This window comes from Pseudorasbora parva, chromosome 19 (assembly GCF_024679245.1).
Source record: "Pseudorasbora parva isolate DD20220531a chromosome 19, ASM2467924v1, whole genome shotgun sequence".
NCBI lineage: Eukaryota > Metazoa > Chordata > Actinopteri > Cypriniformes > Gobionidae > Pseudorasbora > Pseudorasbora parva.
In genome coordinates this window covers 33,038,789-33,099,736 of record NC_090190.1, presented here as the reverse complement: position 1 = coordinate 33,099,736, position 60,948 = coordinate 33,038,789, and the positions used below count along the sequence as shown (strand labels likewise).

Here is a 60,948-nt window from a genome sequence, read left to right as displayed (position 1 = left end):
GCTGCTGAACAGATACACAGTTTGTACAGTATAAAATCATTATGTCTATGGAAAGTCTCCATAAAACATGAAAAAACCATAGGAAAAAACGCGCGTGTGTGTATGCGCCTATGCAGATACAGTGTTTGAGGTTGTTTGTGTTTGAGGTGTCATATGACTTGACTTTCTGCCCTCCTGTCACCCATGTGAACTCACATGACTTGAGAATTGAAAGCCTTCAGGAATCTTCCCCGTGTGACAAGTTGCCCCGGTGCCCCTACCTATATTTTAGAGAGTAATCAGGTTGCTGACTAAATTTTCGAGTCAACAGTGACGCCTACTGGTTAAAACTAAACCATAGATAGATAGATAGATAGATAGATAGATAGATAGATAGATAGATAGATAGATAGATAGATAGATAGATAGATAGATAGATAGATAGATAGATAGATAGATAGATAGATAGATAGATGACAAAATCGTAGGCCTTGCTTGTTGTTGAAATTTATCCATAAAGATTCCCCCCATCAGGTGACATCATTACTTTTTCTCATTGACTTTCAACCATAGACATCATAGCATGTCACACACAGCAACACTTCCTCAATGCCTCTCCTGCCGTGTAAAAATACAAAAAAAAAAAAAAAAAAAAAAATCTATGCCTTGTTGCCATGTCCTCTTATTATAAGCGACATGTGGCTCACTGATAGTTATTTTTTAATTTATAATAATAAAATCAGTCGTTTTGGCCCTTAATTACAGAGTGTAATAATATGATTTTTGTTTTGTTTTGTGAATTTAAGTTATTTTTAAAATATATATTATTTCACAGTTTACTCCTCTGGAACAGAGACGTTATCGTTAATTTTTCTTTGTTTTTCAGAGTGAACTGCTCATTTCTCTTTGTGCAACCTGGCAACACCCATGTCATGTGATAAACACATTTCCTGTACATTAGCGCTGTACACCAGTGATGTCAGAGTGAAATTGAAACAAATCGTGTCGCTCTTAAAATCCAACAAAAGAAAATAAGCAAAAAAATAAAAATACCAAAGAAGACAACGTAAAAGAAGGACAAGATGTGTTATTAATTTGAAACGGACCCCTGACGTCTCGTTGTAATGTCTGTTGGTTAACGTTAGCTTAGTGTTAATCGTGATTTGTTTTGGATTGTTATAATAACCAGCTATTTACTAAACTAATATTAACTCCTGCCTGTAACCATCCGTTACACTACACTGTTCTGGTCTGTGCTTGGTCATCACGGTTTAACCTCTTTTTACATCTTGGCAAGATCTAATCTGCCAAACCAGCACCAGGATGTCAAAATACACCACTTTTCCCGATTCTGCCGATGATCATAATCCATTTCAGGTAATATTTATTTAATATTGTAATATATGTAATATTTTTCTAGTTTTTGCAACTATACATTAGAAAATTGATGGTGTTGTTCTCATTCGTGGCCTTATTTGTGTAGTACTGTACGGTCTTGTGATGCAGACTTAACGGTCATCAGACCAATCATATTAGGTTACATTATAATGTTTTTGCATGGTCTAATGCTGCCTTCACGTGCTATCGGAATGATCATAAATGCTAGTTTCCTAAAAAACTGGACATGAACGCCCTCTCAATTAAGACAAAATTTGAATGCGTTGAGCTCGTAATCACGACTTCAGAAGTGGGAAGTAGGCCTATGACATTTTTGTGTAGCACGTGAAGGAAGTAATAATTTAACCTGCTAGTTGGGAACTTTTTGCTTTAAATACAGATAAATTAAGAGTCCAACATTAAGAGTACATTTACAGGACAATGACTAAAAATGGAAAAAAGAAGTGAGAGGCGGTATTAAAGGGATAGTTCACCAAAGCTCACCCTCAAGTTGTTCCAAAACTGTATGAATTTCTTTCTTCTGCTGAACACAAAAGAGGATATTTTAAAGAATGTTGGTAACCACATGGTTGACGGCACCCATTTACTTCCATAGTAGAAAAAAATTCTGTGGAAGTCAGCGGGTGCCGTCAGCTGTCTGGTTATAAGCATTCTTTAAAATATCTTCTTTTGTGTTCAACAGAATAAACTTATTAACTTATACAGGTTTGGAACAACATGAGGGGGAGTAAATGATGACGACAACATTTTTTGGGGGGTGAACTATCCCTTTAACATTAAGTGGCATGGCTTCTTATTGCACAGAAGCCATGTGCCATGTGCCAGCCCAGTAAATAGTGCCATGTGCCGTTAAAACTTGTGGCATGCACTGATGGATTGCATCATGTGCCAATGACATTGTTGCGGAGCATGTCACTGTACATGATTTCATACATGCGGAGCATGTCATCGTATGTTGTGGCTACTCCACTAACCTAGTGGCACATACGCACTTAACGGTAGAACGGCATTTCATTAATAATACATTGCAAACAGTGTTTATTACATCCCCAGTGTTCATTTTTATAACAACCATTAGGCTTTGGCATATTGGTAATATCATGGACTGGTTGTATGTAATTTATATGTCTTTTTTTTCTTTATATTTATACAATGTGTTTAAATACATAACTAAACCCATTTTATTTATTTGCTATAGGGTTGACAGTTCAGGTGTGTAATTTGGAATCATAAAACAGTAGACACTATGTTGTGAAACTAAAACAGCTTAAAATAAATAAAAGTGAACCGTTCTAACATGTGCCAACATGTGTTAACACAAACTGATACCGACCAATAAATCAGGTGTTTCATATAGGGCTAATTGTAAGCTAGCATGAGATAAAATGGCACAAACCATTATAAATTGATACCTACCCTTCTGAAATGAATTCTGAAAACTTGCACTAATCACTGTATGTGCTGGACCTTGATACTGGCCCTTCACAATGCAGAGTAGTGTGGGTCTGTAGATGTCTATTATAATGTGGCTACAGCAAGTCAAATACTATTACAAAACATTCAGGCATCTCCAGAAGGAATGCAGATTCACATTGTTAAAATGGTTGTTTTTCCTAATACATAATTCTGAAAAATTATTTGTGAAATATTAAAACCATAGATGAGAGAGAACCACTAACCATATATTAAATGATATCGATATTTTAAATGATTTTACATTGGGGATAAGTCTGCTATAACTAAAATTTAGTTATAGTAGACTAATCCGCAATGTAAGTCAATAGTAGAATATACCTTTTTCAGCAAGCCCAGACAGAAAAGTTTTTCTTGGTTTATCTAGAACTGGCCAATGTTATATTGACAAATCTACTAGTGTGCATGCAAAATTATGCAAAACTAAAGGTTTACAGTAACAGATGAAATGGCTTATGCGGTAGTTTTAGTGACCTATGATTTATTCCTTGTGTCTATTTCCATAACATTCAGTGGCACATGCCACGCCAAACTAACTACATGTTTGAAAAATATGACCGATTTGCAAGTATGTTTAAATTATATATATATTTTAATATATAATTTCATATTTATTTCTGATTTCTAATCTGTCAGTCACTACTTGAGGTGCCACAACATACGTTCACGTTTCTCAATTCATCGGCACATGCCACTATTGAATGCAGATATTCCAATGGCTTCTGTGCGTTGCCATGCCACTCATTGTTAATACCGCTTCTGGAAAATTTACTAAAAACACTGTGTTATGCTTATACATGCCAGGCCAGTAGGCGGCGATGCCATTTTTAAAGAAACACAACACACCTATAGACCTTATGTGCCAAAGACAGAACACACAGCCATCTTTAAAAATTTGTCTTGTAACTTCTGTTTCAGCGGTAGCTATGTATATTTCTGTGGCATTGCTGTTGAAGAGTAATCAGCTGGTGAATTGGATTTACTCATTGTAAAGCTAATGAAAGTTATCGTGAGCATTGAAATGTTTGACACGGATGTCATAATAAATGTCAGTAGGACGGGAAGATTTTAAAATGAGCAGTTAATTGATTAATCTGTAAGATCTTACGTTCATGCTGTGGAACTGAAAACTGGAAGACAGAAGATAATGAGTGCAGATTTTCATCAGATTCCCACAGCATGCCAAGTTGAACAATGCCCAGTTTCCCATATCGGCCACTTCGATTTTTGTCACAAATGCTATATTTTATGAACGCATTGGCATATTGTTAAGAAACTCATGCCCTGATAGTGCTCAAAAAGTTTCAGGGCAGTGCCACCTTGTGGTCAAAAGTTATGATGAGATTCCTTAAAATGTTAATAACTTGTGATGAAATTTGCCTACTGTAATGAAAAGTTGGCTTAATAGATTCCTTAGGTCATGCCGAGAACAAAGATACCAATTTTGCCATATTTGTTCGAACTTCCTTTCCGTCATTTTGATTTTATTTCAAAACCTACTTTTTCAAACTCCTCCTAGACCGTTTGTCTGATTTTCACCAAAATTGAATCGTATCATCTTCAGACCGTGCGGACGATAGAAACCATGATGCGAAAATTACTCTTAAGGCTGTACTGCAATGCTTGCTTTGGCATATTGACACCAAACTTTGCATGTGTCTTTGTCACCTTACTCTGACCACACCACATCAGTTTCGTAACAGCGGCACCTATTGGTCAAAATACATAAACTATTAAATCACACTACTAGTGGATGATGTATTACATTTTTTCAGGCATTTTGCCTAAAATCATCTTAAAATGTCTTTAATTTGTCATTGTTACAGTTGCTCTGATGCCCAGCCATGCTTAGCCCCTTAATTGCTGCTTGCAGCTATATTTATTTAAACTATAATATTATGGCCCGGGAAATGCAAACGAGACTACCATCTGTATAAACTACAAAAGCGTAAACTTGTGAAAACTGGTGTTCAGTCTATAGGCGTGTAGTATTTCTTTACAAAGAGACATCGCCAACTACTGGCCTGGCATGCATAATACAGCATGTAACAAGTTATTTTTATTTATCCGTGTGAATAGGGAATGCTTTGACAACATTGTCGGAAAAAAACACTTTTCCGTTTTTAGCACATCATTGTCATGTAAACGTATCCTGAATTGGCATGTGTAAATCAGGCATGAACACATCTACACATAATTTATTTTTACTGTTTTCCTCATTTTCAAATATTAGTTTTTTTGATTTTTGAAATATTAGTATTTCTATAGTAAGAAATAAAAAAATACAAGCATAAAATAAGGCAAATAATATTTTAGTATTTTTTGAAGTCGTGAATAGGTACAGTTTATATTTGTATCTAAATTTAAGCCTAAGACCTTTAGGTCAAAATGTTTTAAGATCACAAAAAACATAAATTTAACCATGTGTGTCTTAACTATTTAATGGTAGTCTAAGTTATTGCTGATTAGCAACTTTCAGTTTATCAGAAGGATTTCATGTCTTTTTGTGTTTTGAAGGTCAGTCTCCTAGCAGATGAAGTTTCTGCCTCAGAAACAATGATATCAGTGCAAGATTGTGAGCTTACAGGGCCAGTTTCTTGGCCACCTTGAGCTTGTTTTAAATTTTTTATATTTTTGTGGTATCAGCCCAAGTATTTGATCACTATCTGTGTCTACCACCTTCTCTATAATTGAAAGGTTTGTTTTTCCTGTGTTTGCAGGATCCATCAGTGACTCAGCACAGCAGCAACACTGGCTATGCCACGCTGGACCTCTACAACCCGTTTGACAACAACACAGCAGAGGTAAATATGTTAATCCTGACAGTCGGTGAGCAGGCTGTGTTATGGCCTTTAATTATTAATACATCACATGATGGGAGTACAATGCATTAGATTAAAAAGCAGCGTTTACTTAGTGTCAGAACCTTTTGCCTGCATTATCATGATAGCTTATTTTTTGCATAATTAGATGCCTTTTTATCAAGCTTATATTAACTTTTGCTTTTTGATAATGAAGCTAATGAAGCCTCCACCTCCCTATGAAGCCACATCTCCTGCTGCACCTCCTGTCCAGACGCCTCCCAGCAGGACCACGCCCACTGAGCCCAGGAATTATGGATCCAATGGAACACAGGTGCTACTTAGTTGCTTTGCTTTTTCTTTTATGACGTGACACTGTCCAACAGTGACATCCACGGGTGAAGTTACAGTGGGATGCGGTATCTGTCTTGCCTCCCCTGAGACCATTGACTTTTATGGTGTGTTCACAACAGAAAGTGAATGAAGCGTTAAGCGTGAGTGATTTAAATGTTAATACAAAGATGCGAATAGACATTCTGAGGCGTAATTTGCGCGAATGATGTGTAACTTATTGAGTGTTTCGGGCGTTTCACACGCATTAATTTTGCGCGAGTTGAAAAAACTGAACTTTGTCGGATATTCGTGCCACGTTAACCAATCAGGAGCTTGCTCTAGTAGTGACTTGATTACGAGCGGAGGCAGAAATCTGAACAACAATGGAGGGCAAAATCATCGTTGCCATGATGTCAGGATACCTGGATTGTTATAGAAACAGGAATAATAAGGATCCTGCTTAGAAGAAAGTGAGCGAGGACATCAGACAATCTGGTTTTCAGACAAAAAACACTCTTTACTCTATATATTTGCTTAAATTGAGTTAAGAGCGTTTTATATATACATATTGACTAAAGCAGAAGCCCCTCTCGTGATACAAATTTGCATCTGTTGTGAAGTGAATTTCACGCACGAATAAAGCGAGTAAACTCAAAATTAAACAAGAATGGAAACTTAATGCAGCGAACTTAAAGGGGTACTTCAGCGCTGGGAAGATGAATCTGTATTTAAACTGGGTCATTAATATAGTAGAAATGTGAAATTGTTTTTTAATTTGGTGCTTTCTAGAAAATACAGAAAATGTAATTTTGTCTCATGGGGATGAAAGACAACAATTCCCAGAATGCTTCGCTGCCCTATGAGGCCAATAGATAGATGGAATAGACTTCCATCATTGATAACAACAAGAAATGTTTCATGTTAGAATGATTTTTGAAGGATCTTGGGACACTGAAAACTGGAGTAATGATCCTGAAAATTCCACTTTGCCATTACAGTAATAAATAATATTTAAAATAGAAAAATTATAAAAGTTATTTTTAAATTGTAGCTATATTTAACAAAATTACTGTATTGTTTTAAGGAAATATATGCAACTTTGGCCACCCCCTAACTTTTGAATTTTAGTGTACTATATATTGTACTGATTGTTCTCTCTCTCTCTCTCTCTCTCTCTCTCTCTCTCTCTCTCTCTCTCTCTCTCTCTCTCTCTCTCTCTCTCTCTCTCTCTCTCTCTCTCTCTCGCAGTCTGCAGTAAATGCCACCACAGCAGATCTGTTGAGGAAGCAGGAGGAACTAGAAAGAAAAGCAAAGGAGCTGGAGAAAAGAGAGAGAGAGCTGGATGCCCATGCACTTGGGTCTGGAGCCTGTGAGTGAAGGATAAAAGAAAAATATCTGAATTTATGCGTTTGCCAGGGGAAATTAAATGTAAAAGTAACATCCTGAACCGACAGTGTCTTCAGTTTTGCTATGGGCAGGCATTATGCTTATAAAAGGTTTTGGAGGCAATTTGCGATCAGTTTTGTCTTTCGTAACCTGTTGAATAAAAAATGTTTATGCTAAAAAGGAATCATAACACCTTAGCAACCACATAGGAATGACCTGACAACCATTCACAACATCCCAACATAGTGGTTTTACACGTACAACCACCAGTCACATTTTCTTTTTTGCATTATTAAAGAGTTTTGAATAATTGTACCAAAAATGTGTTTTTTTAATTATGAGAGGCTTCAGTCAAGATTACAATAATACAAAAACTTTGATTTCATTACTTATTTTTTCACTACAGGTAGTGACCGCATTTACACCTTTTTGGATCCTGAAGAGCTGTAGGAGTTAGAAATGTTTGATGTAAAAAAAGAATGATGAGCATAAAACCAGGGTATTTTAAGAACTCAAGTGATTATTTAGATGGACTTCTGAAATTGTGAGGGTTATGCTGAAGGTGCAAAGATGGATGAGATCCGAATGAGAGGGGAGGGTACAAAGAAACGTAACGGTTAAAAAGATGACAGTGATGGATGGGTGGTATTTTCAAAGGAGTGAGATTTAGACCTCGGACGGTAATGAACAAGACATTAATGGAGTGATGCTAGTGGATGTGATTGATGAATGGGGAAATGAATTTTTTTCTGTGTCCTTCTCCCTCAGCTCGTCAGAATAATTGGCCCCCGTTGCCCTCCTTCTGCCCGGTGAAGCCGTGTTTTTATCAGGACATTAATCTGGAGATCAGCCAAAGCTTCAAGCGCATCGTCACCACCATGTACTACTACTGGATGTGTAAGTTTGCTCAGTTTAGTACGTCTGGTCTTTTGCAGTGTTCGGATGGTAGTATGCATCATCATGCTTCAGTTATGAATTTATGCTTCTGTTAAACTGACATTATTAGTTTTCAAGGTAGTGATTGACCGTTTTTATTGTGCAGACTATTCGACCGGTTTTAAAAACTCTTTAGTAAATATTGGGCAAAATAATTAAATATTTATTTGAAGGGATAGTTCACCTAGAACATATTATATTAAGTCATTAACTCACACATTACCTATTCATTAACATGTAAAGAGTTATCAGTATGTGATTTTGTAAGATACATTTTACTTGAAACATATTTTACTGGACTTGTATTGTTACTAGGCTACAGCTTTATTTATAAATTCATAGAAAATGTTCATCTGGGAAAATGTTTAAAATTTCTATCAGATATTAAACTGAAAGTTATATAGGTTAATTGTTGTTATAATGCAAGGCATTTAATTCCATATTGTATTATTCTATCATTATTTATTTTGCCATGGATATAGCCATTAATGCTATATTCATCACAGCAATAAAAAAGTCTGTTTATTTATGATTTTATAATATACAAAAACAAAAGACATAGAGTATATATAGTCAAAACCCCAACACAACTCTTCCTCGAGGCTATACCCATCAGACAAAAGTATTCATTATACTCTACAAGGACAAATACATTAATAATATTAATAATTAATTAATTAATATTATTTATGCATACAGTATTTTGGGATTGTATTCTCAATTTAATTTTTTCAACAAACGACAAGAAGGGTTGAAGATTGCAGACAGTCACTGGGTAGACCCTTGAAGAGAGTATCTTATTTCTAGTTTATGATATCACATAATCTCCTTAATCTAGTGAGAAAGAAGGAATAGGGTCCCATTTCCCATTTAAACAACAAACACTATATTGCAAAAAGTTTGGGGACATCTGCCTTACATGCACATGAACTTTAATGACATCCCATTCTTAATCTGTAGGGTTTTTCATTTGGAGTTGAACCCTATAAGAACTCTTCTGGGAAGGACTTACACAAGGTTTAGGAGTGTGTTAATGAGAATTTTTGACCATTCTTCTAGAAGTGCATTTGTTAGGTCAGGCACTGATGTTGGATGAGAAGGCCTGGCTCGCAGTCTCTGCTCTAATTTAGACTAAAGGTGTTCTATTGGGTTGAGGTCAGGACTTTGTACAGGCCAGTCAAGTTCCTTCACAGCAAACTCACTCATCCATGTCTTTTAATGGACCTTGCTTTGTGCGCTGGTGCAAACAGGTCATGTTTGAACAGGAAACTGCTATCCCCAAACTGTTCCAACAAAGTTGGGAGCATGAAATTGTCCAAAATGACTTGGTATGCTGAAGCATTGAGTTCCTTTCACTGGAACTAAGGGGCTAACACTTGCCCCTGAAAAAAAAACCCCTCCCCAAACTTTACACTTGGCACAATGCAGTCAGGCAAGTACCGTTCTCCTGTCAACCGCCAAACCCAGACTCGTCCATCGGATTGCTACACAGAGAAGCGTGATTCATCACTCTAGAGAACATGTCTCCACTGCTCTAGAGTCCAGTGGCGATGTGCTTTACACCCCTGCATCCGACACTTTGCATTACACTCTGTGATGTAAGGTTTGGATGCAGCTGCCTGTCCATGGAAACCCATTCCATGAAGCTCTCTACATACTTCTTGAGCTAATCTGAAGTCCACACAAAGTTTGGAGGTCTGTAGCTAATAAAGAAGTTTGACTTCTGTGCATAGTGTATATTATAGTGTATCATAGTGTATATTAAACTTCTGGCAAGTAATGTGCAAAAGGCCATCATTTTAAAATTACAGCTATTTAGGTGCATGTTCTGTGCTGTTACAAATATAGCAATAAAATTAGATTAGTCCTATTGGCAATCCTATTATATCTGAAAATGTATCAAATTTCCAAAACTTGGGCATGTTCAGACTATATGTAAAAGGCTTGTAGGAGCTTTCCTACATCTATCACAAATAGAGTCTAGCCCTGGTCTAAATTTAGATAACCTAACCTTCGACCATTAGAGTCGGTTTACCACCTTTGGAATTGCTCAACCGTATGATGTTGACAAATAGATGATGACTAGATCTGTTTAATACTTTTTTGCCAAGTTGCCTCTGAAATGTGTTATTTCAAATCTTTCTCCCATTCATTTTTTAAGTGATCTAAATTCACCAGGCTATGCTGATTCAGGAGATGATAAATTGGACCTATGATTTGTTTTAGGTCTTTTCCTACCAAAAATAGAGTTGGAGGATATGAAGGAAAACAATCAGTATGTGAAACCAAAAAAAATCGTACTTGAACATTTCTAAAGAAATGGGACCGGTGAATCTTAAATCTATTCACCAGCTCGTCAAAAGATGCAAAAGTGTTATCTATATAAACATTTTGTAATGTACAGATCTCATTCTTAACCCATATCGAAGGCTTTAGTCTGATATTTTGATATGTATGCCCATATTTTTATTTTATGATTTGTACTTTTGATTTTTTTAATTTTGTAAACTTCCTTGATAAGCTACTTTTAAACGTATTATATGTATAGCAGTGTTGTGCAAGTTACTTCCAAACTGTAATATATTATAGATTACTTATTACTGCTATTTAAAAGTAATTCTTTACATTACAATATTACTGTCTCAGAATTGTAATGCGTTACATTACTCCTGTATTACTTTTGAGTTACTTTCATCAAAATAACTCCAGAAGTAGCTCTTAAAATTCTAAAATGTAGGCTACCAGAGAGCATTTTACATCCAGTAAGAAGGCGATATGATGAAGCATAATGACTGTGGGCTATCCAGGCTAACAATAGAGAATTGGCTCAAGACAATGCAAGAAATCATGACAGACAGAATCACAAACGATCCAATTCTGTTAGAAGTATTGTAGAGGTAACGTGATTATCTGGCAATATCTGGGAACAGCTTAGGTCTGTTCATAGACACAACAGAACTGTGTCTAAACTCTATGTTATGACAATATGGGCATTTGTTCTTTTCTTATTGTTGCGACAATAAGTTATTTATTGCAACAACCGAGTTATTTGGTTTTAGACAAAGGTTGCATTTGACTGCATTTGCATTTGACTGTTAGCCTACGTTCTTGTCCTTATCTCTGATAAACTCTAAGCAATGCGCATCCATCTCGCGAATGTACAGTAGGGATGTGACGGTGTGGACATTTTCCCACCGGTTAATCAAAGTGTGACGTGACAACACCGGTAATAACGGTATCTGGGCTTTTAAATCACGAATTATATCTAACCGAAAGAAACATGCGCACCACCGCTCAGGCATTAATAATGCAAAGCGAGTGCTTTCAATGAATTCCTATGAAAGTTATGCTTCCATATGAACTGAAAACGTTACTGAAATGTACCGAGTAAAATATTGCTGAAAATTCATTAGTATTGCCTTACACTACTGCGTTACAGCAAAAACTAATAAGTTACTGTAATGTGTTACTTTTGTAATGGGTTACTCCCAACACTGGTAAATAGTTTATAATGAATATTATTATAATACTGCAATGGCAAACAAACAAAAATAAATATACATTATTACACACCCTTACTGGCCCCGATCTCTCTGATTTTTTAAAGTAATATAGTTGTACAATTTAGATTTTTGTTTGAACTATTCTTTTATTTCAGCAATTGTTTACTATTCATTAAATAGTATTATGTATCACATATTAGCAATTTATCTCTAGTTATCCCTAGTATAGGAATATTGTTCAATCCCTACTCCATTGTGTTACTTTACTTACTTTGTACTTCTCTTTCTCTTCTTATAGTCACAGCATGCACTTTGCTCTTTAACCTCATCTCCTGTTTGGCTATGTTCTGTGGGCTACCCAGTAATGTTTCGTCACCGGTTGGCTTTGGTTTTGCCATCCTTTGGTTTCTCCTCTTCACCCCCTGCTCCTTTGTCTGTTGGTACAGGCCTTTGTACAAAGCCTTCAGGTATGTACAGTTTCAGCGTTTTAGAATTGATGTCTCATCCAAACATCATGGATCAGTCATTGTGCATTCTGTTCTCTGTTTCTCAACAGGAGTGACAGTTCCTTCAACTTCTTTGCCTTTTTCTTCATCTTCTTCGCCCAACTGGTGCTTTATGTTATCATGGCTATCGGTATCCCTGGCTGGGGTTTCAGGTGAGCGTGACAAAACAGCCACATTTGTGCAAAAAAGGCTATTGCTAACCTATTTAGCTATTCCATTCTTAAATTTGGCCACCGACTTATTCTCGAAACTTCTCTGATTTTTTTTCAGTGGGTGGATCGTGAGTTTAGCCGCTTTTAGTGACGGCAAGGCAGTGGGTGCGATCATGATGATCAGTGCTGTGCTCTTCACTGCTCAGGCGGCCATGGGAGTGATTTTGCTCAAGAGGGTAAATCATACAGCAAAACTTTTACACATTCCATTGGCAGTCGAATTAAATCCTAAATATAAGTTGAAAACTATACTAGATATTTACTATATTCATCCTATGGTGAAGCTGTCAATTCCTCTTCAGCAGCTTTTCCAAAGTTATTTCAGTGTTTAATGTAGCCTGGTTAAAACCAGACCATTCTCAGTAGTAACTGAGTCATGGTCTGGCAAAGCTTCATAGACAAATCATTTCCAAAGGGGCGTCACCAACGGACGATGACGTATGCGGAGCGACGGAGAAACATCTGAGACAGTAATTCTCTGTGTGTGATTCCGAGGAAGATGTTGCAATGGCTTCTGACGACTTTTGCCGTTGTTGTCAAAGAAATATGATAATAGCACGTTTCTGATTGGTGCCGCGATTTCGACGGATTAGAAATGTGCTTGAATGGGCTCTTTGCCAGACTACTTCTAATCTAAATTTTCCAGAAGTTGTCTGGGTTTTCCCAGGCTAGGTTTAATGGGCTTTAAGCGGTGTTTGCACCTGGTATTAAAGGGATAGTTCACCCAAAAATTAAAAAAAATTAGCCCATGATTTACCTCACCTTCAAGCCATCCTAGGTGTATATGCCAATCTTCTTTCAGACAAATGCAATCAGAGTTATATTAAAATATGTCCTGGCTCTTCTAAGCATTATAATAGCAGTAGATGGAAGCTGCTAGATGATTATTTAAAATATATTTTTTTTATTTTTATAATTGTATACATTTAATGACACATTTAATTGATCGAAATTGACTGTAAAGACTTTTTTATGTAAAAAAATTCACAGGAATAAATTACATTTTTAAATATATAAAAATATTTTGCAATATCACTGTTTTTACTGTATTTTTGATCAAATAAACGCAGCATTTGTGAGTGACTTCTTTCAAAAACCAATGCAAACTTTTTAACAGTAGTGTATGTAGAATTCATAATACGTATTGACCTTTTAATGATGATTTCTTCCATATTCTTCCATCAGGTTCATTCCATGTATAGGCAGACTGAAGCGAGCTTTGAGAAGGCCCAGGCCGAGTTTGCTACGGGTGTGCTTTCCAATCAGGCAGTGCGCCAGGCAGCCACCAACGCCACCGTTTCTGCTGCACAGGGCGCTTTCACTGCACCTCGGTAGAGACCTGGATGAAAAAAGATAAGGTTGAAGAACCTGATTGGTTACGCTGCCTTGAGACAGTGACTTATTCTAGCATCCCTAAACCAACACACTTACCCTAGACCCCTCTCGCATGCATATCATATTACTACTAATACGACATTGGATTTCTTTTTGTCTTTGTCAGTCTTGCTGAGGGCCATTAGTTCAGACGTGCAAAGTGGATCTAGGTGTTGATGTGAAAGGATGGTTTATATATATATATATATATATATATATATATATATATATATATATATATATATATATATATATATATATATATATATATATATATATATATATATATATATATATATGCTCTCTATGAGGATCTACACTATGATTAACTAATACAATTGTCTTACTTGCATTTATTATGCTAGAAAAAGTCACTGTAATCATACAAATACCTAAGACCCCTGGTTTTGGCTTACTATTCTTGTCTATTTACAGTACATCTCTAAAGCTTGCAAAGTGTAAGGTACAACAGCCTTGCAGATTCAAGTAAGACGTGCCACATTCTGCCTTTGCTTTTTCCTTGACTTCCTTGTAAATAGCTGTATACGGCCAGGAAAGGGGTCATTTCATTGCTCTGGAATTGAGGTTACTTAGAACCTGTAAAGTTCACCTTGCCAAAACTTTTTTTTTTTGTTTTTTTTTTTTTTACAAAAAAGAGGATTCTCACATCTTATTTTAGAGATTTATAATTCACTTTATTTGTCTGCTGGTGGATGGATTTCTTGCTTTGACCATTATATATATGAAAAAAGCATGTTTTGATGCAGCTTAAACTTCTGTATGTACCTCTTTGCATTGATACACGACTAATGCTTTTTTTTAATGGGTTAAGGCAGGTGATTTGTGCTTCGGAAAGCTTTGGAATACAGAATCAAACTTGATAACTTGACATAAAACTCCAATTTTCTTATCAAATGTGGTAGCAGAGATTGATGTTGTTATCTGTGGCCAACATAGTTGTGTTGCTTTTGTGATTTGTAACTTCTTTTTGTATTTTTAATCTAATGTTTTGTCTAACACAATAGTATATGGTTTTACTGTTTATTGTGTTGCTGCTGTATGTCATTGTATTATTTGTTTTTATTAAAGTTCATGAATATGCATCTTATACTATTGTATTTGTATTTTACTTGGTCATATCAAATGCATTGCCATAAAAAGTGTCAAATATTTCAAATGGTTGATATGTTATTTCTCCCAAAATGCCTGATAAACATGATTTGATGAAATTAATGCTCTGTTTTTCAACAGAATGTCATATTTTGATAAGAAACCCCATAACATGAGATGTTGAATAACAATTTGAAAAAAAAAAGATTTATAAGAGTGCTAAGAGGTTAGCTTCCGTCGAATTAATAAAGGTTTACTATTTGGCGCCTCGTGATATTCCATTGATCGGGCTGACGTGTCTCCTTGACAACCGACGCTCCTTTCCAAATGTGGCGCGTAACGTCATTCTACAAGTTATTGAGTGAAGATGGCGGAGGCTGCTGCTGCTCCACGACACCGGTTCTTCTGTCATTGCTGTAAAGGTGAAATCGACCCCAGGCTGCCGGTGAGTATAAAGCAACCCTTCATTAACGAGCATTTATCTGCGTTTGGTATGCGTACCCCATAATAGCTTCAACTCAATCGAAGTTTTCCTTCTTACATTTATAACTTACAATATAAGTACTAACATACATTACTGTATATATCTTATACATGCAGTGTTTGTATGAGTTCAAGGGCATTAGTATAGAACTGTGGGAATGTCTTTGATGTAACTGCGGACTAAACGTTATAAGGAATGTGTGATGAGTGCCATGGTTGCGAGGGATTCTGTATCCAAGTTTGGGAGTTACTCTGATGCCAAATATAGCACAGCGCTGAGACCGTCTGCAACCCTGTTCAAGTAGAAACCAAACACACGCATGCAGTGGTGACTGACCGACAGGTTTGACCCACATTTACATGTTGCAGCATGTCATAAAATTTAAGTAAAATATAGAATTTAAGCCTCAAATCTAAAATACCATAATCACGCAAATGTGGAGTCACTATAAAATCACCCTGGCATTTGCATTCATACAAGAGTCAACTATTTAGATTAAAAATGTGTTCTCAGGACAGAGGTGTTTTTCATAAATACTAGTTTGGGGCAAGTTTTCACACATCTTTTAAAACAATACAGTATTTGTTGACCACAACTTCAGCAGACATTGTTTATTATTATTATTATTATTATTATTATTATTATTATTATTATTATTATTATTATTATTATTATTATTTATTATTATTATTATTATATTATATATTTTGTTAATTTACTGTTTAAATTTAGCTGAAAGCCTGTTTAATTGCAAGTTCCATTATGACAACTCGTCAACATTGTCAGCTATTGTAGCTTGTTGTTCACAAAAAGGAGTTTGTGAATCATGGGCAATAACAATGTTTAATAGATTTTTGAAGTCAAGACCATAGTAAATGAAATAAATCCACTCTGAGAATTATTCACTACAGTAAAAAGTGTGACAACTGACCCTGCAGTCTTTTATAATTTCTTTACACTAAATGTTAGATGGGGACAAGCTGTCCAGTGTTTTCCCATTGTAAAACCTGTAAAAGGCTGTTTTACAAACGTTGCTGTGTTGTAGCAACGTGTCTGAGTATTGTCAACTATTGGGGCATGTTGTCATAAAAGGTAAATATGTGTTCAATGAACTTAATTTTTTTTCCATGGGCAATGACAACGGGAATGTTAGCTTTTTGTAGTTGAAACTACAGTAAAAATAAACTGGAAAGTAAAGTTTGTTGGGACAAACTTCTATTTTGGCTTGACAAAGCCTTGTTTAAAAGTTAGAATGTTTAATAAACTTCCTAACTTTTTTTATCATGTTGCATGTCTTAGCATTACTTTTTTTAATTATTTTGTTGCTAGCATTATTTAGCATTTTACTTCCTGGAAGTTTTAATGTTTTTATAAACTGATTTAACTTGTTGCTAGAATGTTTTAACATTATTTTACATGCTAGCATGATCCTAGCATGAATAGCATTTTGCTAACAGGTTTCTAGAATGTTTTAGCATTTTTCTAACATGATTTAACATGTTACTAATATGTTTTAACATTATTTTACATTTTGTCCCTTATTTTTACATTTAGCATGACCCTAGCATGTTTTAATATGTTTTTATTTCGTTTTTATATGTTTAATTAAAGCCATTTGATGCTTTCACACATTTAATAACCCACACTTTGTCTGCATACTTCTATGGGCCAGGTTTACTAACAGCTTGGACCAACGCAAACTTTCTTTGCTGTTAAAAAACTACTGTCAGGATTTACTAAAGACACACAATGAAAAAAACTAGTGCTGAAAAGGCATGGACAGGGTCATTTTTACGGCTAACCTAAATGCATATACATTTGTAAGTTTCCCTTTCAGACACAAAATTTAAGCTATTTAAATGAATCAAGCGAGGTGATTTACTAAGGTTTGCGCTAGTCAATTTACTGGTATTTGCATCATTATTTAATAGCAATTGACAATTTTTTTTCTGTGTATTAACTTGCACACAATTGTTAACCCTAACGCCCGTTTCACACATACTCCGTCTGCAGTGCGTGTGCCATGCATATTTTTTTCAGTACCCATGTTAACGGATGACAGCTTTCAGACTGCACGCGGATGCGGTCCGTCAGTCCGTTCCAGGAGCGTTGCGTCTGCAGCAGTGCACGGATCGTTTTCGTACCGAGTCTATTTTTTGCTGCGCTGCGTTGCTGCATTAAAGCGATAGAACAATGTTCGTATTAAAATAATAAACATGTACTGACGCGAAAATCTAGTAATTTCACCACAGATGCATATCATTTAAAATATACTCTTCAAAGTCAACTTTCAAAGTCAACACATGACTTTTTTTCTCAAGTAAAGCAACAAAACGACACCTTACCTGGCATTTAGGTAAAAAATGTGCCATAAAGGATAGCACTCGTACTTTCTTGGAGGTGAAAAGCAAAGTTCTTTTTGACCTGCAGGATTTCTTTTAAAAGGGTTTAAAAACTTTTTTTTGATTTTAGGCTATAACCGATGTTTAAATGTTTTGCCTCTTGTGTGAGCTAAATCTAAAGTAGGCCTATATAAATAGGAATTAATGAATTGAAAAAATGTTGTTTAAATGTAGGCTAGTAGCCTACGTTAACCTGACTTCTATGAAAGAGTAAACAAAGATAATTGCAATTCTGACGAGCCATGTTCAGTAACAACTTTTGGATTTTAAATAAAAAATAATTATTAATAAATGCTGTGTTTGTGGTATGTAACAGCGGATCAGTTGCGGCCTGCAAACGCAGCATATGTGAAAGCACAACAGGGCGTGCAGATCCTGCAACGCACACGCAACGCAACACGCACCGCACACGCACACGCACTGCAGACGGAGTATGTGTGAAACGGGCATAAGACCTGTAATATGTGCTAAAAAGTAAATAGGGTCCATTTTGATTTAATGAGGTCTTTAATTTGCGTTGTCAGTACTAGATCATGCACAGAACTTTCCACCCCAATCTACACTTTTATTAGATTTCACTTTCACACTAATTTGCCCTATTTAGTCAATCTGGCCATAAAAGTCAACATCCAAAATGAGAGAAAATTTGTTTGGAAATTGGGACTGAGGTACATAATCATTTACCTGTGTTTATTATTCCTTTGAACAGGAATATGTTTGTCCCAGATGTGAATCTGGCTTCATTGAAGAGGTGTCAGAGAACTCCAGGTGAGTTTCGCATTCATGCCACTAAGTAATAATGAAGATTGAATTGTTTTTCATTACTGCTATTGCATGTACCTCTGTTTATTATACTTAAAATATCATGTTTATGTCTAATTGGAATGATTTGGCTTTCCTATTATTTGTAATTATGCCGTTTGTCATTTTCAATAAGTAAAACTGTATTAGTTTATTAGTAAACTGTTTTATTAGTCTTCTTCAGAGTCGTGATGGGGCTGACAGTGATGACATGGCCTCTCAGTTTGCGGAGGTATATTAATATACAGAATGACTTTGCTGGTGCAGAGGAAATAATTCCTTAAAGGGTTAGTTCACCCAAAAATGAAAATGTTGTCATTAATTACTCACCCTCATGTGAGTTCATCTTCAGAACGGGGTACTCATAGATTTTAAGTTCTTCGATACCTCAGCAAAAACTAGCCTAACTAATAAAGTTTAAAAAAAAATTAAAGACGAGTGAATAATCAGTAAAAAGAACAGATACACAAATTCCAAGCATAGATAAATATAACAAAGTTACAAATAAAGAAAAGTCTAACAATAGTATTCATTTCGGGTACAGAATTACATATTAGGCAAAATTCACTTTTATAAGGTGTTTGAACACACCTTAAATTTTTTTTTTAAAAATCCACCTAATATCCTTTCCATCAATCATTATCAATTTCTCATAACAGGCTGTTCCAGATTCCCCCCTACGCCTACGTAAGAGTAGGGAAACCCCGCAGATGACTGTTGATGATCATGTCCTTTTAGCATATACACCCCTGAGTGAGAAGCACAGAGACTGCCATTTTGGTTTACTCGCTGTATCAGCTAGCTAGAATATTACAATGTCTGCGCCAAAAAAAAAAACATCACAAATTGTTGGATGTAGCAACTAACATAGACATCCGGCATCCGAGCCACTGAGGACACCGTGGTTCAATTTCATTTTTGAAGGAAATGTGCTGAAGAATGTTATATAGTTGCGCAAATCATTTTAAGCATGACTGTTTCACAGACGAGGATCAATACCAGCGCTTTGTGCTCTTACTTAATATCCAGAACAAGTCAGAATGGCACTTCATGTTTAGTAAATGTTGCAAATTTCCTTTCTGAATGAGCTTTCTAGAATGCTGCGGGGCTAATATGGCTAAATTGCCATAGTGTCTGACTGTATTCACAGAGACTACAGCTACGTCATAAGTTTTATCCTGAAAACGCTCACCGCCTGCGTAAATCATAAATGCAATTTTTTTTTAATTTTGTCGGGTGACAGACTTTTTAATGTTCCCACATGAGCATCTTTGCAACAATCTTTGGGGGTACTTTGAGCTGAAACTTCAGACACATTCTGGGGACACCAGATATTTTATATTACATCTTGTAAAAAGGGGCATAAAATGTACCTTTAAATGTAAAATAACACTGTTCACTGTATACATTTAATATAGATGAATCTATTAAACATTAATGACTGATAGACAGCAGCAAGTATTTATAGGATGCTGTTACTTTTAAGACTTGACACACAGATCCAATATAATGATACACATCCGATTTCTTTCTCAACTCTCCACAACCAACTGTGTTTATGAGAATATTTGCAGAGATGGGGTATTTTGAAATTGACCAGATCAATCCGGAGTTCACATGTTATCTAAATCGCACCTCTCTCTGTGTGTGCGTGCCTCAGGTGTGTGCACACATAACAGCATGCGAGTACCGATTTCAATTCTCATTAGATTTTAAACCATTCCATTGCTGGAAGATGTGTAAACTAGCAAGACAAAACATGTGCAAATGATAACCTTAAACTCGGTGGCAGATAAACGTGCAATTAATCCATGAATCTCATGCGTGCCGAACCGTGCAGTACGGTCCGTATAGATCCCGGATCTACGACGATCCGTTTAACCCCTAGACATGTGTGTGTGTGTGTGGGGGGGGGGAATATTTGATCAAAAATAGCTTAGTTTGTGTTCAAAAGATAAACGAAGGTCTTACGGGTTTGGAAAGACATGAGAGTGAGTAATTAATGACAGAAATGTCATTTTTGGGTGAACTGACCCTTTAAGGGGGATTCAGTCACAGTTTTGTTTTTCTATGAGTCTTTTGTCTTTTTCTTTGATTAGCTGTGGCAGCTGCTTTTCATGGAGCATTCTGCCCTCCTATCCGACCCCACTGTCACAGACGCGCTCCGCAGCCGCTCTGGGGTCGAGGCAGCAGTTGGTGATCCTGCCTCTGGGACAGCGGGACCTGTAGCTTCCGTGGAGCCTTTGTCAGACTGTACAGAGCCTGAGCTAGACCCTCAACAAAACAGCCAGCAGCGAAACTCTAGACTGGATCAGGGACAGGCTGTGGAGGGGTGTGTAATGCCACTTGTTACAGCTGCTGTCTTCTAGGAGTTTTACAGGACAGAATATATAATGATCTGTATTTGGTCAAGCTTAGCATTTAGTTTGAATAGTTTTTTTCTTTTGCACAAAGAGGATCTGTTGACGGCTTGATTTGCACAGTTGTGATATTCATAATATATTTAAAATATCCATGTTTATTTTACTTGGCTATGGGATTTGACTTGACTTATTTGCAGTATTGTTGAATAATTACATTAAGCATGTTTATAATGCATATACAAAAACTATTCTATTATAAAAATCTGTCTATTTTTGAGTATTTTCAACACCTATTTGATGAGAAATTACTCTAAAATATTACAGCAAATAATTCACCATTACTGATATTTTAAAAACATTTTAAATACACTAAACAAAATTATAAATGCAACACTTTTTGTTCTTGCCCCCATTTTTCATGAGCTGAACTCAAAGATCTAAGACTTTTTCTATGTACATAAAACCCCTATTTCTCTCAAATATTGTTCACAAATCTGTCTAAACCTGTGTTAGTGAGCACTTCTCCTTTGCAGGGATAATCCATCCAACTCACAGGTGTGGCATATCAAGATGCTGATTAGAAAGCGTGATTATTGCACAGGTGTGCCTTCGGCTGGCCACAATTAAAGGCCACTCTAAAATGTGCAGTTTTATCAAACAGCACAATGCCACAGATGTCGTAAGTTTTGAGGGAGCGTGCAATTGGCATGCTGACTGCTGGAATGTCCACCAGAGCTGTTGCCCGTTAATTGAATGTTCATTTCTCCACCATAAGCCAGCTCCAAAGACGTTTCAGAGAATTTGGCAGTACATCCAACCGGCCTCACAAACACAGACCACGTGTAATCACACCAGCCCAGGACCTCCACATCCAGCATCTTCACCTCCAAGATCATCTGAGACCAGACACCCGGACAGCTGCTGCAACAATCGGTTTGCATAACCAAAGAATTTCTGCACAAACTGTCAGAAACCGTCTCAGGGAAGCTCATCTGCATCTCATCGTCCTCATCGGGGTCTCGACCTGACTGCAGTTTGTCATTATATCCGACTTGAGTGGGCAAATGCTCACATTCGATGGCGTCTGGCACTTTGGAGAGGAGTTCTCTTTGCGGATGAATCCCAGTTTTCACTGTACGGGGCAGATGGCGGACAACGTTGGTGTTGTGTGGCTGAGCGGTTTGCTGATGTCAACGTTGTGGATCCAGTGGCCCATGGTGGCAGTGGGGTTATGGTATGGGCAGGCGTATGTTATGGACAATGAACACAGGTGCATTGTATTGATGGCATTTTGAATGCACAGAGATACGGTGACGAGATCCTGAGGCCCATTGTTATGCCATTCATCCACGACCATCACCTCATGTTGCAACATGATAATGCACAGCCCTGTGTTGCAAGGATCTGTGCACAATTCCTGGAAGCTGAAAATATCCCAGTTCTTGCGTGGCCAGCATACTCACCAGACATGTCACCCATTGAGCATGTTTGGGATGCTCTGGATCGGCATATACAACACCGTGTTCCAGTTGGCACAGCCATTGAAGAGGACTGGACCAACATTCCACAGGCCACAATCAACAACCTGAGCAACTCTATTCAAAGGAGATGTGTTGTACTGCCTGAGACTGGTTTTTTTCCCAATACAATAAAACTGCACATTTTAGAGTGGCCTTTAATTGTGGCCAGCCAATGGCACATCTGTGCAATAATCACACTGTCTAATCAGCGTGTTGATATGCCACACCTGGTGGATGGATTATAGCGGCAAAGGAGAAGTGTATATCGGGGCAAAAACAAAAGTGTTGCATTTATACTTTTGTTCAGTGTAGATTGCTGGAGAGGATTTCCATTCGTCAGGTACCCGTTTGTGGCATTAATAGATTTAAATGATTTTACACACAAATGCTTCCAATAAAACAAACATTTTGAGATTTTAAGCACGCCTCCTTGAGGAAGACCACCTCATATCTTATAGCTAGTCACATTCAAAGAGTCATGTACCTGGTCCAACAGATTTCAACAATGATAAGAGGAAATTATAATGGCAAAGAAACAGCTTTGATACCTACCAAGTACCAAATCAGTATAATTACAATGATTTCTAAAGATGGAAATTCACCTTTGCCATAACAGGAATAAATTACATTTTTAAATATATTAAAATAGAAAACAGTTATTTAAATTGTAATAATATTTAACAATATAACTGATATATAAACTATTATACAACTATTTACTGTTTTTTATAATCAAATAAATGCAGCCAAAAAATATGTAAGAGAGTATAAGACACAAACACATTATTTTCATTAATCTTCTATGCCAGAAATCATCATTTAAAAAATTATATAAGTTTTTAATGATAGGAAAATGTGATTAATAAGCATTCTTCTAGAATTCTACCAAGATTTCAATTTTTTGGAAATAATTGTTGGTGCTTTTAATTTGGTGTTTTTAACACCCATGTCTTCCTTCAATTTTTCTTTTTTTTTTTTTTTTTTTTTCTTTTTTTTATTATTTTTCTATTATATAAAAACTGCCTTTGTTTCTTTAAGGATTGTTGGGCAGTTCTTGGCTGGTCTGTTTTCCAATTCTGACAGTGAAGGTTCCCAAACCTCCTCATGGTATGTTTTTGTGGTTTACCCTGGTTCTATGTTCCTGAAATAACATTCCTGTAAATCAGTTCATCAGATTTCATGTTTGGTTGGGCTTAAACAATTTTCTTATCAACCTGTCACCGTTGTTTGTTTGACAGGACTGTTGTGCAGGACCAACAAAAGATATTCAGGGTCCCTTTTGTCCTATAAATTCATCCATTTGTATATGTGAAGACAATATATACAGATCTAACCAATGATTTATCCATAACCTGTTCCTCAGGTCTAGCATGCTACATTCTAACCCTGGAGATTATGCTTGGGGACAAGGAGGTTTAGATGTGGTCATCACACAGGTTAGTCACATTGTCATGGGTGACATCATCTAATAATATGACTCATGTCCTCAACCTTTTTGCACTTAGCCTCATTAGTCTTCGCAGTATTTTGCCTGTTGCCATTTATATTTGTCCCCAGGCTAAAGTTAAGACAAAATTAAAGAAGCATTAGATATATCTTGCTCTCTTCAACCTTTGCAGTTTTTCTGTTCTCTTGCAGTTGCTTGGTCAGTCTGAAAATACCGGCCCCCCTCCTGCAGAGAAGGAGATGATCTCATCACTCCCCACTGTAAGCATCTCCACAGAACAGGCTGGTAAGTTCCCATAATCCTCTGAGTCACCATGCTCACTTCATTTTAAGTGCCATAAAGCAAAACAGAGCTGTTCACATACTTCTGGTCACCTCCAGGAAGCATTTTTCTTGCTTTTCCTGGCAGTCTATTGTGTGGAGTATGATAAATATAAGAGGGTGAACTGGAAAGTGTTAAAAAAGATGAATCACTTTGATTTTGACAGCAGTGCATTGTGTATTTGCCATATTCAAATCCAATGTTTCCAGCGACTCCAGTGATTGTTGAGCTACAAATCAGTTCATTCATTGTCACAAATGTTTTAAACTTTCCATTTCACAGGGTTAACAGGGAACATTCTCAGAAATCTTTATAACATTCTCAAAACATTAGCAGAAAAAGGTTATTTATACATTGTTCATCAAACTTTTTTACTGAAACGATTTATTTTGTCTAACATATTTGAAATGTTGCTCCTTGTTTCAGAATGTTCCGAAAACTTAATGGGGACATAAGTAAAGTTCCCATAATGTTTGGAAAGGGAAAAAATGGAATGTCGCCTTAACGTTTGTATAGCCAAGAAAATGTTTTTTTAAAACCATTTTTAAAAAATTACATTTTGAATGATCAGAGAACATTTAGAAATAACATTTTCATAACTAAATGGGAACATAAGTAAAGTTTGCTAAATAATGAAATAGAATGTCTCCTTAACGGTTATATAACCAAGAAAAAACATTTTTAAAACATTTTTAAAAAACGTGATATTTTGATATTCAGAAAAAAACATTCAGAAAAAAACATTTTCATAACTTAAAGTGCCCCTTTTATGCTATTTTTATTGGTTCCTATTAGTTATGTTTTGTAGGTTTACAACAGAACAATAAACCTATCTACAATAGGTTTAATAGTACCAAAAGTAATTTCTCAAAGAGTCTAAAAGCGGTTCGCTTGAAGATTCAGTCACTCTAAAGCTCTTCTTCCCACATATCCTACTATGCTGTGATTGGTCAGACAGCCCAGTCTTTTGGGATTGGTCTACCGCTTACATCACGTGTCGGAAGTGAAACCTATTACCATATCTAAATTTCAGCTTTGGATGCTTCTTCAGTGCTTGATACACAGATATGAACAGTGGTGTCAGTTTTTCCTAATCCAGCCTCATCCTTTTGAAGTGTATGCAGTGCTGAAAACAGCATCTTTTTTGACGCAAACCAAAGTCTTCAAGGGCTCAGCTACAATGCAGGGCGGGGCAAAGTAGACATTGTTCGCAGCATTATGCAAATATGTTACATTGTTGCGTAGGTTTGTAAGAGGTAGCGGGACTGAAATTGCTGGTGAAGAATAACTATATTTGTCGTACACTTTGATCTTTAAAACATTGCAGATATTTTACATTCACAAACAGCTATATTATACATTACATGAAAGGTAATATTCCACATATTTTTGTAAGCTGGAATGCAGGACCTAACAATTGCTTTCTCCATTTTTCTTGTGTGTTCATCCATGCATATTTTTCCTGGTCTTTCTCACAGCATGCCGGCTGGAATGCCCTGTGTGTAGAGAGGAATACTCTGTGGGGGAATCTGTCCGACAGCTGCCCTGCCTGCACTACTTTCACAGCAACTGTATTGTGCCCTGGCTACAACTGGTATGAGTCTCATAAAACTGGATATTCTATCATCAGACCCATGTTTATTAAACCAAAACTAAGGCTTACTTTGGTGCTGCTTGTCGTAAATAATGGTGGCCATGCGTAATCGTTGGTTATATTTGACTAACAAGCAAAAATGTTTGGAAGGACCTCTAGTGGTGGACAGAGGAAAAACAACCTTACTCTAATGGACTAATCAAAGACTGTAGAGGTGGTCAGTCATGACGTCAATATGTAGACCAACCCAAAGTCTAATTCACCCTCGGGAATTTCCACTGGGTTTTTAAAATGTCAGTTTTCAATTTATGAGCACAATAAACATTGTGGTTAACATTACTTTAAGAGACTTTTGCGTTTTTTTCTCTACAACTCTACACACAGTCATACCACAGACATGAATTTTTGAGGTGACAGGATTGAGATGTGCTCATATGTCAATGATCTTTGAAAACTAGATTCTGGAACTAAAGTATGTGCTAAAATAACCTATGCTACTGTTCAAAAGTGTGGGGTTGATTTTGAAAGAAGTCTCTTATGCCCACCAAAGCTAATTTTATTTGAAAACAAAAACTGTAATATTGTGAAATATTTAAAATAATTGTTTTCTATTTTAATCTAATTTTTAGAATGTAATTTGTGATGCGATGCAAAGCTGAATTTTCAGCATTATTACTTTTCAGTGTCACATGATCCTTCAGAAATCATTCTAATATGCTGATTTGGTGCTCAATAAACATTTCTTATTATTATCAATGTTGAAAACAGTTGTTCTGAGTTTTTTTGTGGAAACTGGTAAGAAAAAGAAAAATCAGGGTTCATTGAAATACAAGAAATACATTAAGAAATACATACAGTTCAGTCATGAAACTCTTCTGAGCAGCTGATTGGTTCTCTTAAAGCAGACTGCTTAGAACTTAGAACAGATCGATTGGCTAATCTATGTAACATATTTATTTCTGTCCTGAGCTGGATCAAGTCAGTACAGCGCGTCATGGGAATGTTTCGAGCCCTACACCTTCCCCAGCACCACCTGCCTTGTGGCCAGATTTACTAAGCCCTCTTTTGGCGTTAAAAAACTACTTTCAGGATTTACTAAACACACACAGTGAAAAACTAGTGCTGGGAAGGCTTGGACAGGTTATTTTTGTGGCTGACCTTATGGCATACGCATTTGTAGGAGTTTCCCTTTCAGACACAAAATTTATGTGAGAAGGTGATTTACAAATGTTTACTCTCGTCCATTTACTGCTGTTTGCGACATTATTTAACGCCCAAAAAAGCATATCTTAAACCAGACTTTTAATTTTTCACTGCTCTTGTAGAATACGTTGGTCATTATCAAAATTATCCAGCTGCATGTGTGTTCTTTCATTTGCGAGTTGTAGATCATGCATAGAACTTTCCACTCCAAATTGGTGCTTTTTTGGAATTTGCCCTGTTTAGTAAATCTGGCCCTATATCTGCTAGAGGTTCTCCCTACTTTCCTTAAAGCTACACTGTGTAACTTTTTTTTGTTTATTCTTAGTTAAAAACACTTAGTTCTTTCAAAAATATATGTGCTCATTAATGTATATTTACTTCTTTCAAGTAATAAAGTATTTTCTTAAGTTTATAATATCCCATTGAAAATACATACGGGTGAGGGGTTCGAATGCCGGTCGCCATGTTGCTCCTCCATCTTGAAAGTACATTAGCCAAAGAGGGACATACCCGTAAATTCAAGCTTTGCTTTTCGCGTTTTAACACTCGATGGGAGTCATGAACGAGGTCGAACTAGAAGCCATGTTAATCTTGGACTAAATCGGCCACCGTAGGAGTTAAAATGAAATCGGAATTGAGAGGAATAGAAACTATTATTCACTGGATGGTCATATAGCTTTACATATACACTAGATTGGGGAAAATATTACACAGTGTAGCTTTAAAGCAGTTCGCAGTAGCACAGAAGATCTAACCTGCCAAGACTAAGCCTATGTACATTCCATTCTTATCAATGAGTGATGTTTAAATCTATTCTGAGAACTGCATTTATTTGAAATAGATTTTTAGTAACAAAGTCATTTGTGATAAATTGAATGTGCCCTTGCTAAATTAAAAAAAATATTTTCTTTAAAAAGAATCATAGTGACCCCAAACTTTTGAACGGTAGTCTTTTCATTAGTAAAAACAAAATGAAAAGAAAAAGAAATGACTCTTCTGTACTCATTTTGTGCTGTTTTGTGTTAATAGCATGACACCTGCCCTGTCTGCCGGAAAAGTCTGGATGGTGAAGACTGGACTTTCCAGCCACAGACAGGACCTCCTGGGGCAATCCCCTCACCAACAAATGTAGAGGAACGTAGCACATTTGAGACTATTTAGCCTCTTTTTACTTCCTTGATTATTTTAATCAGTCCAGGACAAAGAGAAGCACCATGTACACCAGTGCTTCTTGGAGCCCCTAAAAAGACCTTCCAGTCAAATGCCTTCTATTTCGAGAGACATTTTAATTCAGACAGCGCTTAATTTGAGACGGATCATGTTCTGGAAAATGTCTGAACGTTGCAGGTTTATGCAGATGTATTTGGAGGTTATATTTTGCTATTGACCCTCAGCGTATCTATTTTTGATCAGCTTTCTTAAATTCCAAATCACTCTCATCGGTTAGTGCTTACTGCTTATTTTGCACGCAGGAAAGCGTAAAGTTTGGAGAGTGGATGAATTATTCAGTAACACTTTACAATAAGGTTTCATTAGTTAACATTAATTAAGAACTTTAGTTAACATGAACTAAGAATTAACAATACTTCTACAGAATAATAATAATAATACACTAGGCTGTTAGGACCGTGCAGAAATTTGTGAACGATGCTCTTAACAGTTGTGCCATCTCCGTTTATTGACATCATTGTATGTTCCGGCAAGTTGTATGGTCAGTGTCGGTCACGACACCTTTTCATTGCTGTCTTTCATCTGGCAATTATTCATTTACAAACTAAGCGCTGAATTCAGACAACCCTCTTTGAATCAATATCTGTTCAGTTTGTTTGTATAATGTTTGTGATCTAAAATCCCGCCAAGGATGTTTACAGTCCAACCTGAGCAAACACATTTAAACTTTGGCTTCAGTTTTGATAATTCCGAGTTGGAATAAACAGTCTCTTTGGTGGGCCGCAGGACTGGAGCTCGCATCCACTGAGATAGATGATACAGATGTCTCAGGGGATACAGTTCAAGTTGCATATGCATATTTAATGGAATGGCACACGTTTACCCTATAGCTTCTTCAGAGCTCTCATTTCAATACCTCACAAAAAAGTCAGCACACAGTTCACTTTCCCTTACCTGTCAGTGGATGACATCTGCTTCACACATGCCTTCACTTTTCAAGGTATCATAGAAACACAAAGATTTAAGTTTTGCACTGGAACGTTTAGTCTTGTTTTGGGTTGATAGTTTACACTTCTGTTTTATGGTTGATGTTGACTTACACTGCTACATAGTTTTTTTTCTGAAGGTTTGTGTGTTTTTGTTGATAGTTTAAAAAAGTACTTATTGTATTCACATATTTTAAAGCTGTTTGATGTTCCTCTGGGTGCTTTTGTCCTCATTCTCAGGGTTTCTTGACTTTCTGGACTGTTTGATACATATTTTGATATTGAGGTAAAGACCCACTAAGAATGTTCACTTCACAAAATGGCCTTTGAACATTTTGAATGTTTACAAGAAATATAATGTTGCAATAAATGACTAGAAAAAGGCATAACTTGTAAACCATAAGCCAACCTATTACATATTGCACTCTCAAAGTAAATAAATAAAATATTTTATTACAACGAGTATTGTGTTTTAATGTATGAACTATGAGTTTTACAACTGTTGATATCTAGAATTAAGGGTGGGCGATGGCTGATGTATCAATATAAACAATTCAACATAATGACGGAAAATGCGACAAAATTGTGTTTATTAGATTTAAATTAGATTTATTTTAGATAATATTTAATAATCGGAAATATTTTATATTTAAGCCTAGCATCGGATTAAATTAACCAATCATAATTCAGTAATAGAGAGTATTTCATTTTTACATACACTTTTTGAAGGTTTGAGGTCAGTAAGATCTTTTTTTCTGATACTTTTATCCAGCAAGGTTGCATTAAATATATTAGAAGTGACAGTAAAGACACTTAATGTATAATGTTATTAAATATTTATTTTTTATTAATCAGTACTGAAAGAATTGATCACGGTTTCCACAAAAATAAAACATTTCAACACCAATAATAATAATGAATGTTTCTTGAGTAGCAAATCAACATAATGATTTATGAAGAATCATGTGACACTAATGATTGGTGTTATGATGCTGGAAATTCAGCTTTTCCATCACAGGAAATATATATAGTCCCTGACAAAAGTCTTGCCGCTTATCTATTTTCTAGAAATAGCTGATATTAACCTGACTTTTAATTAATTCATTGGTGTTAGAAATAGCTCATATGAAAAGCTAAAACCCTCCCAAATGATGTTTAATGCACTGAAATAAATAATTTTCACAGAAAAAATATTTATCATTTAATCAAGACAGAAAGGTCAAATTTTGGCAAGACAAAAGTTTTGTCGCCTATACAGAAATGGAACAAATTTACTGCAAATACAAAAATATGTCAGCAAATTAAGTTGTGGTGCTGTGAGGTCCAAATTTAATATCTTGTATGACTTCCATGAGCTTGAAGGACTGCATCCATGCGGTTTGGCAAGGATTCATACAATTTATTGATGAAGCCATCAGGAATAGCTAAGAAAGCAGTCTTGCATGCCTCCTAGAGTTCATCAATATTCTTTGGTTTCGTCTTCCATGCGTCCTCTTTCATCCTACCCCACATATGCTCAATGATGTTCATGTCTGGTGACTGGGCTGGCCAATCCTGGAGCATCTTGATCTTCTTCGCCTTGAGGAACTTTGATGTGGAGATGGAAGTATGCGATGGACCACCATCCTGCTGCAGAATTTGGCCTCTTTTATGGTTGGGAATAAGAGGTAGCTAAGATTTCTTGGTATTTTAGACTATTGATGTAGCCTTCCACCCTGCAGATCTCTCGCACACCCCCAGACCATGATTTTTCCGCCACCAAACTTCACTGTTTTCTGGGTGAATCTTGGATCCATTCGGGCACCAGTAGGTCTCCTGCAATATTTGCGCCGACTGTGGTGTAATTCAACAGAAGATTCGTCTGAAAAATCCACCTTCTGCCACTTTTCCTGCATCCATCCTTTTAGCAGGCTGTGGGCCTTGGCAAATGCCACACGGTTTTTCAATTGTCTTTTGTTTAGTGCTGGCTTCTGGGCACTGATTCGACCATGGAGGCCATTTCGAGACAGAATCCGACAAACTGTTCTGGTTGACACAGGGACTTCAGGTGACCAGGTCTCGTGGAGCTCTGCTGCAGTGGAAAATGGGCTGGCCTTGGATTTTCAAGCCAACAAACGGTCCTCTCGAGCAGTTGTCTTGCGGGGTCTGCCTGACCTGGGCTTGTCAAAAACTTCTCCAGTCTCTTCAAATCTTTTTTTATCCTCTGTACTTGACACTGAGACACATTGAAGGTGTCTGCCACATCAGCAGTGGATCTGGTCTTCAGCCGCTGGATAATCAAAACTTTAGTCTCAGGGTGAATCTTAGGCATGTTTGCAGAGGTCTAGTTGCAGTTGATGTGAAGGTCTAGCATACTGGGGTTCTTTTTATACACACTTGAGACCTAATTGATCCATTATTAGTCACAGGTGAAGCTCATATGACAAGGTGACAACACTTATGTCTTTGCAAAAATTGACTCAATGGGCTTTACCAAGCTGTGAATATTAGAATACTTTTTGAAAGTTTAGTTTTTCACTGAAACATTATCACAAAAGCTGGTGGGATTAAAATGAGCCATTTCTTGTACAAAAATCTTGATTAGAAATATATTTCAGCGGCACTTTAGGTCAATTTGTACACAAGCGACAAGACTTTTGTCAGGGACTGTATAAATATATTTTTTAATTGCACTAATGTTTCACAACATTACTGTTTTTACTGTATTTTTGATCAAATAAATGCAGCCTTGGTGAGCATATGAGACTTTTTTTCAAACACACACACACACACACACACACACACACACACACACACACACACACACACAAAATATCCTACCGACCCTGTGAGAGGCAGATATGCTTTTCAATGTAATACCAAGTTACATATTGCTTCCAACGACATCTGCCATTTAGATTTGATATGAAGAGAAAGCTTCTGAACACAGCTACCTAATCAATTTTTGTTATTAATGTTTGACATGTCCTCATGCCATGCTTCTCATTTGCAATCAAATTAGTTACAAAACAGCAACAGTTTCACTAAAAGAAGGATTATTAAGTTTGATTTAAATGTTTTACCGAGGTCATTTCTGCAGGATTAGTAGAGGAAAATAACACGTGACTATTCATTTTTTCAAGGTGTGATAATCCCTTGTCATGTTATTATCAGACACTCAGCACTTGTGTAAAATTGACCACTCACTTAGATCAGTGTCAAAAAACAGACATATGGTTTGCGCAACTGTAAATTTCACCATTCTGCCTCCTCCAAGCTTGATCCAAAAGTTTAAAAGGAGTTTGTGTGGATGGAGTAAAAGGTCAAATAAAAAAGCAGGTTCCAATGGTCATTGTTGCTCTAATTATTGCAAATTATGCCCACTTATGCAGTTACACAACCCTAATACCCATGAGAGTCTAAATATTTCACACTGGCATGACACAACAGGATCCAGAAATAGCTATAATTTACGCCCTTTTTACAATAAGTGGTTGGGAATTTGATTAATCTCAGTGACCTTGAATCTGACCTTTCTTAACCCTGTACTTCGTTATGCCAATAGGTGGCGTCAAGTGAGTGTGTTTTGTGAGTCATTGAATAACTTACTGAAATGACATGTTAAAAAAAAATCCATTATATAATTGTGTATAAACATAACTTAATCTTATTATAAATACATGTAAACATCTTTCAGAATTTCCAGTTGTGCCATCCAGTTGTGAATTTTTCCAGGTGATAAACAATCAAATCAATGAGAGCCAATCAGACACCCCCCCCAAAAAAACAACAACAACAACAACAACAACAAACAAAACAAAAACAACAACAACAACTTAGTTATGTTCTTGGTGTGAAACAAACCATTTTGTTCAACTTAAAATATTTAGATACACTTTATTTGAAGGTGTTATTGTTACAATGTAATTATATATTTAAGTACTGAGTAATATTGATTAACTACACTCCATGAGTATTCGGGTTTGGTTGAAGGGTAGTTGCATGAAATTATGCACAACTTACTTTTATGTACATGTAATATACACTATATTGACAAAAGTATTGGGACACTCCTCCAAATAATTTAATTCAGATGTTCCAATCACTTCCATGGCCAAAGGTGTATAAAATCAAGCTCCTATAGGCATGCAGACGCTTCTACAAACATTTGTGAAAGGATGGGTCTCTCTCAGGAGCTCAGTGAATTCAAACATGGTAGCGGGATAGGTTGCCAGCTGTGCAATAAGTAATTTTGTGAAATTTCCTCACTACTAAATATTCCACGATCAACTGTTAGTGGTATTCTAACAAAGTGGAAGCAAATGATAACAACAGCAACTCAGCCACGAAAGTGGAAGGCCACGTAAAAACACAGAGCGGGGTCAGTGCATGCTGAGGCGCAGTGCGCATAGGTCGGCAACTTTCTGCAGAGTCAATAGCTACAGACCTCCAAACATTGCCTGGCCTTCAGGTTGGTTCTATAACTGTGTAGAGAGCTTCATGGAACGGGTTTCCATGGCCGAGCACCTGCATCAAAGCACTTATATCACCAAGTGTAATGCAAAGCGTCAGATGCTGTGGTGTAAAGGACGCCGCCACTGGACTCTAGAGCAGTGGAGACGTGTTCACTGGAGTGATGAATCACACTTCTCTGTCTGGCAATGTGATGGATGAGTCTGAGTTTGGCAGTTGCCAGGAGAACGGAAATTGGCTGACTGTATTGTGCCAAGTGTAAAGTTTGGTGGATGGGGATTATGATGTGGGGTTGTTTTTCAGGGGTTGGGCTTGGACCCTTTCCAATGAAAGGAACTGTTAATGCTTCAGCATACCAATACATTTTGGACAGTTTCATGCTCCCAACTTTGTGGGAACAGATGGCCCCTTCCTATTCCAACATGACCAGTGCACAAAGCAAGAAGACATGGATGAGCGAGTTTGGTGCGGAGGAACTTGACTGGCTTGCACAGAGTCCTGACCTCAACCCAACAGGACACGGAGCGGAGATTGTGAGCCAGATCTTCTTGTCCAACAGTGACCTCACAAATGTAGTTCAAGAAGAATGGTCAAAAATTCCCATAAACACACTCTAAACCTTGTTAAAGCTGTTATAGCTGCAAAGGCCAACTTCATATTAAACCCTAAGGATTAAGAATGGGATGTCTTAAAGTTCATGTACATGTAAAGACAGGTGTCCCAAAACTTTTGGCAATATAGTGCATGTAGCAATGGGGACACTGTGTTACCAAATATTCATTCAAAACACAAGATTAGTCGCTGGTCTCCAAATGATGGATTCTGCTTACTTATACAATTATACAACCCGCCTCACGTCTACGATTCCCACGGGAGTGTCGATATTTCACTGTGGGTAAACACTGCCACGAGTGTATGACACGACCCTCCTTTTCAGGAGTCAGAAATCGTTTTGAAATGAATTTTATTTTCGCGCTTCATTAGACGTGTAACTGCTCAACATTTTCATAAAATGAAAACAAATATATCCCGTATTTTGTTCAAAAGTGTGTAATTGAATATGCCCCGTACAATTGAGCAGGGAGAAAGTGTCGAACAGTCCTCAACAACTGCCCTCGACTCCCCTCCCTTCTCCCCGTCCCCCCTCCTTTCCTCTGCTCTCCTCCCTCCCCTCCCGCTCTGACTGTGAGAATGCCCGTGGTGTACTGACAGAAACGATACGGGCTTAGCAGACATGGAGGCCCGATTAACGAGAGGCCCATTCCGACGCGCCTGAGCTCGACTAACGCGGACCCGGAGAGGGATTCGGGCGACATATCAGATTATCACGGGTAACGAGCGCCGCACAGAAGACGAGGGAGAGGGCGAAGAATTTGAGGGAGAGATCCATTTCGGGTCCTCTGTTGATTCAACGCAGCAGCCGCCATTTTGTTGACAGTTCGTGTTTTTAATAACCCGTGCAAGGCTCATCCCGAAGAGGGTTAGGTTTTTGTATTCCGCTTTTTTTGGTCCTCCTGAGGATGTTTATACGCTATTGTTGGCTTTTTATTTACGCCCGGAGCGAGAAGGGAACACTTTACTAATCTGATCCACACCAACAGCGGCTGCTTCGTTACATTACTAGTCGTGTGGACGGGATCGCGGGGGTTTTACTAGCCATACCAGTAAATGTGCCTGACAGGACAGATCAGCCGTTTCATTAGAGTGCGGGTTTTAGTGCTACCAATTACCTGGTGTGAATTCACTCAATCGAGAGGTAGTAAACAACACACAGACGTGAATTGCATGACCGTTGACGTTGTATACGTGGGGTTATAGCCGTGGTGAACTTACATTGCTCAGACATGTGTCTTACAAAATTGCAGTGGCTGCAAGGTGTTTTGACATCCCGTTGTAGTAAGAGTCTCAGTCTAATAACTTGCTAATATTGTTTCATACAGTCTAGTTTTTGACACACACAGTAATGTAAGGTTATGCTCAAGGTATGTTCTTTGCTAACGAGCTATGCTAGCTATATTAGGATCATAAACCGTGACCAGTGCGCCTCACGTAGATTAATATCGTAACAGCTAATTTTTACGGGGTGACTAGATGTACAAACTAGATGAATATATTGTTATGCCATGCATTGGTTGGAGTGTTCTCCCGAGAAATGTGACCGTGTTTCCTTTTCCTTTTCTTGGGCACATCAGCAATTTCAAGATAAATATCCATGAGACCATGCTGTTGCGTACGAAGGGAGGATTTTGATCGCAAATGATGTGAACGCCTTTTTGGACCGCTATCAAGGTGAGTACGTTTATTCTGCATTTAAACCGCAAATAACCAATAAATGGTTTAATCCAGGTGGTTTGTTTATTAGAAAAATGCAGTGTTCTTGTGCGTAACTCGCGAGCTTTGTTTGTTGTAGCTAGAACGCAGTGTTGTTTAGGAAGTGTTGCGGGATTCGTTTGGAAGGACTTCTGCTTTTACGTGTTAATAATAAGAGATGCTGCATGGAAATTAACCTTCAGTAGCACCTGCGAGTAGATCATCCTCAGTTAACCTCGCTCACAATAGGGTTCATTGCACGTGCAAATTGCGCGCGCCTTTGCGTGGTTATATTTTTCCCATTGGAGCAGATGTCTTTAGTAGTGTATGAAAGCGTAGAAAGTGGCGTCTGGAGCCTCTGAACCACCTTTGACCTCTGACTCCGCTGTCAAGGAAACCAAAGCTAAGCTTCCCGCTGACTGAGTGCTGTTTGAGTGGATAGCAGTGATTTCAGGCATTTAGTTTGTGACCGGAGAAGATTGAACTCCGTTCTGTTTGAAACAAGAGTGCAGATTAATAGCAATGCTTAGCCCGTGTTAGAGAAGTTTAGTTTCGTTTTGTGGTCCTTTCCTGTTGCTTCCGATGCTTGCGAGTAGCATGTTGTAGTCGATGAATAAATCATACAGATTCACCAAAATATTCTAAAACTTAAAATTGTACGAATGAATATCATCGTATTAGATAAGAAAGCAAAAAAACAAAACAAAGTTGCATTTGAAATAATTATCAGATAGCACATGCACAAATCTACACAAATATGCCGTTCAAAATAAGGATTTAAAGTGCGGTGTGTAATATTTATGAGGATCTATTTGACAGAAATGCAATATAAAATACATAACTGTGTTTTCAGTAGTGAATAAATACCTTACATAATGAACTGTTATGTTTTTATTACCTTAGAATGAGCCATTTCTATCTGTATGGGTCCCCTTACAGTGCACCTTTAAAATGATGTTGTCAAATGTTATTGCAACAAGTTAAAATTCATAGCTGATGTGACTCCACTTAAACTTCACTTTGAGACCAGTTAAAAGTTATTGCAAAGATATCTAAATCATTTCAGTTAACTTAGTTCTAGGAAAAAGTCTAGACATCATTTGTTTGCAAATGCCACTTAGTTGGATATTGTTTTCTAATGCTATGTCATTCATACAAGTGTGGCTTAAGTGTCTTAATACATTACGTTTTGTGTCGGCATGAAACAAATTCACCCTATTTTCTAAATGCGTTATTGATCTCCACGCGTGTTTAATTTTTAAAAATCTGTTTTTAGCTGGTAATTTTTATTTGACGTCACAACTAGATTTTCCAGTGAAATTACAAACTTCTTTCTGGTGAAATATGCCAGGCTTCTATAAACGTGTCATTCACTTAAACCCGACCCTTTTGTACAATCCACTGCACGCTTACATTCAGATCTGCCTCCATCCAATCAATTACTAATATATAGAGCTCAGTCATCATGCTGCATTTCCCCCCGATTATCTGTTTACCTCAAATGTACGTCACGGTATGAGAAAAGTTCGGTAACTATTTATTTTAAGGTTACATAGTTACATGTTACTACAAGTAATATAGTAATAACAGTATATTATTCATAATTAACTAAAGTAACTAGACCTAAACCAAACCCTAACCGTAACTCTATAGTGAGTACTTGTAGTTCTACATGTAGTTCTAGGGTTTGGGGTTGGTTACTTGTAATTATGAATAATTTATTGTTATTGCTAATTTGCTATAATAAGTAGCTACTTGTAGCAACGTGTAACTATTTTAAGGTGATGTAGTAACATGTTACTATTTTAAGGGGATGTAGTTACATTGTATTTACTCAAATAAGTACTTATTTGTGTAAGTACAATGTAACTACATCAGTAATGTACTAACCCTAACTGTAACTACATAGTAAGTACATGTAGCCACTATACCAAACCCTAACTGTATAGTAAATACTTACAAGCAGGTTTTAAATAAAATAAGACATAAAGTATAACTGCATGCAAAAAGGAAGAGGGTGAAGTCCTCTACAACCACATTTTTAATAGTTTTTAGATGCAATTTGCCAGTGTTTTTTCTCCTTGCCATCTAGTCACCCTCAGGCTCACTAAATCTCTCAAACTTCAACTGCTCCACTGTCTCCCAATTTGTCCTGCAGTGTGTTTTGGCTGAGTGGAAGTTGTGGCTTTCAGTGCTCATAGAATAAACGTGGGCACATCATTTCATAGTTGAAAAAAGGCTGTCTAAATACACAGTTAGTATATTATATATCTCTGCAGCCAAACCAAGCACAGATTAAAGAGTCATGGATGACAGGTGCTGAAAAAGCATGGATGAAGGAGCAAGCAGAGGAATCGATGACTTCAGAGTTTATTTTTTGTTTGTTGAGTTTATTCACTTTGTTACACTGAGACAATACACTTGGTTGTTTAATCTGGTCATTTTTTTTAGTGCTTGTCATTTATACATGGTTTACATTGTTATTATTAGCATATTAGTAACAATATTAGCATAATAATTTATTATTGTAACATTAATGCTGTACAATTAAGTGTTTTAGTTGGTTTGTTTTATTTTGTTCAAGTGGTTGAGTATGACGCTTGCAACGGCAAGAGTATGAGTTTGATTCCTGTTGCATCAGATGCATAAATGTAAAGTGTTAGATTATTAGCAAACGATAGCTTGCTGCAGTTCATTCCAGCTTTCCCTCAAGACTTTTCCCGCAGCCATTTTACAATACAAGGTAGCATTTATTTTTGGCATCTTCTCCTCAAAGAGAGGAGGGACAGGAGAGCGAATAACACAGTAACGAGAAGCGGAGTACGACCCAGAGCGCTGGGGAAATAGGGGAATGATTGTCACTAAGGGAGGGACGGACCAAGGAAAAAAAACGGAGGGAGGGAGTGCTAGGGAAATGTGTTTTCGATTAGCAGAAGCACAACAGCTCTAGTTTGACCGCTGTAATGTTAGATTTCCAAGTGAGTGTTAGAGGGAGACTGAATGAGTGAGAGGACGAAGAGAGTGACAGAATGGGGTGAAAGGGTAGGTCGGACAGAGAACAAGAGAGGTGTGATTTTTGGATCGCCATGTGTGAAACGAGAAGGGGCGAATGGAAGAGAAAGGGCGTGTTTAAGTGAAATGGGGTGAGTAATTATAGTAAACAGAAAAGTCGGAGTAGAGGGAGGGAAGGCAGGACTCCAAGTTCTGTAGCCAGTTTATAGTTGTGGTGATTTCACAGAAAACAACTCTTTCATTATAAAAGACCACCACTAATGAAACAACACTTCGTAAAACAGCTCTCTGAGCTTTTTCTCGTGCCGAGCTCTAAACGGCCGTAACCGTACATGTAGCGTTCCAATGACCTAGGCATTCTTAATAGACTTGCGTAATCTTTAAACCATCACTCTCAGTGGGGCAGAAAAAAAACTGTCCGCTTCTGTTGCTCTGTCCTCTCTTTTTCCTTTTCTTTCCCGGTGTTTCATTCACTCTGTGTGCTTTTCTGACTAGAAGTCATAAAAAGGGCTCGAAAAGGTGACTGGATCCTCTGTCTCCCAGAGGGCCTTTTATGCCGAGGTCACTGCTCGGGCTCGCCTCCCAATGACTTGACCCTCAGAAAGCACCTGTGGCTGGTGCAGTACTAAATTACTCAGTGGCCTTTTGTTTTGGAGGTGTGTAAGGGGCAGAAGTTTTTCTGTCTTTTATGATCCAGGTCAATTTATTAGAAACGCTTTTACACAGGGTTGTAAAACAGGATTGTTAATTGTTTGTGAAATATACAGCTTGAAATTTCCAATAACCATTTTAAAATGACTGATCCTACTATATGTAAATAGTTATGTTTATATTAAAAAGGCTGTGTCACACAAAAATTGCTTGAATTGCTTGAGATAATGCTCGTTTATTAGAATATGAAGTAATGCAGTTGTAAAAAACATGCATTTTCTTCAAACGCTTCAATGATTCATAAATTACTGAAATGTGTTTAGTTTATAAAGTACATTTGTGCAAGTCAGCTTTCTGTCTGGCCACTTAGTTTATCATTCAGAACCATCAATAACTCTAGCCTTTCCATGTCCTTAGTTTGATCATTCAAAGTCGTATTTGTGGTGGTAGTGATCCATGTATGCAAAGCCATACTGTGTTAATAATTAAATTAAAGGTTAAGGCTGTCTTAGAAGTGTGGCTAATTTGTCTTTTGGTTGTAACACCCCTTGTGTTTTTATCTCCACAGTTTGAAGGTGAGAAGGCTGGGCACTTGGCAAGGGACGACATTGCTTCAACCCAACAAGGATTTATTTCTGACCTCTGCTACACCCCCTTCCACTTCCCCTCCGTTCAAATTCCTTCCCTATACCTGACATCTGCAAAGTCCTCCTGTACCTATACCTGCGAGTGAGAACATACTGTCCCACTCAAGCCCCCCTTGTTCCCCAAATCACCAATGGATCAGAGGACACAGGGGGGGCCCTCTACGCCACCTCCGCCCCCTGCCAATGCCCCCCCAGGAGAACGTGAGAAAGAAGGAGTAGGAGGAAAGAAGGACGATGAAGAGGAGAAAAAGAAACGAGAGAAACCAAGAGATGGAGCACAGAGTGAAACTTGTGGTGCTGAAAGTGGGACTAGTGACCAACAACAACAGCAGCATCCCACACAATTTTCAGTCAAAGAAACCAGTTACTCTGAGGGCAACGTCAAGCTCAAAATAGGCCTGCAGGCCAAACGCATGAAGAAGCCTCCTAAAATCCTTGAGAACTATGTCTGTCGGCCAGCCTTCCGAGCCACGGTTAGGCATAGTGGAGGCAGAGGTGGAGGACGTGCTAATCGTGGAGCCGGAGCCAGTGATGGGAGCAGCCACACTTCTAGTCCAAGTCATAGAAAAGAAGGAGAGAAAAGCCCCTCTGTCAACCGAGGAGCAACTCCATCATCTACTGCTCCTGCTGCTACATCTCCCTCACCATCTCTTCCTCCTCCTCCTGTTTCCACCAGCCCAGTCACTCCTGTGAATGGAAGTACTCCAGCAAAAAGGGTAAGATTGTTTAACTTCTCAGGCAGCATTTCTCAGATGTCTACGAATTTGTAAACAAAGAAAAAGAAAAGACACTCAAATATCCCTCTTACTCCACTTTCCTTTCACAAAGCTAATGTGGTTTCATCAGATAATAGGCTTTGCACATCTTGTCACTTTTTCTTTCTCACTATTCTCTCTTTCAGTCACCCAAACACAAGCTTTCATTCTTTTTCCTTCAGTTTTTTTCCCTTTCCTTATTTCTCTTTTAACTATGCTTTTTTCTGTCTGACCCAGAGTACTTTGTTGTTTACTCTTTTAGATTTTGTTTCTCCATCTTTCTATGCCTAAACTTTGTCCTAATGTCTTTTTAACCATATTTCTCTTTCTCTATTTCACAAGCGTCATCTTTCTCCCATCTCTATCTCCCGTCTTTCTGCTGTATTATTGATTTAAAAGAAAAAAACAAGTAATAATGGTCCAATATTCATGTAATGAACAACACTTTTAGTGGCTTAAAACATTAAAATATATATATATATATATAAATTAAGTTATTTTGTTAATAGCTAGGAAAAATCCAGAAACATTTATAATGCATCATTATTTCTTGTGTTCCATGATTTTCCATATTACACTGAATTAAATGTATGTAACAGTTTTTCTGTGACTCATTATTTTCTACTTTATGTACATGTAGGGTCCTCCAAAACTTGCCTGTAAGTCAGAGGGAAAAGCTGATGTAAAATCTGTTACTTCTTCAGAGAGACCCCTTAACCTTCATCGTCCTATGACAGAAAGCAAATCACACTCCTCTGGAAAGAAAAACTATGTTCCACAAACCAACTCCCCTGCTCCATCGCCACCAACAATACCCCCAGCTGCCACATCACAACAGGACCCCAAAACAGAAGCGATCTTAAAATCTTCTCAGTACAATTTTTCAGAAGGGCAAAAGGAGCAAGACAGAGGAATTTCTGCCTGGGGTACCCCTACTGTAACTGAGAAACTTGCTCAGCTTATAGCTACATGCCCACCTACAAAGTGCCCAAAGCCGAAAGCCCGTAAGGTGTCGCCAGCTCCAGCACACAGTAGCTCGCCTCCCTTAATTTCTAATCTGCAGCGTCCTGAACGAGCTATGGCCAATAGGAACACCTATTCCAGGGCGGCGCACCTTGCCCCACCACCACCTGTTTCACGGCCCCCAGGTCGCCCATATGGGTCCAAAAACAAAGATAGTATCCTGGAAAAATTTTCTGGCACCTCCAGAAAAGAGGAATCAGATGGACTTTCAAAAGATGTCACTAATAGCAACAGCAGCACAACCACCACCAGCACCACCACTAGTACTGCTCTTTCTCAAAACAGTAGTCGTTTGACGACAACATCTGCAAATGATAGCACTGACAACAGTACCACCAATGGAATTAAATCTCAGTCTCGTCTTGGGCATGGCCCATCTCATTCTTCCTCCACGGCTTCTCTTTCTTCACCAACATTTTCCTCTTCTTCATCTTCGTCTTCCTCCTTAGAGAGAATAGGAAGTACAGGATGTCACATAGGTTTACCAGGCTCCCTAGCCTCACGCCCTAGAGCGAGCCCCTCCCGAATAGAAGAGTTTACTGAGAAAGACAAAGAGCGTGACCGAGACAAAGACACAGACAGTCCCAGAGATTTAAGTAAGGGCTCCACTCCAGCCATGGCAAGTAAGCAAGATGCTAAAGAAAAGTGTTCTTTGTCAGCCCCTCGAAGTGAGAGGGGTAAACACAGTGAGAGCTCAAGCCCAGTCAAACGTAGTCCCAATCAGGAAAGTCGTGTTAGTGGGGTACCAAGTCCTGCTGAGTCCACCAAATGCACTATTTCACCTTCATATCCTTCGGGTGCCAGCAGGAGCCCAACACCACAATGCGATGATACTGGGGCTATATCTCCTGCATCACCAACTGAGCAGGATTCAAAACCTCTTAAGAAGCGGCGAGGACGGCGACCTCGCTGGACGAAGGCAGTAAATCGAACCCACAAGTCTTTACTCGAGGCTGCTTCTAACCATCAGAAACTCACCACAACAATGCCCTCAGGGCTTTCCTCCCTATCCCCTGTTCGCCGTCCTGTAGGACGGCCTCCCAATTCTAATCTCATGCCCCCTGGTGTTTCAGAACTGTTTGAATCTTCACCCAAGAAGAGGGGACGGCCTAAGAACAAAATGCCTCGGTTAGATGCTCCAGCACATGGCCGCACCCCAAACAAACTGGCACCCTCAAAAGGCTACTCCAATCTGCTCAAATCTAAAGAAGAGCAGGATCCCCCTGTTTTGCACCCTGAAGTGGACTTTGATCCACCTAAACCCATGGCAAGAAAGCGAGGGCGTCCCAAGCGCTTGCCTCCAACCCTTCCACAAGAAACTCAGCCCCCAACACTTGCTCCTGAGTCAGGGGATGCTTCAGTAGGTGAAAAACCTTTTCGTAATAAGGGCAATGGGCAGCTCATCATGAAGACGATCATAGGCAAAATCAATAAAATGAAGACAGTAAAACGGAAGAGGCTCCTCAGCCAAATACTGCTTGGGCCGAAACCAGGGACTGAGCAGGAAAGCACCAGAAATAGTGCGGCAACAGGAGCTCTGCCTGCTGCAAAACCACCATCTCTGTCGTCACTTGCTGCTACATTTGGGGGCAAATTAGGGCCCCAGATCAATGTTAGCAAAAAAGGGACAATATATATGGGTAAAAGGAGGGGTCGTAAACCAAAATCATCAGCTAATCTCTCCCCAGGTGCCCCCACCCCCCCACCAGAACCGTTCTTGTCACCAAACACTTCTTCCCCACTCCATCATCACCAGTCGCAGACCTTACAAAACCAGCAGCACCAGTTGCCTCCGCCAGAGGTGTTCCCATCCCCATCACTTTCACAGTCAAGTGGAGGCCAAAGTCCAATTAGTGATGCTAGCTTTGTTGAGCCTGGCTCTGTGCATTTCTCTTCCCACCCACACTGCAGCCATTCCCATCAGGGCCACCACTCATTTTCCTTTCCCCCACCTACTTTTTCAGCCCCGTCTGCACGCACTGTAGGAAGCACCACATCATCCACAACACACCCATCTCAAAAGAAGTCTTCTTGCCGGGGTTACCACCATCACCACCACCACTACAGGCAACACTACCATTATCGAAAGTTTTCTCCTCCAAGGCCGCTATTGCCCACATCTCCTGCTCCTCTGAGTGAGCTGAAGGAGGCCACACCTTCCCCAGTCAGTGAATCGCACAGCGAAGAGACGGTACCCAGTGACAGTGGCATTGGAACAGACAACAACAGCACCTCGGACCGTGGGGAAAAGGCTGGTAGTGCAAGTGGCTTAGTTGGTGTAGGGGTCTCACAGGGTATGGCAAGTGGACTCTTAATGCCTGGTGTCATAGGTCCAGCCATGGGGGTGGGTATGGGACTTTCTTCAAGAGGTAGAAGGAGGCACTCATCTTCCGTTCTCTTGGAACGTCCTTCACCTACACCCTCTCCACTTGGAGCTAGGGCATCACCTGACCCAAGAAGACCACACCCAGCTGCCCCATCTTCTGCTTTGGTTGGACATAAAGAGAAGCACAAGCATAAGTGCAAGCGTCGTGGACATGGCTGCCCTAGCTATGACAAACTAAAAAGGCAAAAGCGCAAACGCAAGAAGAAGTACCTGCAGCTGCGGACACGCCGACAAGACCCAGACTTTTTGGCTGATTTGGAGGAGATATGTGTTCAGCTCAGTGAAATACGAATTGCTCATCGCACACCTGCACTTCGTTTGGGTAGCAGCTTGGGTCTGGGTGCTGGAGCAGCAGGCCCAGGCCGTGGGTCTGGTTTGGGAAGTGCCAGAGCCAGCAGCAGCAGCCTTGGAGGTGGAACTAACCCTCCACCCCATCACTATCTGCATAGAGACCTCTTGCCTACCATCTTCAGGATAAATTTTAGCGGATATTATTCACCCCACCCAGCCTACCCATGTGATTCACTTCATTATGTCCGTAAGCCAGATCTTAAAAAGAAAAGAGGGCGACCACCTAAGCTCAGAGAATCTATATCAGAAGTACCATTTGTACCTGGGTTAGGCTTTCCCCTTTCCAGCGGTGGGTTCTATCACCCTTCTTATGGTGTCCCATACTCTTCTGCTCCTCTGGGACTTGGCTACTATCGTGGTTATACCCCAGCAAGTGCCCTGTATCCCCACCCACATCACCAGGCTCCCCACTCTGGCCCATCCCACCATGTTCATTCCCCCTCTTTTCCTCCACCACCACCCCCTTCTTATGTCCATCATCATCACCCATCTCACCTGCTTCTTAACCCCTCAAAATTTCACAAGAAGAAACATAAGCTGCTAAGGCAGGAGTATCTAGGTGGTGGTCGTTCATCAGTACTCTATCCTGCCATGTCGTCTGAACTGTCATTTGGCTGGCACCACAAACACAAGCATAGACACAAGCACCGTGATCGCTGTGGAGAAGAGGAGGGTGATGATGGTGGTGGAGTTGTAGGTAGCATAGGTGGCAGAAGTGGAGGAGGTGAGGGGTTGGGAGTCGGAAGAGGGGAGCGAGGGAGTGTAGAGTCCCTGCAGCGCTGCCGGTTCGGGCGAGATGGCTCTGCCGACTCCAGTGCTAACAAACAGGCAGCTTCTGCCAACTCACCTTCCTCTTCCTCCTCATCGTCAGCAGAACGGTACAAGCGTAAAGAGGCCTCTTTGTCTTGTCTTGGGCCTTCACGACTGTCTTTGGGCAGCACGACCCGGGTACATCATCCTGTTGACTCCTGGTTTAGAATAGGAAGTTCTGATACTGATTACTCCAAACTCTCTAGAAACCAGTCCTTTTCTGGGTCTGGTGCATTCTCTGAAGGACATGTGCAAAACACAGTAGAGTGCTCGGAGAGTGATGAGGAAGATGCTGCTTCCCCCATTGAGGAGGCAGAGACCAGCCACCACACCAACTTGTTTGCATCTGCACTATCTCGAACATCACTCAAGGGGAGTCGGAGCAAAAAAGGTGGAACATCAGAGAGCTCCAGCCTTTCACGTGTGGACCGGACAGTGAGAAGGGATCGTTCCACATCTGCAGAGAGGAGAGAGATGGGTAAGTGAAAAACCCTATGAACTAATGCTGATATTGATAAGCCTATAATCATAGCATACAAGTATTACAATACATTCAGGTTCAGTTCAGTAATGTCTTTGCAGTTTTTTACATGTTGTCTTCAACTGACTGAATGAAAATATGTGCTTCCTGAGGTGACCCGAATTTAATTTGGCATTGTGAAGGTTGTAGAATTAATGCTGTAAAATGTAGTCACTCTCCAAATATAGCTTTACCTCGATGTCCTCCATAATTCTGTACTAATATTTTATTGGATGTCACTTGCTTCAGTGTATGCAGCAAATTTATGATTAGTTTTCAGTACTACAAGGCCAGGCCATCATATTAAAAACATTTTGCATGACCTGTTTAAAGTGGCGGTTACAAGAATAGTCAAAGCTCCAGCTTGTAGTTAAAGGTCCTACAATACATATTACCAAATATACTACAAAATGGCTGGTGCAACATAATTTCCTCTGCACTTCAATAGCGGTGGGATTCCAAATTGGCCTCATGCATACAGAATTTTTATGGCCAAATTTCTTCACACTCAAATAAAAACACCTGCTTAAATGTTACCTTACTAAACCAGGTAAAAGCCTCTCAGTCATGCTGGGATGGATGGGCAGTGTGTTTGTGTATATGTGATGATGCATAGAGGGTCCCTAGTGAGACGGAAAAGTGTAGTATGTAATCTAGGATTAGAGCTCAGAACATGAGGTCATCCACCGGTCATTGACTGCACCATTAATTCACTGTAGCAGTGAGAGCAAGAAACTGATGAGAAAGAGTAAAAGAGGAGGATTAAAGGCTAGAGGAAAATAGGACTGATAAAAGTAAGACTAAGGCTGTGAATAAGATGTGATTGGAAGGAAGAGCTAGTTGATGAATTGGTGCTCATTTATAGTTAGTGGCGCTTGCTAAGGCAGTCATTATTATCTGATTTGAGCAAAGAGCTAAACATAAGTATTAAACTATGACTTGTAACCCGTCTTGCACAGAGGAATTGTGACAAAAAAAAAACACAATGAAATGGAGAGATGTGGAAGGATGAGTTTGACTGATGGAAAGATAAGATGAATAGAACATAATAGACAAGACTGTTGAAAGTGAGTTAGACTGAGAGTAAGTTAATTAAAGGGATAATGGAGGATAGAGGGAACACAGTTAATGAGGCCTTGCACACACGAATAGATGATGCTGCTTTTTTGCTGAATCTGTGAGACAATTATTTTCTTCTACATCGGAATTTAGCTATTAGGAGATAAGGAGATAAACTGGATTTTAGATGGTGTAGAAAATATGCTTAAGTCCCCATTCTGTTATTTGCCTGCTAATAAACTTGTTTTAAATAAAGATAATAAGCTAATCACGACTTTAAGAGTTTAGCTCAGTCAATGACAAGATGCTGTTTTCTCTATTTAAATTATTTTAGCCTTTGTTTTCATTACAATTGTCTTGGCTGACTATTAAATAGGGATATCTATTTTTAGTCATTTTAACTGCTCGATTACTTGACATAGATACTATGGGACCTTGCGTGATTCAGTCAGTTCTGTAACAACACTTTTTTTTCCCCTCAAAAATGTTCAGCCACTCAACTCTTCTTTTGGTTTAATCTCAAAGGGAATGTATCTGGCATGCAGAACCGAGGTGGCCAATCCAGTGTTCCTGAGGTTTCTGAGGGTCCCCATCATCGGCACCACCATCACCACCACCCTCCTCTATCCCTCTCGCACTCTTCCTCTTGCCTTTCTCATTGCACTCTTGACCAGCCTGGAAGTGCCGCAGCTCTCCGGCCCACCAGTCGCCAGGCTAGTCCCTCCACATGCTCCTCCCAGCCTGCATGCTGCCTTGACTCCCCCCCTTCGCATCACTCCCATCGGCCCCCTCCCAAAAACAACCTGCACCATGTCAACAAGATCCTCCGTGCAAAGAAGCTCCAGAGGCAAGCACGCACAGGAAACAATGTGGTAAAAAAACGAGGGCCGGGCCGTCCCCGTAAGCACCCGCTGCCGTCGCCTCCCCCTTCACCACAACCACAAGCATCAGAACAGGAGAACCAACCGTTACCTGAAAGGCACAGAGGAAGTGTGCTCTGGGAGGAAGACACTGTGGTCGATGTCATTGAGTCTGTAGTGCAGAGCCAGCGCAGAAAAGGGCGTAAGCGGAAACACTGGGAGAGGGAGACCGAAGGAGGCGATGAGGAAGAAGAGGAACCAGAGGAGGAAAGAGAGGTTGAAGAAGAAGTAGAAGAAGAAGAAGAAGAACAGTCAGCTGCTAGAGAGGAGGATTTGATGGCGAGAGCGAGAACAGAAGGAGGGAGGGAATGGTTGACCCAGGAAGAAATGCATTGTTTTCGCAGGTATGTGGTACAATATACACAACCATTCAAATGACAGTGTGATTTGTTATAAACTAATTTAAAAAAAAATTCACCAAGGATGCGTTAATTGGTCAAAAATGACAGTAAAGACATTTAATGTTACTAAAGATTTATTTTTCAAATAAATGCTAATCTTTTGAACCTTCTATTCATCAAAGAAAATGATCACTGTTTCGACAAAAATATTAAGTTTTGTTTTTAATATTGATAAGCACATCACCTCGTTTCTCACTGAAACAGCTTCATAAAAGATTGTCTCACTAAACCCCTGCTTTCCAAAAGCTTCCTCTGCTCTGATTGGTCAGTGGACCAGTCTGTTGTGATTGGTCTACCAGCAAAGTGGCCATTACCAGATCTGAATTTCAGCTGCTTAATGTGTTTAAAATCAGCATTAAATAAAAAAATAGGGCTGTCAATCGATTAAAATATTTATTCACAATTAATCACATATTGTCATGAGTTAACTGTCGATTAATCACAACTTAATCACACATTTTTATCAGTTGTAAATGTATCTTAAATGAATATGTTTTTAATACTCTAATCAACATGGGTATGGACAAATATGCATGCTTTATGCAAATATATACTTTTATTATTAGTGAAACCATACTCAACAGATCATGAAGACTAGACATGTATCAAAGGTCATAGATGTTTTTCAAAGAACTTGGTCATGTCTCTTAAGCCTAAGCTTAAAAACTCAGAGTAAGCTGTGATTCATCTCATTTTAAGAATATAAATAAAAGGAGTTTTTAGACTAGTTTAGTTCAGAATAGGGCACGTTTTGTATAAAATATTGGTAATGTGAAATCTGTCATGCGGACCTAGGAGCACACCAGTACCACATCTGGAATATAGTGTGGGCCCTTTAAGAGCAGCGCGTTCCCTATTGAACTGCCTGTATTTTGTGTGTGTGTTACAGAAAAGTAACCTGTGTATTCGTTTTAGCCAATTGTAATGTATTTAGTTCAATAAAACACATGTACTTTAAGTGGTGTTTTTGTCAATGATTGGACATGAGCGAAAGTAAGCTTGCAGTGTATTCGCACATCGCGCTCGGACTGCACAGAATGTGCTCAGTGTAAAAACGCACTTTTTTTTAGTCTAGGACTAATAAAAGTTAAACAGAAAATATTGTAGCTTATGTAGGCTATAACTGCACTTGTTTCAGAATAGTAATGTTAATGTTAACCCTTTTCTTTCCCTATTAATGTTTGCTGCTGCATCCTTTACGTCTATAGCTCATCTCAATTTCTCCAAATACGGGCTAGGCCAAGGATCAAACAGAAAATGCGTGCTGTGTTAATCATGCGTTAATAACATAGTAACGTTAAAATTAATTATTAACGCGTTAATTTTGACAGCCCCCCAAAAATATCTATTTTCATTACATATGTTTTTGGTTCCATATCATGGCCAAAAAGCAGGTACATTTTTTTAAATGATTTTTTTTTAAATCTCATAATAAATGATTGTGTTTTTATATTCAGTGCACTGGAGGGAAAACCTGATAGCCAGTCCTCCCCAGAGTGCACTGTCCCTACTTCTGTGGAACAAGCCCCAAACCCATCAGTAACCACTCAACGGGAGAAGAGAGTTGCTAGACCACCCAAAAAGAAGTTTCAAAAGGCGGGGCTTTACTCTGATGTGTACAAGACCGATGAGTAAGGGTGAACATGCTCAGTAAGCCCGTTTTATTGTCTAACATTCATATCCCAGGTAAATAAACGTAACCTTTCTGCATTTCCCCATCAGTCCTCGCAGTCAGCTGCTACAGCTAAAGAAGGAGAAGTTAGAATACACTCCAGGTGAACATGAGTATGGCCTTCTACCTGCTCCCATTCATGTTGGTGAGTTCTTTCTTGCTTAGCATGCATCATTTTGACATGCATTTCTTAGTTTAGCTCAATATCAGATTGCTGTTTAATTAACAGTTGGATTCTGATTTCAGCATAACATAAGCTTGTGGACTTGTATTAGTATACCGCTTTGGCGGTAAATTGCCATTCCTAACCAGTTTGTTATGCATGGCCTCATGGGCAATCAGGCTGATTAGTTATGGTTTATGAGTTATGAGGTGATTAGTTGATTCAATATTAGAATGGGGCAACCTCAATTTATGTTAAAGGAAAAAGTGACTGAATTAATAACTACACTTTGTCTTTGGTGTTTTTCCAGGGAAATACTTGAGACAGAAACGCATTGATTTCCAGCTGCCTTACGACATCCTGTGGCTTTGGAAACATGATCAGGTAGCTCCTTAAAACTAGATCTTTCCCTGAGTTGACATCTGCATTTGTCATTTACTTTATTCACTGGAAAAATAATTTTATTAATCAGTATTTTGTGGTTTCCAATAAACGTCCTCAAAACAAGATAGATTCACTTGTAAGATTAGAGAATTAAATTTTTCTTTTCATTGGCAAGTTTTCTATTTTCTTGTTTTAAGCATAAATCTAATACAAGTGTTGTATGGTCTATGAAACACAAATTTGCAAATTTTTAACAGTTTGCTTGTAAAAATATTTCCAGTAAAATATGCATCTTTGTTTTTTGTAGCTCCACAAGAGACCTGATGTGCCTCTCTATAAGAAGATCAGATCCAGTAAGGACTTGCACTAAGTCATGCATTTGTTTCCATAAATATACTGATTTGACAGAACTGGGAGTTGTTGATTTTCAGGTCTGCTGTTGTTTTTGGGTTGTGTTTTGCATGCATGTTTGCAGATGATAAAAGTAACGCATTCAAATGTTTTCTGTTAGATGTCTATGTGGATGTGAAGCCTCTTTCTGGCTATGAAGCCACTACTTGTAACTGCAGGGCGCCTGAAGACTGCGAGAAGGGCTGTCAGGACGACTGTCTAAACAGGTAACAGGGCAATGAAATACTTTTTTCAAATACTTATTTAAATGTTTACTCATTAGTACAGTTATAGTTCATAACATGGATCTCATTAGTCTCTCATTTCTGTCTGTCTCAGGATGATCTTTGCTGAGTGTTCTCCAAGTACATGTCCGTGTGGTGATCAGTGTGATAACCAGCATATCCAGAAGCATGAGTGGGTGCAGTGCCTTGAGCGCTTCCGAGCTGAGGGGAAGGGCTGGGGGATCCGCACCAAGCAGCCCCTACGTTCTGGCCAATTCATCATTGAATACTTGGGAGAGGTGGTCAGCGAACATGAATTCAGGTTAGCCACATTTTTTTGCTTTAAAAAAAAAAACCGAGACTCAGACCTCAACTAGTTTGAACATGCTGCAATTTGGTGAATTCCATTCTGCAACGCTCAAATGCTATCTAAAAAACGCGTGTCCTAACCAGGTCTCCTAAGCACATGTTTTGTGTTATTTTTATTATATGAAATGATTTTATTTATTTCAGTAGTTTTACTTTATTTTAGTGCTGGCAACGTAATTTGTTTCCAGTTTAACGCTAAAAATATATTTTGCGCACGAACAAACAATGACACAATTATACCAAAATGCCCAATTTGTTGAGTATCATCATAAGAGCAATATTAAATAAGTTAAATTTAGTCTTGAATGTAAAGAGCTGTGAGAAAATCCACGTCATGTGCAGCAGTGCCAGGTCTTAAAGTGACAGCAGACAGTAATGCTGTCTTATAAAATGACTCTCTGCTCTTGACTAAAGAACTTTTGTAGCTTTTAAAGGGGGGCTGAAACACTGCGTTTCAATCAATCTCATGTCAGCCTTGAGTACCTATAGAGTAATATTACATCCTTCATATCTCCGAAAAGTCTTTAGTTTTATTATATTTATAATGGAAAGATAGGCTGTACCGAGTCTTTCCGGAAAAAAAAAACGAGTGGATGGAGGCGTATCGTGTGGGCGGAGCTAAAGAATCACGAGCGCGTGCAGCTATTGCATGAGAGCGTCTGAAAGCTGACATCCATGACATTCAAGCGTGGAAAAGAAAACGTGACCCTAATTAAACATGGCTATCAATCAGATTCAACTAATACGATCCAGAATCAGATCCGGAGGCTGAAATAAATTGAACAGGAAAAGCAGTAACAGCAGGACGTCCGTCTCTGTGGTATGTAGGCTACTGTATTTAGTGTCCTGTCAACATTTGTGTGGGTTTATATGGACATGATTTGGTTTATGGACTATTGTATGCGACTAAACCTTAGCAGTAGCAACCAAAACGGTTTTGCACGTCAGACTGGTGTATAGAAAAACAATGGAATAGCACATTTGAATGAAGAAGCACGCTTTGTGAGAATGACTCCTAGGTTTATGTTTGGGTGGTTTTACAATAAACAAACAGACACCTATAGCGGTCAGCTAAACAAATGTATTTAAACACACACCATACATCGCATGCTCCATTGATAAATTAACTATACACGATTGTGTTGTTTACTGATGTTTACTTACGCGACGATAGCCAGCAACATAGACATTTAAAGCAGTTTAACTCACCGCCTGTTTCCAAAGCAGGACTGTGAACCTTTATCGCTGGGACCGCTCCGTCAAAAACACACTTCTTTGGTAACATTGTTGATTTTGTGAAGTCCTGTGACAGCAGTGGAGATCCACTTTTGCGACATGACTGAAGCGTGATATTTTGACGCTTCCCGTCGTTTCTGCGTTGAAATCGGTTCAAATGCAGCGCTGCCTTCCCGGAATGATATGCAGGCGCGTTAAAGTCGCTTGACATCACCCATAGGAATAAAGTGGAGCGTGGCGCAACAGAAGTGTTGCACGGACAAGTGGATCTGCACCTTGAGAGCAGTGTTTATGGGCAGCGTGCATTTGCTCTCTTGCTCTCTGGTCGACGCGCGCGCACACATCCGGGAGAAGAGTCCGTACGGCCCATACAAGGACATTCCGACCCGTTGATGTCAAGCGGACCCATGAACGAAAAAAACTCTCCGAAACTTGTGAGAAACCGGAAGTGTTGCCACAGAAATACTCCATCAAACGTCCAACTTAGTTTTTGCAACTTTGTCCATGTTTAGGATGGCAATCCAAGTCTTTAACAGTGTAAAAAGTTCAGTATGCATGAAACAGCATTTCACCCCCCCTTTAAGGATGTAATGTATGCAGTGCAGACTGTTTGGTAACTTTATAACATTTCTGTATATTTCCTAAATGTTAGACAGGAAGGCCACAGGTAAATATGACAATTATTATGGGTTTATGTGAGGATTGTTTTAAGTTCACTTAAAGTTATATATTTTTGAAGCCTAAAAAAAAAAAAAAAAAAAAAAATTATATATATATATATATATAGCTTTAAATTACACTATAATGTTGAAAGGCTATAATTCATGTTTAAAATTAGGGGAATTTCATAAATTGTATTCATAAAAAGATGCTATCATAAAAAATATTTAAAATATGCTGTCTTTATGTTGTTTCTACATTAATTTGGGGATTAACAATGAAATGATTACATTCTAAAATATATTAAAAATGTAAGTGTTTTTAATTGCAATTAATCACAGAAAATTTTCTGATTAATCCAGTAAATTTTTATTGTAATTTGAACATACATACATTCAACAAGTCTCTTTCATGTTTAGGAGTCGCATGATGGAGCAGTACTTCTCCCACAGTGGCCACTACTGCCTGAACCTGGACAGTGGCATGGTCATCGACAGCTACCGCATGGGCAACGAGGCTCGCTTTGTCAACCACAGCTGCGAGCCCAACTGTGAGATGCAGAAATGGTAAGTGAAACGAGACCGTTGATGAGTCACTGATGAAGTAAGGCAATAAACTTCCATCAGCTTATGATGAGTTCAGAAACAGAAAGGTCATTTTTAACGGTGAGTCAGTGGGGACGTGAACGACCACAAGTACTGAGTAAGCGGTGACTTTATCCTCTAAAAATGCTGTATTATGAACAAGCCATGGTCATGTTGAAAAATTAACGAGCAAGGTCACATTTTTCTCTTTTACAGAAGGTGTTGAAACTGTTGTTTCATAATAAATTAGTGTAATTAGTTGAAATCTAAAGGATTATATTTTAGCAGCGGGATTGTGAACTTTAGATCCAGGTCAGTGGCCGACATCTGCTTGGTACCGTAACACAATTACAGACACGTCAGCTTTTTTTCACAGTCCACAGAAAAATGTTATCTCTTCCATCTCTCGCTCGGTCTATGTTTTTTCTCTTTCATGCACACATACACACATTAAAAACTGTGCTTGTAGGCTGAATGGTGGCAGATCATCCATCTTGTCACACAAGAGCGATTATCTGAGGCTTGTGTTTTAGGGTGGGGGACACAGCTGTGCTGCCCAGTGGTTAGCCGTTAGAGTACACACACCCACATCTGTGCCAGAATGGCCTCATTCTACCTTATTGCATATTGTACAACTCAGCCTAGTTTTTCATTATCAAGTCCACAATGCTTGATGTTCCTTGACATGCTGATGGCTTGAGTTCATTTTGTTTCAAAGATCGACACTCAATGTAGCCACACTATATTAAAGCAGACAGAGAAGGCTTTTAACACTGTTCAAAAGTTTGGAAAGAAATTAATAGTTTTATTGCAAGAATACAATACATTTTATCAAAAGTAATGATAAGTAAAGATATAAGTAATCAGATAAATACTGTTCTTTTGAAATTCATATTCATTAGAAGGGTATTACAGTTTCCAAAAATATTAAGCAGCACAACTTTTTTTTTAACATTGATAATAATAAGAAGTATCTCTCAAGCAGCAGATCAGCATACTTGAGGGATTTCTGAAGGATCATGTGACTGAAGACTGGAATAATGATACAGAAAATGTAGTTTTACATCACAGGAATAAATTACATGAATGTCATTTTCAACTGAAAGAATATTCTATATATAAAATTGAATATTACAGCTTTTGTATGCATTTTCTTCAAAAACGTGTATATATGTATATATATATATATATATATATATATATATATATCAGAAGAAAGTCTCATAAAAAGATGAAAATTGCTTGTCTGATCAGACTTTTACAGATGTAACAATCCGTTTCATAATCGCTTTAGAATCTTGACTAAGGTTGATCGTTGAGTTTAAATCTGTTTGTCTTTCTCTTAGGTCTGTAAATGGAGTGTACCGTATTGGTCTGTTTGCTCTGAAAGACATCAACAGTGGAACAGAACTGACGTATGACTACAACTTCCACTCCTTCAACACGGAAGAACAGGTATGTTAAAAGAGTTCAGTCACCCAGATCCTGCATGTCAGGAACATGCCTGTCTGAAGCATGTACATACACATGAACACGCAGCTGTGTTTTGTAGCGGATGCTTATACTTCATTGATCCAGATCGCTGGTGCTGATTCAGTCACTCACAACCACCTGATTATTCTATGTGTATATATATATATATATACATAACATACATACATTCACCATATTGCCAAAAGTTTTGGGACGCCTGCTTTTAATTTGAATGACATCCCATTCTTTATCCATAGGGTTTAATATGTTCAAATTTTCTGGGAAGGCTTTCCACAAGGTTTAGGAGTGTGTTTATGGGAATTTTTGACCATTCTTCTAGAAGCCTATTTGTGAGATCTGGCATTGATGTTGGACCTTGCTTTGTGCACTGGTGTTCAGTCATGTTGGAACAGGAAGGGGCCATGGCCAAACTGTTCCCACAAAGTTGGGAGCATGAAATTGTCCAAAATGTCTTGGTATGCTGAAGCATTAAGAGTTCACTGGAACTAAGCACTGAAAAACAGCCCCACACCATAATCCCCCTCCACCAAACTTTACACTTGGCACAATGCAGTCAGGCAAGTACCGTTCTCCTGGCAACCGCCAAACCCAGACTTGTCCATCGGATTGCCAGACAGAGGTGTGATTCATCACTCCAGAGGACACGTCTCCACTGCTCTAGAGTCCATTGGTGGCGTGCTTTACACCACTGCATCTGACACTTTGCATTGCACTTAGTGGTGTAAGGCTTAGATGTAGCTGCTCTGCCATGGAAACCCATTCCATGTTGGTCTCTTTGCACCGTTCTTGAGCTAATCTGAAGGCCACACAATATTTAGAGGGCTGTAGCTATTGACTCTGTAGAAAGTTGCTGTTGTTCCCAGTTGCTTTCACTGTGTTATAATACCACTAAAAGTTGACCGTGGAATATTAAGTAGTGAGGAAATTACACCAATAAACTTATTGCACAAGTGGCAGCCTATCAATGTACCACTCTTGAATTCACTGAGCTCCTGAGAGCGACCCATTCTTTTACAAATGTTTGTATAAGCGTCTGCATGCCTAGGTGCTTGATTTCATACACCTGTGGCCATGGAAGGGATTGGAACCCCTTAACTAATTGGTTGATTTGGAGGGGTGTCCCAATACTTTTGGCAATATATATATATATATATATATATATATATATATATATATATATATATATATATATATATATATATATATATATATATATATAAATGCATTATGGCAGTTCTGCGTTCTTCATAATGTAATTTAAAACGCATTATAATATTGGCAGATTCCTTGTTACATCTGAAATTGATAATTTGTCATGTGATTTAAGGCATTATATTTTCTAAAGGTGTGACAAGTTTTATAATATATCATAAATATGGTTAGTTATTCATGAGTCCATACAATGCATTACAAGTAGTGCTGCAACGACGCGTCGACGTCATCGATGACGTCGACTACGGAAATACGTCGACGTTCGTGAAATGCGTCGACGCGTCGTGTCAGACGTTCATCTCGCGTAATGTTGGCTTCTGCTCCTGGTTCTATCACAAAAACCTAGACCGCGAATATCAAAAGTATGGGAATACTTTAAACAGAGGCCAAACAGTGTTTCCCACACATAGACTAATTTGTGGCGGACTGCCACATAATCAATAACGGCCGCCACATTCGTCATTCATTCATTTTTACGCTATTTAAAAGACGTACGCATATTCGTTTAGCTGCATTTCCTTAAGTTCTCTCTCCGCCCTTTTGCGCGTCTACTCACTCACACACACACACACACGCGTTGCATTCGACCGTAAACAAGTTTTATTGCATTTTGGCGCATTTAGTATGACATAGCTTTTAAAACCAGAGCAGTTGAATAACAAGCGACAAGCAGTTGAATAACAAACGACAAGCAAGGCTGAGTTGCGACAAGCCTTCATCACGCGGCAGCGCGCGGTCACGGCGCTCATATAATTCTAAACAAACCAGCGCGGTGTCAATCAATATAGACCAGTGTTTCCCAACCGGGATCCCGAGCAAAAGTTGCGGGGACGCACTTACACTTCGGTTCATCTCGCATCTGATGACGCATCTTTAATATGGGTTGTTACTTGAAAATAATGCTGTATGTATGTTTCTGTCGATGGATACACGTGCTGACTCCTCAGGTAGGTACACTACAACAACAGCGATAATAAAAGAAAAACGTGGGCAAAACGGTCTCTCTTTGTAAACTTTATAAAACGCATGCGAGTGCTGCTGTACGTCCGAATATGAGCAGTCATTTTCACCGTCATCACCCCCGTGTAGCCAGGAGACTCGAATGAGAAGATCTGTCTTTGTGCATTCGTCCCAAAGCGCACAAATATTGAGTTATCTTTCAAATCCTGTGCTTAAACGGACAAACTCACAAAAAGTATGTCAAAATGTCATAGCCTACTCTATATGCCTTAAGTGAACTTACAGAAAATACGACGACTATCCGTGGGTCTTAAAGGGGCAGTAGCATTCACTGCTGTCTGTTTAATGTCAAACAAAAGATAAAGACATCACTCACTGCTCCTGACTGAATAGCTTTTGTAAGTTTAATAAGGATTATTTTTTAATTTTAAACAGTTAAATGTGTGGTTATTTTACTTTTGATTACTTAATTCCATTTCTCTACCTAAAAACTAATGTTAGACCTACCTGAAAATCCTGAAAAGCATTGTTTATTTTATTCTCATCTTTGCTCAATAGTATTTATTTGTGCTGCTGCTTCTATTTAAGTTATCTGTTCTTATTTTCTTTATTTTCATTTGACAGTAGTCCTTTTTCCCCTGAACATAGCAAATACCGAACTGTACTGAAACGTGAACCTAAAACCGTGATACAAAGTGAACCGTGAGCAGTCTGTACTGTTACACCTCTAGCGTAACTTATGCGAGGGGGTGCCACAGAATTTTGAAAAATTTCAAAGGGTAAAAAAATTAATCGTTAGATTAGTCGACTAATCGAAAAAATAATCGTTAGATTAGTCGACAGAAAAAATAATCGTTAGTTGCAGCTCTAATTACAAGGCATAATTAATGTATAAAAAATAATTTTATAATGTATTATATATAGGCTTTAAGTAAAGTGGTACCTTTATTTTTGTAAGCTTTTTTATTAGTTTATTATTATTTTACATTAATGAGGTTGAAACAGTGTTTGCTAGTGAATTGGACTACATTTTTTTCTTGCTTGCCAAATGATAATGTTTCTCTTCTCTTGTTGCTATGCAGCAAGTCTGCATGTGTGGCTCAGAGCGTTGCCGTGGCATCATTGGCGGTAAGAGCCAGCGAATCAATGGGCTGCCTGCGAAAGGGGGCGGATCAGGGGGCGGAGTCCGAAGGCTTGGGAGACTGAAAGAGAAACGCAAGTCCAAACACTCACTGAAGAAGCGGGTATGAGTTCATAAAAAAATGACGCATTACTATTGGCTGCAACAGCTAATAGTCCTTAGACAATACTCTTTTTTTCTCTCTTCGACCTAAGGAGGAAGAGTCCAGTGACAGCAGCAAGTTTTACCAGCACCTTTTAATGAAGCCCATGTCAAACAGAGAGAGGTACACACTTTTTAATTTTAATTTCTGGGTGGCTGGTTTTAAGGGGACCATATTTTGCAATTCTAATGTATTGATGTTTTTGTACCAACTAAGTTTTAGTGATTTTTGTGTTTTTGTAATTATTTTGTTATTAATGTGTTTGTGTTTTTATTAGTTTTTATTTTATTTGAAATACTTCTATATTAATATTCTGTAATTTTGTGGCCTATGTTATAATTGCCTACTTTCTCATAGTAAAGACCCAGACATCCCCCAATGGTTTCTTGTTTATTTCAGGAACTTTGTGCTAAAACATCGAGTGTTCCTTCTGCGGAATTGGGAGAAGATGCGGGATAAACAGGAACTTCTGAAGCGAGAGGGAGAGAGAGAGCGGGAGAGGGAGAACAGCGGCTTGTCTCTTTACACACGCTGGGGAGGAGTCATCCGCGATGACGGCAACATCAAGTCAGGTGTGTGAATAATATGCATGTCAGTTGACTAATATTATGCATACAAGTTTGTCATTTACTCCTTTGATCATTCAGACTATAAGCAAATGTTGATTAGCATGTTTATCATTGCTCATTCCTTCTTTCCAGATGTATTTCTGACTCAGTTCTCAGCGCTGCAGACGTCACGCTCTGTGCGCACACGCAGACTTGCGGCAGCCGAGGAGAACACAGAAGTTACACGCACTGCACGCCTGGCACACATCTTCAAAGAGATCTGTGACATGATCACAAGCTACAAGGGTAAACAGACTAATTCTTACACACATAATCTATGGTATTGATCTTATTGTTGGCAGTCACTTTAATGAACCAAAGTAAAATCGAGGTGTAATGTAGTTATACTTTGAGTTCGACATACATTTCACATCACTAGTTTCTCAGTTTGCTCTGATGGAAATCTCATTTTAAATTGTTTAGTTATGAAAAATTCAATTAGTAAGGTAATGTGATTCTGCAAAAGGCTTTGCTTTAGATTTAATCTAGAATGTTGAGTCTTGTTTCAATTTAATCTTTGCATTTTTGTTTTATTGCTTCAGTGTCATGAGACTTGTTTGCACATAATCAGTTGTTTTTTTGTACTTTGAAGATTCATCTGGTCAGACCCTTGCTGCTCCACTGCTTAACCTGCCTTCGAGGAAGAGGTGAGAACAATATTATATTCTTTGTACAGATTATTTTTTTACAACATAAATATGTACTTTTTAGTTATTTGGTGCAGTTAATGGTCCTGCCGAGGCCAAAGTCCCTGATATACTTCAAACGAAATCGAAGAACGAACTGGTGTGACATCTCGAACAAAATCAGGCAAAAACAAACTGAAACAGCTTGCCGAAGCGAATGTTTTGGAAAAGATTGCTTTGGCTGGTAAACACGTTCCTACTACCATTGGTCCGTGGTGATGATGTAGTAAGTGTGCTCTGAGGTTCCGCCTTCTTTGATGTGGACATTTTTTCAGGTTCATTTCTTCTGTTCAGTTTAAGGTCAGATTTCAAAAGTAAAAGCATGAATACAGGAAATCCATTTAATAGTAGAAAAGTTGAATTGTGATTCTACTTGAAAGATACACTTGCACTTCTATTTTTAAAAGAATATAGCTGCTTGCTT

General features: G+C 38.5%; 3 protein-coding genes across 4 annotated transcripts in view; all 3 read left to right on the top strand.

The window, feature by feature from the left end:
• Positions 1-919: 919 nt before the first annotated feature.
• Positions 920-14,112, top strand: scamp3 (secretory carrier membrane protein 3). The gene is made up of 9 exons (XM_067425965.1): positions 920-1,356; positions 5,571-5,654; positions 5,869-5,985; positions 7,233-7,353; positions 8,139-8,267; positions 12,108-12,276; positions 12,366-12,467; positions 12,586-12,703; positions 13,713-14,112. The coding sequence occupies exons 1-9, from the start codon at positions 1,303-1,305 to the stop codon at positions 13,860-13,862; spliced, it is 1,044 nt and encodes a 347-aa protein (XP_067282066.1). The 5' UTR covers positions 920-1,302; the 3' UTR covers positions 13,863-14,112.
• A 1,218-nt stretch (positions 14,113-15,330) lies between these two features.
• Positions 15,331-29,761, top strand: rnf115b (ring finger protein 115b). The gene is made up of 9 exons (XM_067426404.1): positions 15,331-15,456; positions 18,607-18,665; positions 18,873-18,930; positions 20,798-21,030; positions 23,620-23,688; positions 23,945-24,017; positions 24,220-24,313; positions 25,828-25,943; positions 28,176-29,761. Exons 1-9 carry the CDS (start codon positions 15,379-15,381, stop codon positions 28,305-28,307), a joined length of 912 nt encoding a protein of 303 aa, XP_067282505.1. The 5' UTR covers positions 15,331-15,378; the 3' UTR covers positions 28,308-29,761.
• A 5,168-nt stretch (positions 29,762-34,929) lies between these two features.
• ash1l (ash1 (absent, small, or homeotic)-like (Drosophila)) overlaps positions 34,930-60,948 on the top strand; it is a 40,856-nt gene continuing 14,837 nt past the window's right edge. Inside the window, exons 1-18 of one of the 2 annotated variants that reach the window (XM_067425882.1) lie at positions 34,930-35,085; positions 35,947-36,043; positions 40,296-41,090; positions 41,770-46,177; positions 47,804-48,542; positions 50,057-50,230; positions 50,322-50,416; positions 50,745-50,818; positions 51,126-51,171; positions 51,330-51,435; positions 51,548-51,754; positions 54,117-54,263; positions 55,628-55,736; positions 59,030-59,191; positions 59,283-59,353; positions 59,630-59,802; positions 59,932-60,084; positions 60,431-60,485. In XM_067425882.1, the coding sequence (XP_067281983.1) occupies positions 40,506-41,090; positions 41,770-46,177; positions 47,804-48,542; positions 50,057-50,230; positions 50,322-50,416; positions 50,745-50,818; positions 51,126-51,171; positions 51,330-51,435; positions 51,548-51,754; positions 54,117-54,263; positions 55,628-55,736; positions 59,030-59,191; positions 59,283-59,353; positions 59,630-59,802; positions 59,932-60,084; positions 60,431-60,485 (7,304 nt within the window). In that variant the 5' untranslated portion in view covers positions 34,930-35,085; positions 35,947-36,043; positions 40,296-40,505. Of the gene's footprint in view, positions 35,086-35,150; positions 35,651-35,946; positions 36,044-40,295; positions 41,091-41,769; positions 46,178-47,803; positions 48,543-50,056; positions 50,231-50,321; positions 50,417-50,744; positions 50,819-51,125; positions 51,172-51,329; positions 51,436-51,547; positions 51,755-54,116; positions 54,264-55,627; positions 55,737-59,029; positions 59,192-59,282; positions 59,354-59,629; positions 59,803-59,931; positions 60,085-60,430; positions 60,486-60,948 lie in introns of those variants that run through there. The other variant, XM_067425883.1, reaches the window with a different exon arrangement.

Excerpts from the sequence above, each read along its gene's own strand:
- scamp3 (XM_067425965.1), top strand. The coding sequence starts at position 1,303 with ATGTCAAAATACACCACTTTTCCCGATTCTGCCGATGATCATAATCCA. Across the intron at positions 8,268-12,107 it reads CATGTACTACTACTGGATGT|TCACAGCATGCACTTTGCTC; the intron begins GTAAGTTTGCTC and ends CTCTTCTTATAG. Across the intron at positions 12,704-13,712 it reads GAGTGATTTTGCTCAAGAGG|GTTCATTCCATGTATAGGCA; the intron begins GTAAATCATACA and ends TTCTTCCATCAG.
- rnf115b (XM_067426404.1), top strand. The coding sequence starts at position 15,379 with ATGGCGGAGGCTGCTGCTGCTCCACGACACCGGTTCTTCTGTCATTGC. Across the intron at positions 18,931-20,797 it reads TGGCCTCTCAGTTTGCGGAG|CTGTGGCAGCTGCTTTTCAT; the intron begins GTATATTAATAT and ends TTCTTTGATTAG. Across the intron at positions 24,018-24,219 it reads TAGATGTGGTCATCACACAG|TTGCTTGGTCAGTCTGAAAA; the intron begins GTTAGTCACATT and ends GTTCTCTTGCAG.